Consider the following 72,089-nt stretch of genomic DNA (forward strand, 5'->3'; position numbering starts at 1 on the left):
AAAGACAGTGAAACAAATATATGACAGCACTGTCAAGGATAAAAAGTATTATAATTATTTAAATATTCAATTGGATAAGGTTTTCCCATTTTTTCCAATCATTTGTGAAATTTTGTTTGTAAGACGTGTTTTTGCTATTTGAAATATATTTTTGAACAGAATAGTGATTTTGTATAATCTTTACAATGGCGTTGATATTGAGAGTAGCATGGAGGCATCTTGTTTTATATATATAATGTTTAATCATAAGAATTACTTCATTGTCAACTCTAAAGCTAGGGCTATTGTTCCTTTTAATTCCAAGTATAAAAGACTGCTTGTTGACTGAGAATGGTATTGATAAAGAATCTGTTAGTGTTTCAAATGATTGTAAAAAGTTTTGCACTTCCTGACATTCCCAAAGAAGATGAGTGATCTATTCTCTTTCTGAGTTGCATAGATTACAAAGTGGACTGGACTGCCTTAAAAAGCCTACTATTAGTTGTCAGAATGTGATGAGAGATCCTATACTGGAGCCATTGAAGTTTAGTATTTTTTGTAATTTTAGGAATTTTTTAACTGCAGAAATGATACCTTGATAGTTCAAAAAGTTAGTTGTCACATTGTATATTCTCTGAAAGTCTTGAAAACTAAGAAAATTATTAGTATTACCAGCTTCTAGTAAGTCTGCTATTGTTCTTATCCCTTTTCTATACCATTGCTTATAAAAAATTGATTTTCCAGATAGAGTGATATTTCTATTAAACCATATAGGTATTTCCAAAACTGATTTTTCCTTTCCTGTACACCTTTCAATTGTTGCTTGTAGTTTGTACCATACTCTGAAAACATCTTTCCAAAATTTATTTTTGATTTCATTTTTGCAGTTTTGTATATACTCACCTCCAATATTCAGTAGGATGTCAATGTTTACATTAGTCTGTAATATTGCAGACCACTTACCTGCTCTATGATAAAGTCTCCTTACCCAACTTAGTTTTAATGCATCTGCAAAGGCTCTTATATTTATCATTTTTAAACCACCATTTATAAGGTCTTGCATCACTACATTTCTCTTGATTTTGTCTATTTTACTACTCCACAAAAATTCAAATATGATAGATTCGATTGTCTTAAATGCTTTTTCATCGGGATTTGGTAAAGCTATAAAGAGGTGGTTGAGCTGAGAAATTAAAAGGGATTTTATTATGTGTATTTTACCTATTGGTGTAAGATTTCTTCTTTTCCATGTATTTATAAGTGCTTTTAGCTTTACTATTTTCTTGTCATAATTAATTTTTGGCATAGCATGAAGATTGACATCAAATTCTACTCCTAGAAGAGTAAACCGCTCTTGCCCCCATTGTAGATTCAAATCTGGTAAAAAAGTATCTTCACTATACTTCTTAGACCCTATCCATATAATCTGGGTCTTATCAATGTTTACTTTAAGACCTGAAATGCTAGCATATGTATTAAGTTCTTTTAAAGATTCCGATAATGATGGTTCAGATCCATCAAGTGTGAAAAAAGTGTCATCAGCGTATTGAGATAGCAAAATAGGAAGCTCACCTGCTTTGATGCCTTTAATTCTATGGTTATTTCTAATTCTAATCACTAGAACTTCAGCACAGAGGATGAAAATATAGGGTGCGAGCGGGTCGCCTTGTCTACAGCCCCTTCTAATATCAAAGAAAGCAGATAAGTTACCTCCCTGGTTAATTGAAGCTGATACATTTTTATGTAGCGTTTTAAACCATACAATAATATCATTTTTGAATCCAAAATAGATTAAAACCTTTTCAATAAACTTCCAAGAGACAGAGTCAAACGCTTTTTCAAAGTCTACCATTAAAATCATACCTGGTACATCATTTTCTTCTGCATATTGCATTAAATCATATAGTAGTCTAGTGTTTTCTCCTATATAGCGTCCCAATATAAAACCAGTTTGATCCATATTAATTAGCTTGTCTAAAACTGACTTAAATCTATTAGAAATAACCCCTGATGCTATTTTGTATGTAACATTTAATAAGGATATTGGACGCCAGTTTTTAATCAAATATCTAGGCTTATTCCCTTTAGGAAGGCAGGTGATCACTGCTTGTCTCTGAGTAACTGAAAGTTCTCTATGTGAATACCCATGATTTAAAGACCTGACAACATAAACACCTATCTTATTCCAAAAATTTTTTTAAAATTCTGCAGTGAACCCATCTGACACAGGACTTTTGTTGTTTTTCATATTCTTTAAACATTTACTGGCTTCTTCTAATGTGATTAAACCTTCTAAATTTTCAGCTTCTGTTTCAGAGAGTTTAGGAATACTGTTAAAATTTAGATATTCATTTAAATTAATGTCTGTAATAATTCCTTCTTCATATAGATTCTCATAAAACAATTTTACTGTTTCTAAAATCTCTTCCTGTTTTATAATTATGTCTCCTTCATCTGTCTGAACTTTCGGAATTATTTTTGATGTAAAGTTTCTATTTTCTAATCCAAAAAAATAGCTTGTTGGTTTTTCCCCTTCCTCTATCCATTGTGCTCTAGATCTCACTAAACTGCCTTTCATTCGAAGTATTCTAATCTGCTCTAATTCTCTTTTCTTAGATTCTATCTGGTTTATATCAATATTATCCTCATTTTCTAAAACCTCAAGGGGTCAGGCCTACTGGTAACATAAAATTGAATCTATTTCACTCACGAATTCTTCAGACCAAATTTGGACAAAATAACTTCATTCAACGATTCTTTACACCACATTTGGACACCACCCAATCATTCATCAAGAGGAAAGAATTGAAAGCATTTGTATTTATCTCCCATTGAGCAAAGACCCTCTGACCCCAACGGGACGGGACCTAGTATTTGTACAAGAATGGTTCCCCATTACCGTAAGTAAGACCTTACCAATCAGAAAGAAAAGATTCTAAAACAAAATTAATTATTTTTGTTAAATCCCCTATCGGGCCCATCTCTATTGCCCAAGGAGGGTCAGACACACCATTCATGTAGAGCTGATCCCTTTTTACCCATGAATATTTCAAACCAAATTTTAAACAAAGTTCAATCATTCCTACAGAAGGATTTGCTATATTTCGTCCCGGAGGGAAGCTGGTGATAGGATGGGGTGGGAGTTGGGGTCAGATCTACCGTACCGTTTATTTACAGTTGAAATTGCCTTCGTCATTAATGACAAGTAACGATTTTTCAGCAAACAATTGACAGACGACCAACGACGGGGACACCACGGTATGGCAAAGGTTCATCGGTCGTTCGAACCTGGTTATCTTATAATACTGACATTAAGAAAGCATATACATAATGTTTTGCATGCAAACATTTTTATTGGAATTGTTCAATATATATGTTACTTGTTTCTAGTACCGTTTCTGCATTACGACACTATTAAGGGTCTTATAATAATTTTGAACGACATTCTTTCAAGGAATTTACATAGTGCATACATCTGTAACAGTCAAATATGAACAACAATTTCAGCTGCATTAAGGAAATCGCTCAACACGGGTTTTCTTTGAGTAGCTGCATCATAGGTCGCGTATTTCGTACGACTGCCGGCATTAATTTCAAAATTAACGATTACGGTTCATATTATCCAAATATTTCTTATCGGGTTCTTGCTCTTTTCTTCATTGTTTATAGAGGTATATAATGATTTTTGTACAACCGCCTTTTAACGCATATTTTTTCATCACTTCACTCTAACAGTCATATGATCACCTGACACCAACTACTACTTACCTCCCTATTCAACACAAAACTCAACACGACAAAGTTATCTCAATAATACATAAATATACGTGCACATTATATATTAATCAGGCATAATTTTGTCCTTTCGTATTCAATTAAATATGAAAATATAGATCAATGTAAAATATATATAAAAAGTAATATATATATATATATATATATGTATGTCATGGATTTGCATGTATGGAAGTTTAAAAATATGACACGTATTAAGCAGTATTAACGTGTAGTTCCTGCAATGTGATTTATTGAAAAACGTTGTGCCTGAGAAGCCGATTTACTTTCAAAAAACACCATTAGTTCCGAATGATTTGAAGTTTTCGATCAACCCAATGCAAAATATATGAAATTGACCGAGTATGATCTTGAATCTGAACAGAATGATTAATATCAATCCTAATACAAAAATCTGTAACAGATGGAATTGGGTTTTTAAAAAAATACAGAATTGAATATAGTAAATTGCAGTAAATATAAATACAAAAATAAAACCTCTTTCTGGTAAGGTATGACGAATATATGTTACATATACGAAATACATATACACAAGATAAAAATAGATAGAACACATCTCTTTGTATAGTCAAATAACACATCATCGTATAGAAATTATTGTCTTAATTATGGTATTATATTAAAAAGCTTAAATGTGATGTAACCAAGCAAACCTGATTTCATATTTTAAAAATCTAACGAAAGGACTACAGGCTAAGCATTTTTTTTAATTTCTGAGCAGATATAAGATTTCAAAACGTTTTGAGGTATTAGATTCTTAAGATTAAGATTTTTTTCACCCTGGATTCTCACTGACTAATGTTTTATGTGACCCTTACATTAAACAATGAAATAGCGACTGAAGTGTCTGTGTAAATGTGCATCGATAAATTAGTTTAAATCATTAAAGCTAAGTGTAATATTTCTTTGTGTGTATAATTAAAAGGTTAAAAAATGGTCTGATGCAAATGCTATCTAGGTAAATTATAGTCAACATTCACATTTAACACATAGCAAATTGCGAACATGGAAACATTGAAAACATATCTCTAAATATCATTTTGCCAATGTATGCAGTTAAACAATAGTGTAAGTGTCTGCATGTAAATAGTTAAGTCTTCAATACAAACTTATACTGAGAATACCATTTGTTACACATTTCATATAGCATGCACAACACAATAACAATGATATAATGATTTGAGAATATATATAAGTTTTTTATGTACAGCTTTATCGAAGTAACATAACGGTTTCACAACTGTTTACCATTAAGTATCCATAGTTATGAAGTATCTTTCTACTTCGGTTATAACCTCATCAAACGGAGACGTTATTAGGCGTTAACATCGTGTACATATTTTTGGAACTACCAACATATGTTCTCTTTTACAACAAGAAACCAGTAAAGTATATTGTCCCTTGAGATAACAAGGCGCTAATGTTCTGAGGCAAACAAGTGTTAAACATTTACCTACACTAATATACCACTTAGTTCTTAAGTAGTAGAACCTTTGACTAATACTTATGAATGCATATATTTCCACTTGCTCTTTTTGCGAAGTATCAATTCATGTGAATTGCAGTGGTATATAAGTAGTTGAAAAAAACTATTTACAAGTCGATAGTAAAAGTCTACACTTTTGTCAAATAAAGACGCATTTGCATTGCGGTAGTCGGTCGCTAGCTAGTTGTAGTATAATCTACTTGCTAATGAAAAAGAGTCGCACTCTATTGTACAATTACGACTTAGCTATGGGACTATTGCAGATTCTGTAGACTCATATCGAATTTTCCGTCTCCAGGTTTTATTCACTGTCACTCCGTGAATCTTCTTAGTTGATGTACACGTCGGTTGCCTCTAGATAATCATTCAAGAGGGCATAGCAGAAGTGATACTGCTCCTGTGAACGAATGACATTTCAAATTTATCTCACGGAACGCTACAATTGTCTTACCAAGTTCCAACTAAACGGGAAGAGTTATTGACATATTTTGACATTCTGATACCTTTACGGTCAATAAAAGCGTTTATGAGTTTTGGTAACAAGACCTCGTGTTGTAAACATTTTTTTTTCCAAATTTTTACTTACAAAACTGCTCAAAAACTCTGGTCGCCTGATAAGAAGTTGTCGTGCAGCCTGAAATACATCCACTTCCTCGTCCATTTTGATCTGGTCACGGGTGTTCGCCATAAGGCAAAATAGTCCACATTGGGTTGACCCGTCCCTGTCAAATTAAAAACAATCAAGTTAAAAAGATGTGAAACAAAATGTAACCATGCCGACGATCATCAGGTGACCATCGAGCATATGTGCTTCTGGTGATAAGCAATATTTGAACTTTGAATAATATGTAATCACTGGCAGTAAACCTATAAGAATACAGCTTTCGGCCAAAGGAGACGAACATTTTTATATAAGAAAGTCGTGCAATAAAAAATCTATAACTTACTTGCACATGACAACAACAGGTTTATTCCCACTTGACCGGCGTCTGCTTTCCACCTGTTCCAGAAGGTGAAGTATGGATTGTTTTGATGAAGGAAACTGTTTTTCTGTTGTCCACTCCTTCAACCGGAATATTCTCGAACTATGAGCTGCCTTTACATTCTGGAATTTCAAACAAGAATTATGCAATTTAACAATGCAAATTCTCACTAAAAGAGTTTTAACATGATAAACTTGGATATGTCATTTGTCTTAAAGATAAAGACTACCGATTAGGAAGAACGGGTTAAGACAAAGATATGCGTTACATTGGCGTTGCATCAGAATCTTAGTTCAGGTTGCGTGATAAATACACTCTCATGCTGACCAAGGGCACTGTAGCAGATTCACGTATCAGCTCAGAGATACAATAAGCAATACCTTTCTCTTTATTGAAACATCCATTACATCCACGTCATTAAACTCAGTTGGTGAGCCCGTTTGCTTTACGTTTAAATCACCAATATCAATGCCGATTTTGCCTTCCGGTATCCATTGTGCATCCTGTGAAAATTAACAATAAATATTATAGCACAAATATTTATAGAGACCGTGTAAACTAACGGAAAATATTAATACTCATTTTCCCCCACTCTGTACGCCCAGAAGCTAGGACCAAACCACATGGGTCTATTATTTGTTTTCGTGCTCGCAAATTCCGAAAGACTTTTTTCCATGAAATATGTAAAAGCAAGTTTTCGGTTTAAGGTAATTGAGGTTTACGTCCATCATACTTGAATCGTACCTGTCCGGGGTCCTTTTCGTTCCCGAGTATGACGATTGTGTCACACTGGTAGTCCATCACAAGGGTCCAGAGGTCAGCTCTGGTGTCCGTTAGGGGAAACTGAGTAACGATGTATCCTTGTCTGCACGTGTAAGACTAAAATATATATGTATGCATATAAGAAATCAAAAGTTTCACGCCAGGTGGTAGTTGGTGATCGTACCTGAATGTACTATCACCAACAGACAAGAACTTCACTAAAAAATACACAACAGAATCTACGTGATACTGGTAAAACGTGTATATACATGTAATTTTCAAAGCATACAAGATAAACGATGAGAACAAGAAGAAATCTTATAGACCTAACATTTAGTGATATGTTACCGTAATACATAAATGTCAGGAGTCAGAATACAGCTGGTTGAGAGGATTTCCTATCTACAATACATATACAAACCGATCTTTTATTTCATGGTATATGGTATCCTACCTGTGTTATGACAGCATTGATATAGTCATTCCGGTTAGAAGGATATGATTCGAGAAAAGCCCTGAATCTATCCGCTGGAAGTAAAGTTTATATCGTTCATAGTAAGCATCCGATCTTTGTATTAGCTTAAGCTTAAGTCTTCCAGAGCACATTAGAACGTAATCTTTCTTCTTATATTCTTTAAAAAAAATAAGTAATGGCATTGTTTCCTTAAACAAAAATTCTTTAAAAACGGTATAATTTTCTCTCTTAATTGTCATGTAAACTTAAATGTACCGAAGAATTCATCAAAAATATTTAAATATCAGTTACCCAACAGCATTTTAAATGCGTGCTTTTTAAATCAGTTCTCATTATATATACCTGCCAATATTCGCATCGTCCTGTTTTTCGCACCGTTTTCTGGAAGTGAAGAAGCCAAGAAGTCTTTTTCCAGCTTGTAATCGGGTTTGAGATCCAACATCAACTAAAACAAGTTTAACAATATATTGTTTGCATGTGACTTATGAATCGCATATATTTTTGTTGTTAAATACTAATTATGTTTTAAGCATGATGTCAATTTTCCGTGACTGTCGAACTCCGATGAAAATTTCGTTATATGATTGCAAATGAATTAGAAATAATAAGATTACATTCATATTTGTTATATTACCAAATTACCACAAAAACAATAACGCCTCTGCTGCAAGAATGGAATTTAATATGTAATTACTCAACCACACTCTGACCTTATCATACAGTAATTTTGTAATATGAGTTGTGGTGGACTTTGCATTGGCAAAGTTTTTTTTTATCTCCATTGATTTTTTCGTAAATAACTGTCTTAATTATTTTTTCTCAATTAATTTTTTTCCATAATGACGTCTTTAGGATTAAATATACTTTGAACTCATCCCTCAGCTTTGTCTGGTTTTGAGGTTGTCCCGTCAGCGAGAGAGCATGATACAGTGTAACAAACTCTGATTTCGATATAAGGGTATCTTGAAGATCAAAAGCTTCAGACAGGATTTCATGAAGAGCAATGTACTGTTCCTGTAAAAAGAAACGGAGGTTTCCTTTTTAAAATGCATTGGCGGTATTATAAATAATCTTGCTCATTATGTGTTGTGTTATGTATAGAAAATAGTGGACAAAAATAATCTATTGTTTGACCTACCACTGTTTGAACCATGTTCATTCTGTCCTTCCTCATCGTATCTACAAAATGTCGGATGTCGATGCGATCATACTTTTTACCGAAATCCAACAAAGCGTCAAGGGCAATGAACGTGCCTGTCCTTCCAATACCAGCACTAAAATATACAATTAAACTTTTCTGAAATGTCAGAAGTGTGTATGAATTGTACGTGCTCAGTTCTATCTCTACCTATTTTATAAAGAAAGTTTCTTGATATCAGATACGATATACATGTATATATGATATTGATATATACACATAAATTTGTATTGTACCTTACCTTGCTCTAGTGAAAATATTTGAAATGAGATGTTAGTAGCATGGAGTGGGAAATATATTTACAATACCACGAAAACATGGATGGAGATGTATTTGATATCTGCATCAAATCATAACCTAGATTTTTCAAAGTTAGTGTAATGTATTGTATACATAAAGTTCCTTTATTACCAGAAAATACTACCGAATTAGAATAGGTTTTGTCAAAATTCACTTGTTTTATATACTCAATGAAATGACCAATCATATAATCCTATGAACGCCCTCAATACCGATAGTGTACCTGCAGTGAATAACCATTTGGCCAGGAAGGTCAGTTCTCTGAAGTTTCACACGACGATGGAACAGAACAAGTTCTAACGTGTTCGGCGTCCCGTGGTCTGGCCATGTCGTGAAATGAAACTGTTGAATCTCTCTCTTTTCCTTTGACTGATTTGAAAGGAAATAAGTATTATATTTGAATTTATTTCGTTGTAATAATAAAAGAGTAAAGTATGCATATATACTAACATTCATACAAAACAATACATCATTCTAAAGTATAGTTATGATTGAACAAAAGCAAATACTGAACCGAAACCAAGGGTGAATATCGAAATAATATCATTCCATAACTAAGTATCTTTTATATCTTGATTAGAAGGTAGCTACATAATGTTTAGTTTTGCAGTCAAATCAATTTCATTGGGATACCTTTCGTTCGATGAGCGTGATATTCCTCACAACATGGGAAGCATAGTCTCGTTCCCTTTGGAGTGTTATGTCGAATGTTTTTGTTGTCATTGGATCCCCTTCGTCAGGCCAGTACTTGACACATTTTACCTAAATGAATTATGATTACTTCTATTGATACATATAGATGTCGTATTTGTTATTGTATATTCATCTTGATAACGGAATATGTAAGTTTGACGTTTGTAAAACAGCTCTATGAAGCATGAATTTGCTTTTATCTCATTCAATATTGTTGTTTACGCCGTGCTCTAGATTATTTTATCTTATCATATGATGCTACTGTGTTTACCTTCGAAGACATCTCAGCGATAATATGGAATTGAGGAAAATCTAAATTGACCGAAATAAATGTGTAGATTTTAAAAGTGTATTTGTTTCCTCTATCAATTTATGCAAAACTCATAGGATTTGAAATACCATTTTATAATTAGTATTTCAACAAACATCGAAGACTAAGATATTTAATGAAAGAATGCATATATGGCTGTAATTACCTTTATACCTTCTACTAAATTTGTAAGCATCACTATCTTTCCAGAGTTAAGAATCCAGATCATTCTCCAAAAGTCATCGGTCGATGACCGTATGGGTCCTATGATAAAGTAAAATGAAGATTCATAATAATGAGCCCTGATATTACGAATATGGTTAACTTATATTAGTTTAACTATTAATGACAGAATAATCTGAGTTTGATTGCTGAGTGCATCGCCCTATGAACAGCAAGGGTAATTGCGAAGCGGGTCCTCTTTTACTAATTGATGGCTATGTCACTAAATTGAATGCAGGAGACTGCCGATGGTCTTTCAACTTGATTCAGGGGAAGTTACTTATCCATGGACTTAAGTACGAAAGCACAACACGACCCGTGATTTCAGCGTCCTGAAAAACACAACCTCTCTGGAAGGTTTCGAACCACAACTGGTCACTCTTATGAGCTATTACGATTACGACCTCTGTCATCTAAGATACTTGTAGTTACCTTGGGTTGCAACATAGACTTGTCTTTCTTCTACGCTCTGGAAATTAACACAATATTTGATTATATAATAAAAGAAACATAATATCTGATCGTATTAAAAGTACCTTGCGGAAAAAAAGTTTAAAATATGAAAATCCCTAGAATAGTTCAAATATATACAGAAAAAGTAATTATCTAACTAATTATAACAAAAAAGAAGGATAAGGCATGCAAAGCTGTAAACACGTATCGGTTCCCATAAAATCGATAACTGAAATCAGTTTGCATAGTTGATACCTACGTCTATGTAGTTGGCGTTTATATAGTCTGATCCTTTTTCGCCTAGACGGTCGTCAAGTATAACTCTTGAATGGTCATCTGGACATTATATAAAATATAGATAAGTGTGTGAGTTTATACTTGATCGATGAATGGTCAAATACTATCAGTACTATCGTAAAGAAAGGTAGAAATTTCCTATTGTGAATTAAACCATAAACATTCATAGATGAATGACTGTATATGAGAAAGTAATTTAGATGACTACTTACACGGAAATATGGATTTGAATCTATTTTTAGACTTATTCTGTTCCGCAATCGTGTGTGGATGAATGGCTCCTAATGGGAATTTCTGTGAAAATAAAATGTTTAAAAAACATCTTTCAGGATAATTTTGATAAATTAAGTAAAAATGCTTTTCTGCATAAATCAATATTAGTATACACACTCTTCTTCATTTCTTACAAATCTAGGAAACGATTATGATTTTACGTTAATGACATGGAACACGGCGGAATTACTTTATCTTTTTATATGTATTTTTCATAAGAAAAATTTCAAAAGAATTTACACAAATCCTATTAGGCAATTTCAAGAAAAAACTAGTTTGTTTATCAATAATATACCACAATGATGTGAAGTTTTTAACAACACATTTTTTCAATAAAACAGGACCAGTTCCTGTCTAAAGCACCGACAGTGCAGTAACGTTTAATTACTATTCATAAAAACACGATGATATACAGCTTTGTATAAAATGTGTTATTACTTCAAATTCCGAAATGAATTTCTTTTCTTCATTTGCCATTTTTTCAGCAATCAATGACTTGAGCCTACTGACAGGAAAACCAATTGGTCCTTCATTGTAGTAAACATTCTCTAGGTTTTCTGGCTTTTCTTGTACATTTCTGTTGGCAATGTTGACATATACTTGTCCTTTCGTTTCATCTGAAATGGAATCAAGTTATATATATTTAGCAAAACATCGAAATCGGCCCAACACGTCAATGTGAAATATCAACTTTTCATACTGATTCTTCACATGAACAAATTAATTTCTACCACACCCACCCAAAACCCTATAAGAAAATATGCAATATAATACTTGACGGTAGAACGATGGTTTTATACCTGAATGCCTGTTTGAGTTGTTTGACGATTGTGCCTTTTCGTATAGTACTGGAGGCGCTGGTGTGCTTTCTCTGGACAAGGCCGATCTTCTTCTGAATGAAAGAAAAACATATTAACTGTGAAATCAGCCTTTGAGGACTCAGAACGGCTTTTGGATATTGATATTTTATGTTTTGCTTTATATCTATAACTTCTAACATTTAAAATATTCATATACTAAATGCATAAAGCATCATGCCGATTAATTTGAATGAATGAAAGTGCATGAAAATATATACAAGTGTTAATTCCTATGTTTATATATTTTTTATAGTATATGTATTTAATTGTACATGCTCCGTTCACCAAATGAACACTTGCTTGGCACTATTTACCGTTTGACTAAACACACTGTTACTATGATCACAACAATCAGCAGAACAACAGCTGCTCCTCCTCCAGCGTACGTTCCTATATTACCGCCTTCATCTCCCGACTGTCTGGCTTCTACAATAAGAAAATTAATGAGGAAACAGTTGTGATGGCCACCATAAGTAACATTTGTAACTGACATACATTTCCATATATAGCAATAAGAGTTGTAAGAAATTAACTTAAGGGATCCATTGAACGTATCAGCTAATATTGTCCCTAGTTAGTAATGTGTATATATAGTTTTAACCTACAATTTAAAATAATACCTTTGACATCACAACGCTGACCGGTCCAACCCGTCAGACATGATTTCTCACAAAATCCTGTTGCCATATCACAGCGTGGTGCTTCACAGTTACCACAAACCATCGAACACGAAGTATTGTAATAACCATCGATACAAGCTGAAACGAATTAGTGAATGATGTCCCGAGATATATATATGTATGCATATATGTCATATTGGCATACTCAAACACACGAAATTCGACAGATACTGATTTCATCCAAAGCTTCAAGACTTTTTCTTATTAACACCACCAGACTGAAATTACTTTCGATATGTTTATTTCAAGTGATACTTTATAGGTTTACATTGAGTAAGAACAAATAACTAACTGATGTAAAATAAGATTAAAAAGCAAAACAAAGAAATGACTACTTAAACACTGTCCTCCATCTTGGGCACAGGTCGTACAGTGATCTGAACAAGGCAAACTACAGTTGTCTCCATATGTACCGTTAGCACATCCAGCTGATATGTAAAATGAAATTCACTTTATTACAGAACACATTGAAATGAAATAACATGTGAACACTGCTGTATATATCATGATAAAAAGCAAAGGTGATTTTCATCAGCTATGAACATATTTACTTCTATTTCACAAATATGATAACGATTTTACTGATATTGATAGTACATATAATACCTTGACTATATTGAAACGATCGTCCAACAAGATTTACTGTTATTGTAATTTTACATGTATCATGTGTATTTCAGTTTCTGTTAACTATCATACTGACGGTAAGTAATATATTACCTGTACAGCGACCACTGAAATTGCAATCTGTCTCCAAACAATTTTCCGAACACGGGGAGCAAGATGGACCAAAATGACCAAATTTACAATCTGAAATATTAAGACTTTACATTAAGCATATGCAATGATTCAGAAAGAGCTAAAAAAATCGTGGAAAATAAACTATACAACGTAATTGGCATCCGATGATGGTTTTCCTATGATTTTTTTTAAATAATGAAAGTCATCTTATGGAATAACGTTATTCAATTAAATTAAATGTCGGGTTATATATACATGAAAAAATGCAACCTTATACATGTCTGGTTTTATGCAGCAACACGTTATAGCATTTTATTTCATATACGTCAGTGAAGCATTTTCCCCTTACCTCTTTACCAACTAGGGGTCCCTATTATGTTCAAGGGTTTTTTTTATCGTCAGCTGGTTGGATGATATTTCAATACTTAATCACCAGACAAAAATCAGCGACGGCATATTTTTTAGTAGTCGGAGCACAAAATTATCATTAATTTTTGCTTTTTCGTGGTGTATCATTTGACTAGGTTGCGTTTTCCATAATTTTGTTTCCTATTATTGCCATCCTATGATGGTTTTCTTATGATATTTTGATAATAAAAGTCAGATTACTTATTCAGTTCAATTAATGTGCGGCATGCCTAGGTAATACTAACGAGAAAATAAGTTTATCAGAAGTAAAATTTGAAGGGTTAATCCTTGCTTAACTTGGTCTTATCGTGTTGAATGTGGGGTTAAATAGTTTTGGTACAAGGACAACATAGACTTTTTAAGTAGAAATATAGGAATTTATCAAACTAACAAAGACATATCATCCATAGTGATACAAGGTTTCCAGTGATTGTATATGTTTTGTAGTTTTTACAGACTAACTTTCTAGTCATTGCATTTCAATTCGCCGATTTTTCTGTTTGAACGCGGACAAAGAGAAGATTCAATAAATAAATTTTCCGTCAAATCTTTCCCGTGTATATTTCGAGTTATCTCTAATTTGGTATATAAAGCATTTTTTGTAAGCGATTCTTACCAGGTAACAGCATAAATGGTATAATATCTCATGCAGAGGCAAATTTTCTTGTCAAATATAGCGTCGAACTACTAGACATCAAATAACATGCTAATATTTCCCGAACTATTTTAAAGCTAGTCATACTCGTGAAATGTATATGAAATTAAACTGGAAACCAATAAAAGGCAGCTAAACACTTAGCTTAACTCATGCATCCAGATCATGATTTTTGTTTATTTTTAACTTCGTTTTCATCTACATCAAGTAGGCATTGGGTTTTACGTTTTTCCTCCCTTGCAATTTCCTGAAGTACATAAGTAGTTAGTTTCCCCTGGGAAAGGAAGGAAAGTTTGAAATTCACGATTCTAAGTCTTTCCCACCTACTTCCACCCAAGATTTCAGTCCTCCGTTTTTTTTTTTTTTTTACATATTTCATTATTCGGGCGGAGTTTGGCAATTACTATTCAAGCTTTTCATTAGTGATACTTTTACATATTTCTAACAAATCATGTATTTGTTTTTCCCATTTTCATATTGATAATGCCATGGTGTATATTTCATGTGTGTCAACATTGTCTTCGAATTAATGTGTTTGCATTGAACGTTCCCATACGCTGACCATATTCATTTACATCATTCTATTTGTTTATGTGACAAGATGGAGGATAAATATATGTAAACATCCTCTATATACTGAAACAATATCAGACACAGCGCTCCCTACACAGTTTTAAGATGTGATTTCATTCAATCTGCCTCAAGAACATTGTTGAAATTGTTCATGGGTATTCTTCTCTGTGGTGTACACTTCATTAATAGTACTCCCTTTCGTGACTCAGATTAATCATTCTCTTATTCAAAATGCTTCTTATTTCAATAGCTGCACGCGAATAACTCGATTTTGAATTCAACAATTGAATTGCTCATACAAAAATATCTAAAGCTAAGAAAGGTATGAAAGAAAGGCCAATAACCCTTAACGGTTACCTGACTGTTAAGATTGTTTTCACTTGTGGAACTTGAGAAGAAGATATTTTTAATAGACGTTGTTCAGGGAAACTATAATTGCGTGGTCATGTTGGAAGATGACTGTAATGTCTACCATATTGAAATTTCGGCGGGACCAAATTATATCCACATTTTGTCGGTTTCCTTTCCAAAATCCGCAAACATATTTTAAGCTTAATGGCATCAGTGGGATTTGAGAAGTGTTTCAAGACGCAGCAAAACTGTATTTCGGCCGGACCCAAAAATTAAAACGCTTGGTCAGGAACATCTCAGAATTATTTCAGGCAAGTTTTAGCAAAATCACATGGAGGGAATTTCAGGAGGCGTTTAAAATGTGAAAAAGTTTACGTATGGCGGACGGTACATGACGACGGGTGAGATATGATGCCTGAAGGTCATCATGACCTTTCGGTTCAGATAACTGGAAAAAGGATAAACTGCTTTGGATAGATTTTTCTCGATTTAGAATTGTCAAATGTTCTTTCCGAAACTATTTGGTAATATCAGAAAAAATATAATTTTAATGAGTGTACTACAGACCAGAACACTTTCCGTTTGTCTTGTTACATGTGCTATCGCCACAGCTGTATGGACATTTCTTAAGGCACCATGAGCCGTATCTGCCTTCTGGACATTCTACAAATATATAAGACATTTCTGATGACAAAATTATCAAATGGTCATTGTTCAGAAATAGTATCGTTTCGTTACGTTGTCAGTGGAAAGGTTATGATACAACTTGTAGAGAATTGACTCTGATTAATATGGATAATTAACAATATCAGAAATACTTAGGAATATTAAAATTCATTACAAAAATAGCAAGAAATAAATAAGTTTGTTATCTTAATAGCAATAAATTGATAGGAATCTGTGTAAAAATCAAAATATTACCAAAACAAAATCGTGAACTACTTATTGAGCGATTTGAGATGGCTTAAAGGGCCAATTTCAGTCAAATTCAATTTTCATCAAAGATTTCGTGATAGATATTAAATGCGAACAGAAAAAGTTTCGCAAGATGTTTATATCGAAAACATGGAACAAAGAATACATGGCTGAACAGTGATACATACGAGGCAAGCTAAAGTATTCATAACAAAAGATTCATAAATCACATGTGTAATGGGAACGACTTTTATCACATTAACAATTGGGTTCACAATTTGTTTTGTTTTTTGTTTGTTTGGTTGTTTTTTTTTTTTTTTTTTTTTTTTTGTTTTTTTTTTTTTCGTTTTTGTTGGTTTTCCCTTTTTTTCATTTACGGTGATGTCTAAATGCAAACTTCGAGGATATGATAACATATCATTACCATTTCTATACATCACAATTAATCCTATAACAGGAGTCAATATTTAAATATTGCAAAGTCTCCAAATACTATGACAGTCATGTAAAACATTGTAAAAGATTTGAAGATAAATGGGGTTTTTATTCCATGTGAAAAGTTGTAAATCATTCAAAGGTGCAATACAAAATTGTATGGTTTTTGTTTTTAAGTAAAATATTATTACAGTTTTATCAATTTGTCTTTTGCTACCATAAAAAGATATGTCCAACTTATTTCTATACATACTTGTACATTCACTATTATCCTGGTCACAGCCATAAGGGTCACAGGAGGTCCTGCATTGATGTAAACATTTAGATCCGTAGTAACCCTGTTTACATGCTGTATAAAATATAAATAGTGGTACTTTTTAATAACATATCATATCAATGTCATACTCTTTTCTATATTCCAGTATATCTCAAGAATTATTATAGGAGCATTACGTAGTCGAAACTATTTATACTAAATTATGAAAATAAAACCAATGGAAAAAGTGTATTTCCGAAAGTAGAAGAACCTAAACATCTGCTGGAAGTATATTGTATGTATTAGAACAGTTTGATATTATTCATATATTGACACATTTTATGATATACCAAAATTTAATACTGTCGATGCATTGTATGATACAGCATGTTTTAATACTGCTGATATAGTGTATGATATAACACTGTTTTGTACTATTGATATAGTGTATGATATATTAAAGTTTTGCACTGTTGATATATTGAATGGTATAGCACAGTTTCATACTGTATGGTATAACACAGTTTAAAATTGTTGATATATTATTTGGTATAGCACAGTTTAATACTGTTGATATATTGTACGGTATAGCACAGTTTAATACTGTTGATATATTGTATGGTATAGCACAGTTTCATACTGTTGATATATTGTATGGTATAGCACAGTTTAATACTGTTGATATATTGTATGGTATAGCACAGTTTAATACTGTTGATATATTGTATGGTATAGCACAGTTTAATACTGTTGATATATTGTATGGTATAGCACAGTTTAATACTGTTGATATATTGTATGGTATAGCACAGTTTAATACTGTTGATATATATATTGTTTAATACTGTTGATATATTGGATATATAGCACAGTTTAATACTGTTGATATATTGTATGGTATAGCACAGTTTAATACTGTTGATATATTGTATGGTATAGCACAGTTTAATACTGTTGATATATTGTATGGTATAGCACAGTTTAATACTGTTGATATATTGTATGGTATAGCACAGTTTAATACTGTTGATATATTGTATGGTATAGCAGTTTAATACTGTTGATATATTGTATGGTATAGCACAGTTTAATACTGTTGTTATATTGTATGGTATAGCACAGTTTAATACTGTTGATATATTGTATGGTATAGCACAGTTTAATACTGTTGATATATTGTATGGTATAGCACAGTTTAATACTGTTGATATATTGAATGGTATAGCACAGTTTAATACTGTTGATATATTGTATGGTATAGCACAGTTTAATACTGTTGATATATTGTATGGTATAGCACAGTTTAATACTGTTGGTATTTTTTTATTTCTAAAGCACAATTAAACTCTGTTAGAAGATTTAACTAAACATCTGCCGGAAGTATACAACTGTACAAAAAAAATCTCGGTATTATATTGTTAACAAAGTACTGATATAATGTTTCATTACTTACAAATTATTCGTTCAAATTTGTTACTATACCAACCTGTACAATGTCCATTAGACTTCTGACAGACGTTAGCTTCACATTGGGTCGGGCATGAAAATTCACATTGTAGTCCGTATAAACCTTGTTTACAAGCTGTATAGAACAAAAATAACATAGTAAGTTTTGTAGGATTATTTCCGCTGAATCAGGTAATATATTATATGATATAGCACAATTTAATACTGTTGGTATTTTTTGTATTTTTAAAGCACAATTAAACTCTGTTAGAAGATTTAACTAAACATCTGCCGGAAGTATACAACTGTACAAAAAACCTCGGTATGATAATGTTAACAAAGTACTGATATAATGTTTCATTACTAACAAAACATTCTTTCAAATTTGTTACTATACCAACCTGTACAATATCCATTAGACTTCTGACAGACGTTAGATTCACATTGGGTCGGGCATTGAATTTCACATTGTGGTCCGTAGAAACCTTGTTTACAAGCTGTATAGAGTAAAAATAACATAGTAAGATTTCTATGATTATTTCCGCTGAATCCAGATCCCCATTTTCCCCATTATGATGATTCCTGTTATTTACAGACATGGCGAGTTCTCAAAATCGCATGAGTCCAACAGGAAAAGCATAAGCCCAGGACTCAAATATCTGAGACTCAAAAATCACTTACAACGCTAAATTTTTATAACCTCACTTATCAATGTCACGTACATATTGACAGTATATTTTATGTTAGATTACAATTATTTTTCTCATTTTTAGTCAATTGTTTGTATGAAGTATATCCAGAAAGTTAAAAAAGTATATGTGTGTAAAATGTGATACAAACTACGGTTTCAAAAGAAAAGTTTAAGTATATTGTCTACTTTTAATTTGAGCGCCTCTATCTATTTTCCGTCTATGTCAGAAAAGATTGAATTTAATCACTGATAGGAGTATACAATAAAACTCGGTATGACGTTGATATCACAGTACTGATTTAACGGTTCATTACTAATAAATTGTACAAAACTGTACATTAGCCTTCTGACAGACATTAGATTCACATCGTGTTCCGTAGAAACCTTGTTTACAAGCTGTATAGAGCAAAAATAACATAGTAAGTTTTGTAGGATCATTCCAGGGGGATGATATTGATAGTATATTGTATGTATTAGCACAGTTTGATATTATTCATATATTGAAATAGTTCATGATATTCCAAAATTTAATATTGTCGATGCATTGTATGATACAGCACATTTTAATACTGTTGATATAGTGTATGATATAACACAGTTTTGTATTGTTGATATAGTGTATGATATATTACATTTTGCACAGTTGATATATAAACTGTATGATACAGCACAGTTTAATAATGTTGATATATTGTATGGTACAGCACAGTTTAATAATGTTAATATATTGTATAGTACAGCACAGTTTAAAACTGTTGATATATTGTATTATACAGCACAGTTTAATAATGTTGATATATTGTATGGTACAGCACAGTTTAATTATGTTGACATATTGTATAATATAGCACAGTTTGATACTTTTGATGTATTACATGATATAGCACAGTTTGATACTGTTTATGTGTTGTATTTTATAGCACAATTAAATCATATATGTTGTAATACCATGCGGATCCCCACTGGGCTCTTTTTACAGTCCAGGGGTGAAATTACAGCCAATTGAATTACAATTTGATTACGAATTTTTTCGACGATTTTGAATAAACCGCTTTAAACTCTCGTATGTACGAGAGAACAACGGTCATCTTTCTTCCTAAACTATACACATGTGTAACATCAGTAGTGATGGTAGATACAATTATTAAAGCAGCCCACATATAGTTTCAATGGTAATGGATGAAGTAGGTTTTTAAAGAAATCTTAAAGAAAATTAAATTCCTTTCTTTGGTTCAGGATGAAATTCTATTTGTTAAGATATTATAAATAGAAATTCGACTTCAGCATGTTATATCCAGTTAGTTATTTTTACAAGTGTATGTAGATACTGGTCCAAAAGATTGACCCTTGGTCTATTGGTTTTGAGGTCATTTCAGGGCATGTTGTATTAACTTAACTATTCATTCACTTTTAAAAAAACACACACATTAATTCATTCTTGAAACAGAAGTTGTCAGTCACATTTGAAGAGCAATATACTATGACAAACTACAAATGTAACATGCCAAAGACTTTGGGACAATTTGCTTGGTTATCTTCCAATGAATAATCTCGGTCATTTCGAGCACAGGTGGCATCATCATTCAGCTACATTTGGGTGACTTCCCACTCACTCAACTCAATTTGGAAAAAAAACATCTCGGCAAAATATAATTAAAACTGGCTTGCTAGTTTAGCGGAGGATGTCAAAAGTACATTTTAAGCAACTAGAATAAACTTTATAGCTATTTGAGTGACTTCTCATTCACTAAACGCGCGTTTTCCAAAGCCATTTGGAAAATATCTTCGCAAAAACTGACCTGTTGGTTTAGCGGAAGATGTCCAAAGTGTACTTCTGTAGAAACCGTAATAAACTTTAGTAACCGTTCGGGGGAAACAACGCTGAATGTTACAATTTTGGTAAGGCTATTTTACAAAAGTGGAAATAATTCAGCGATGATTTCTAGTTTTTGAGAAGAAGAATTGAAAATGATGACTATATTGAATATATGATGAATATGAAGGACCTTTCCTCAGTCTTCCGAGGGTCCAACCCCGTAAATTTCACAAATTAGAACTGTCTTGCCCCTAGAGTGTTTATGGTTAAATGTAATTGAAGTTTCCTAGCTGGTTTAGCAGGGGATTACGCAAATACAGTTTCCTAAATAAAGCTATATTAAACTGCATCCCTTCCCAGGGGCACCTGTATGCAGGACAGTTAAAAAACTTCACATTCTTCGTAAAAACCCCTGTAGGGTTTGAAAACTCCAGAAGAATGTCAATTCTGGCAGTTCTAGCTGTTGAGAAGAAGTTTTTAAAATCATAAATATTTACACCACTTTGAAGACTTTGGGGCAAGATCAATAAATTTCACAATTTTGAAGCGCCTCTCCTAAGGATACTTGTGGCCGAAAATGATGTAAAATTGTCCCATCAATTTTATCTTTTTTACGGAGATGTCGAAAACATGAACATGTTTGCGCACGACGGACGCCGACGGACGGAACTCTATGGCAATAAGTCATCTGACCCAAAGGGTCATGATGACTCAAACCATATTCCAAAGATTATACGAAGCCATCGCCAGTATTCTACGGTAGTCTCGTTGCGTTCTTTCAACTAATAAAATCGAACAATTTGAATGTACTGAATACAGTATAGTGTAACAATTACATTTTAATTATAGTATGAAACATGGTAACGATATTCGTTTTTATGATAGTATAGCTTTGTTCGAAATCACACTCCATAGTATGTCAGTGTCCTAAAAGACACATGTCACAATAGCAATGATATTGGAATGCAAATTTTAATTGACAACAGAATAATAATGAAAATGACTTATTACAATGTGACCAGAAGATACTATCATTGGAGTTAGTCCTTCAGTATTTCTTACGACGCGATCTATATTACAAATATTTTCTTGCAAACTACATGTATGACAGCTTTATATTTCCGCGTACATTTTCTAAACATCCGAGATATCGTTGTATGCTTACCAATACATTGTCCAGAACTGTCACATCCGCCAGCACAATAATCTGGGCAGGGTTGACAGAATGTTTCCCTGTGTGATGGGTATGTGTTATCACCACAGTCTTGCATCATGTCGAAAAATAAAACAAGAATATACACGGATATTACAGCCATTTTGTCTCATAATTTAAGTTACCTTATATTAACATATATTAGCATTTATTTTGATTAACGTAAATTAACGTAAATCTTGAGTATATGTAAAACACTTATAAGTGACTACGTACAGAGACAATATCCAGAAGTCGGATGACAGAGACCTCCAGGACAATTAGAAGAACAGTCTTTGTCACAGTTTCCGTTTCCGTATTTCCCCACTTCACACCCTGTAAAAATGAATAAGGCGCTATATTTGTTTCATGAATATGATCATTTTTCAGTCCAGAGATACAGTAAAGCCAAATATTGGTGAGGATGTTAGATATTTACATATTTATTATGAATTTGGATTATAAACTTTATAAATATTATAAATATGTCAATGGTGAAACTTTTCAATACGATCTCGGCAATTTAGCCGACAATCTTCGAGCAGACAACGTAGATTTGAGTTTAACAGCGTATAAACCTCGTGCATTGCTCACGTATGGTCAGATCATCTAATTAGGTCACGATGTATTTAGAACAGTTGTTATTCAGTCACTGCGGTCATTTACATAAGAATTAGGATTATTATGTATATATTTTTTGTATTCATTTAAAGGTCAATAATACAACACAGAAATTTGTCTTATGACGTCACAATTCATTAGTAAAAAAGTATTCAGCCAATACCAGCGATGTCCCCTTTCTCCACACATAAAAAATTAATCACAGTGACGCCTGGGAGTTTGTTTAAGTCGATGCGAATGTGGACAAAAACATGAAATTTTAGAGTCTTTGTCACACAAGACAGATCCTAATTATGTATATATGGTATATGGTGGAGAGTTCTCCGTGTCAAAAAATAATGATTTTCATCCGAAACAGAAATCTGGTGTTGTTTTGTTTTGTTGTTTTTATTTTCCAGTTAATCTTTACTTTGACAGTTGACGATATTTTCACTTCTTCAGGGGAAATTCAAAACCATTCATTTGACCAGTTTTATTTACCACTATAACAAAATTTCAGTTATTTCTATCCATAAAGCTGACTGACTGGTTGAATCATATTGATCTAAAAGTAGTATTTTTGATGTCAGTGTGGTGAAGTTGTGAACAACTACCGATAGTTTTACCTCAAAAGATATTTTTCGTCGGGCAGATTTGATATCATGATTCTGAAACTGGACTGGACATGAATTTAAAACTACCTCCCTTGGTATATTAATATCTATAAGCAACACATCAAATAGTTTAATGTTACCGAGTTACTTACCATAAACTTGTACTTCACAGAGTTCAAGAAGTGCTGAAATATCGTACCAGGTTTGTCTCAAAGGTGGCTCTCTGTTGTTGTATATCCACACGTACTGTGCTGTACCATTACATTCACTGTGCGTGACATGGCTTTGTATTTGCGATTCACTAGTTGAATTATCAATGAAGCATCGGTCCTGACGACGTCTTTCGGTGGTATTTGACAGATATATCTCATAACCAGCAAACCGGTTCTTCCATCCAGCTGCAATGTTAACAATCATCACTAGAATCACAATCGCTAAGAAATGAAAACATTTAAAGTTGTTCCAGAAATTATATAAAACACAATCAACCAGAAACAGTTGCACCACTTTTCGAGGTATATTGAATATAAGATAATTTTTATATAAATCAAGATATCCATATCTTAGAAATGTCGTGGTTTTGGCAATAGTCACTGTCAAAGACAAAGCTGAAGTGTATGATTTAGATCAATTCTCTGTTACGAAAATGTGGAAATCCAGTGAACTTTGATATGTCTGGTATATACAACAAAGCCTGGAGAAAATTTACAATCTCTATATTTTATCTAACGAAAACTGATTTGTGTTAGCAGTAATTCGAAGGTGGGTTATGATTATAATTTTTCTTTTAAAAGATATTATCTTTTTCCAGATCTGCTCTTCTCGTTTTCGAAATGTTTGATCCTCATTCTCTGTGAGAAGTCCTAAAGCCATAAAACAGCTGAATGATAAGTTTGTATCTTATCAGCTATACTTAAACTATTCCTTCTTCATTATTGAATGATGCTATCCACTTATCTGAATTTCTTTAAGGTTAATTTTTGTTTTGATATATATTTTGAAAAACATGTTTAAGTAGTAAAGTCATTTAGAATGACGATAAGTTGAGGAAAAGTTCTGGGAGGAAATGGGTATTCACTTGACAGATTTTGTCGACATTTTGTAACATTTCAACAACAAAATTCTTCTTTTTAATGTGTTGAGAAGCGCACCATTCAGTTTGCAAAGTTTTCATATCTTTCATACCAGAGGAAATGTCGCCGTTCTCATGATTACAAGCATGACTTCATACTTGATAAACGAGCAATGGTAGTGACTGTCTGACAAATTAAATTTTTGTCTATACAAATGTAAATATTAACAGGTTAATGCTATACAAATATTGACACACGTTGACAAACGGACCTACCCCAATTAAACTCTTCTCTATAGTATATCTCGACCTTTTCTATGACGAAATCACTTTGCAGGTCGACTCTCCACCACACTTCTGTCTGGTTTACTGCTTGATGGGCACATGAATCCTTTCCCAAGGTTTGTATGGTTTTACCGTCCACAGCATTCTTCGACGGGTGTATGACTGTCCCGGCTGGTCTATAGTCACTGCTTTGTGCTGTTGGTTTGTTTTGTGAAATAATCACTACAATGAAGAAGAGGTAACAATGTTATAAGCGACACACATCTTATCCTTTACCAATCTAATGTAGCAATCACATAATATATGTTGTTTGTATTTTTCAGTGATGTATATCAAGTTTACCACAGATAATGGATACGTGTAATTCAGAGACGGCCACCATGCATGAGACGGTTATTCGAACGTGTATGAAGAGTTAAATATGATTAAGAAATAAGATTTAAGGTGGAACTCTTCTGAAATTCATGAAATCAACGAGGATATCATATCATGACGACATCAACGACGCAACAAACAAATAATTAGATAAATATCTAGATATTTTTTTATCTAAATCCGAAAATAGGACACCAGTGAACAAACCTTTGTCTACTGCATCATACCACGTGCTTGTAGTATTATTAAGAGCAGTCGGGCATAAATGTTTCAATATTAATCCAGATTGGCTAAATGTAATCAAATTGTGAGCAGTCACAAATCTATTTTTTTAAAGAACATATACGCAAATACTCCGGGTTAATGCAATGACATGTGAATATTAGTTGTTTTAGAAACGGACATATGTATGGCTTATATTTTGTGAAGTGTGAGGGAAAATAGCTGTAATTCGTATTAAAAAGTATGGCTTATAGCAAAATATTCAAACTGATTATTTATGCACACTTGTTCTTAATTTAACTGATTATTTACGTTTTTTATATGTTTCAAATGGATGACCCTATATAAGCTAGTGTCTCGTGTAACCACAGGACTAATGACCATGAAAGAGCACTCAAACCGAAAGTGACTTGTAACATATATTATATGGAACGTGAGTTTGGAAGTCGTGTCTAGTTCCCGTAGTCAAGCCTGTCATTTCTGGACACCTCTCGGGAAAAATAAAATCCATGCTACATATTAGCGGTGGCATATTTTAATAATTACGTCAGGTGGAATTTATATAAATTGTTCAATTATTGATTTCATATACGAATCATTTAAATGGTACAGTATGAAGATTGAAGTCCATGTGACCAATATTATCGTAGAGTATGTATACGCCCAAAATCAGCATCCTCTCAGCCAAATATGAATTACCGTATAATTGTGGCACATATCTGATAAAAGATTACAATTATCAGTGCTCTTCCCTAAAAGATTACAATTATCAGTGCTCTTCCCTAAAAGATTACAATTATCAGTGATCTTCCCTTTTTATCTCACCTGGCCCGACGGGCCAAGTGAGCTTGTGCCGTGGTGCAGAGTTCGTTGTTCCGCCGTCCGTCTAACGTCACCTTTTCCGTTAAAAGATGAAGCCCGACAACTATTCAAAATTAACAGGCGTGATCAGTTTGAGTTGAAATAACTTTCGCAATTGTTGTAATATAAAGTTTATATTTATTTATAGAGGTCAACTTTGCTAAAAAAGAAAATTGATAAACTTCTGACTAATCAAAAGCTGCAGAGACATGGCATCTAACTGATAGGTTCCTAGGATGAAGCCCGACAAAATCTGCGAAAAGAAATTACCATGACCTTTATTCAAAGTCACAGGGGTCAGATTTGTTAACGCTTTAAAATAACTTCTTCTGACAAACAAAAAGGCGCAGAAATATGGTATTTGGCTGATACGTTTCTAGAATGAAGTCCGACAAATTTTGCAAAAAAGGAATGACAATGACCCTTTTTACAAGGTCACAGAAGTTTAACTTGTTAAAACCTTTAATCAACTTCTTATGACTAACCAAAAAGCCCAGAAAGTATGCTATTTGGTCACAGGGGTCAAATTTCAAAGCCTGTAAAAGACTTCTTCTGGAAAAGCAGGATATTTGGTGACAAAGTGTTTTATGTCAAAGTCCAACACATTTCGAGAAAAAAAAGTTACATTTACCTATAAGAGAAGTTATAATTGTCACTATTTAGTGTTGAGTATAAGAAACTGTTTATTGTGGATATAGGTTAAAATTGATGAGATGTGTCCGATTATTAGGCTAATGGTGTACGTGTAATTTTTTTTTTATGAACATTGAATACCAGGTTAGCGATAAAGGCCCTGTGGGCCTCTTATTTGTTTACATGAATATGACCTTTACCAGGAAATCATTTTAGGTTACATGAAGAGTGTCGATAAGGAGCTAATGACATCATACCTACACTATCTTGAAACATTTTATGGAGTGTTAACTTCTCTGTCACAAGTTCAATTATCAGGAAATAGCTTTATATACAACTGTATTACAAAATAACATTTTATTAAAGTATCAATTTGTTTTCATTTAAACTGTCATTATTTTTAAGACCTAATCTCCATTTCTTCATTTAAAGGGACTAAATAACTAGATTGCGTTATTTTTTCCCGGGCGTTTGATTTCAGGTAAGCATTGTAGTACTTAAAATTAGACTCTTCAAAAATTATAACACTCTCTGAGAGAAAATGATAAAGATCATCACCTACAAACTAACGCTAGTCGACACTCGCTGTTGTGTCTACCATCCATCGCTGTTTTGATCGGAGATAGCCGAGTTTATCACGTGACCTTTCGGAGCCTCATTTTAACCAGCCATTTTGATATGATTTCTTACAATGTATAATTAGGTAATTAGCCAGAACTTAATTTGCCAGCCATGTTTCAATTCTTACTTTGGTAAGATGACATCTTGTTTCATACTACACGAGTGACAATGCGAAATAAATAAATTCGAATTAATCTTAATCTAAAAATGCATGCGCAAAAACATTGTTACACTCTCCGAATGATAATGATATGAATAAGTGTTTGGTCGCTCCTTTTTATATTGAATTTTTGACGTTGTTAATAAAAACATTAGGAAAATACTAACATGGCAATATAATTATGATTCAAACACTAGATGTAAAATATGAACAAAAGAAGGATTTACACGGGATTCCTGAAAAAAAATGCAAGATGAACTAGAAATTGTTGTTAACAATTTGGCGGGCTTTTCACTTCTTTGGCGACAAGTTGACCGGAAGTTGACATTTATCCTGATAACGATATATGAGAAAGGTTCCATAATTGTTAGTCCATACACCATATCCAAAGATGAACTTTGAATCTTGAAACGTTAAGGAGATATAACTACATAATAACGAAGAAATACACTTTTTAAAGGTTCAAACATATTTGACCCCTGTGACCTTGAATGTCGGTCAAGGTTATTCATATTTGCAAGCCTTATAATGTAACATCTGATGATCAATATATTCCCAATATTAGTTCTCTAGACCTTGTGAAACTTGACAAGAAAATTGTTGAACACTGGTACCCTATATTGTATATTTGAACTTTGACCCCTTTATGAAACCGGAAGTTAACATTTTGAGGGAAGTTTTCCTTATGACAATCACTAGGAAGTCTGCACAGAAGGTTTCTAATCAATTTTCATCATTGTATGCCTGAGAAACTTTCATTTAACGATTTTTAGTAAATTGGCATCTGTGACCTTGAAAGTGGGTCAAGGTCATTTATATTATCAAACTTTGTTTTCAGTTACATATCCTTCTTGTATATGAAATATCAAGCCTCTAGGCCTTCCAGAACTTTAGAAGAAGTTTTTCAAAGATTGGTACCGTAAATAGCTCTTTCCGAATTTGTGTCCTACCGAAAACCGGAAGTTGAACTTTTAGGGAAGTTTTTCTTATGACAATCAATAGGAAGTGTCCACAGAAGGTTTATAATCAATTTTCATCTTTGTGTGCCTTCTAGAATGTGAGAAACTGTCGTTTAACGATTTTTAGTTAATTGACATCGTTGACAGTTACATATGCTTCATATGTGTGAAATATAGAGCCTCTAGGCCTTTCAGAACTTGAGAAGAAGTTTTTCACAGATTGGTAACCTTAATAGCAATTTTCAACTTTGACCACCTACTGCAAACCGGAAGTTGAATTTCAAGGTACGTTTCTCTTATATCACTCGACAGGAAATGTCCACAGATTTATGTCCAAAGTTGAAGACTTTGGGCAGCTTAACAATGAAGAAATTACCATTTAACGATTTTTACATTATTGACCCATGTGACCTTGAAAGTGGGTCAAGGTCATTTATATTAACAACTTGATAGATAATTGACATCTTACACATAAACTCATTAAGACTCAAGGCTTTGCAGAACTTGAGAAGAAGTTTGTCAAAGTTTGTAACTTAAAATAACACTTTTGAACTTTGACCCCTACCGAAGACCGGAAGTTGACCTTTGATCCCAGATTTTTTTCTTGTGAAAAGTGTTTTCTTAGTTCTTGAGTTACGGCATTTTAGGTAAAATCGGATATGACGTCATGGCGGCCATTTTGTTTTTCCGATGAATTTGAATATGTCACTAAATGGTAGAAGACATCTGGGGAAATCTTCTCAGTAACAATTTGATAAAATATAGCCCATCAATATTGATCTAGATCGAGTTTTTCCAAATTGTCGGCATTTTTAAAAGATCAGAGGAAACTTTCAAAATGGCCTACAACGGAAGTGGTAAACGTTACAGAAAAACTAAAATCACTAAATTCATCGGAAGGACATTCTGCATCGATGTGTTAAAGAAATTTTCAAGAAAAATTAAAAATTGAAAAAAAAAATTTTTGTTTTCAAATTTTCAAATATTGACCCCACAGCGAGTTTTTTTATAAGACACATTTTGTATTATAATGGCATGGGAAAAAGTTAGATAAGGAAATTGTCTACAAATAACATAATGGACGAACTCTGTACACTCAACGGTTTTCGAGTTACGGCCGTTTTAAAGTTTTTAACTTATGACGTCATAGCGGCCATATTGGATTTTTGACCTACTTAAAAGATCTGCATCGTCACCTTCCAGTATGTACCTATAACTTAGTCAATACATATTAGGTGTGGTCTTTACCGTTTAAAAGATTACGAACCCACAAAGTTCGGAAGAAAAATAAGAAGAAGAAGAAGAAGAAGAAGAAGAAACATAACAAAAACAATAGGTCTTTTCACCAAATGGTGAAAAGCCAGGTGTTCCGGAAGAGTAAGCGTCTTCTGCTTAAATCGACGACACCTGCTATGTAAACCTTGGTCAATCCAAGTAAGTAAGGTCATGTTCTCAAAACAACGGAACCAACAGGCAAACTAACGAGCAACAAATACGTCCAGTTTCATGGTTATGCAAACATTAAGATATCATAATTAACAGAAAGTACACCATTTTTAACGAACATTTAGATATTATAATGCATTTTATCATTATGAAATTAATATCTAATCGTTCAGTTCCTTTAAATATGATTATATTCGTCTTACTCCTTCCTTCGATAACCATTTGCCCGTTTTGTAAATATAGGGTGAAAATCATGTGTGCATGTTGGTGTTGTCGTCGTCGTCGTCGTTGTCGTCGTCGTCGTTGTTACTTAACAGACTTATCATATTGTTTTTGTAAAATCTAATGTTGCCGATATGAATGTCAACTTAAACATACAGTTAAGTTTAGACTAATCATTAAACCAAGTGCACTTGTAGTGCACATGATAAAGACTAGGTTTAGACGAGGTTGAGACTACTAGTAAACTATTTGTGCACTAGACCTGGTTCAGGTGATGGAGCTATCTCCTTCATTGTAGGTAATGTACAGTGCCTATGGTTATCCGTGATTTTTACCTATGTGGTGTCTAGTCCTTAACCGTATACCTATCCGACTTCCTACAGTTGTGTCAATGATCTTGTTATAACTAAAATGTAAATTCTTATTCATTTCAAAATTTTAAATGAAATTGAAATGACGATTAATACATTAAACACAGACTTAATAGGAATAAATCATTAGTGATGAATGAAAGCCACCCTGTTTTGAGGAGAGATGATATAATTTACAGAGTTTACATTGTCAGGAAATTGATAAATTGAAAGCATTATCTACTGGAAAAGCGAATTTTATTCTTAAATGATTTGATTTAAAATTTAAGTAAATAAAAACTTCTTATAATATGTAATTGTGTTATGGTCAACTTTTTATGTTTAGAAATAGAAACATGTACTTAATTATAGTACCAATTTTAGATAGAAGTCTTTTATTTCAATGCATTGTGAATATAATTAATTTGATATATGATGTTACAGCTAGATACGTTAACTGATATAGATCTCTACATTTGGAGGAGGGATGTGCTACAGGTAAAATCGGTATTAGCCTTTTCAAGTCACTAAAGTAGATACACCTCAATAGGTTGAAATGATGCATTAATGACAGTCGGAATCAAACTTCTGTATCTAAATTACATTATGTACATCAAACCTTATATAGTGAAACGATATGTTTCGTCATTAGAGATGGATCCAGGTAAAGTAATTAGCCAATGATACATTAATGAATGAAAGAAACTGGCCAGGTGTTGAAAGACATCTGAAAATTATCTATGTGTGTGAGGTGACACCCCATGATGACTGTAATTGGATGTCTTTCGCCTAGAATCCACAGGAGGGCTAACACACAATGATATGGTCCGGTGTAGAATGAGAAAGTGAAGCCCATGGTAAAGTGGACCGCGGTTCATTTCATCATTACGGTGCATTACACTATTTTCTTCCATGTTATTTTTTTTCACCAGTTGTTTACTAATCACCATGATTCAATCAGGTAAACAAGTAAATAATGAAAAATAAGTCTGGGGAGGGGAAATTGGGATGGGGCAGTTGGGTTCACTTTACCGTGACCATTCTTGTGAACTAGAATTCTTTTCCTCTTGCACTAGAAGTGACTAGGGTGTAAAGATTAGTCTGCACTTAACGGTACGTTTCGTTGATTGTTATCCACATATAATCATAGGATTCACATGTCTAGATATTTATTTAAGACGTCAGTAAAATGTATTAATAGAACTAACTTCTGTATGTAAACAACAAATAAATTACAGGTTGATTTCTAGAATGAATTCATTTAGATAATGAGATGCCCGTCAATCATTTAAACACAGTAAAACATGTCAAGAAATAGTGAATGAAAAGGTCAAACTTTACCTGACGTGTCGACATTCCGGAGGATACATAGCAGAGTAAGGAGACAGTGTGAACGTCGAGCCATTCAAAATGGTAGTACTCTGTATGGAACAGCTATCAAAAGAATGTCATTTTAAAACATGACGGTCAGGGAACACTGCGACTCAGAATACAAGGAATTTTTAGATTCATACTAGGAAGTAAAATGAATGACTGGACAGCTCATTGTGTAAGTACGTGTAACACAGTTAGATGTACACACACGAGCTATGTGTATAGACAAATAAATCAGTATTGTACCCTCTCAGCATATATATACAAACGCTAAAATTAAACAAACAAACAAACAAAGAAACCTCGCTTGCTTGAATTATTTAAGTTATCATTACTGGCTAGGAAAAATGATGTAGATGAATGTATTCATATATTTAAGTCAAACGACTGACATAACACAGTTTTTACTTCAGGTAGCACCTAGAAAGACAGTTATGTTTGCGGCCTCCAGCGATTGTCTTTACGTATGTGTGTAAAGGATTAGGTGTATTCTAGAAAACAATAAACGCATGTTATTGGAAGATATTTCGCAACATCAAAAGAACTACTATTTGAAAGTCGGGACCAATATTGCCATATTAAGATATATGCTAAAGATCGTTAAAAGACACAGAAAATAACAGTGCCTTTTAATGCAATTGATAAACGGAAACCTTAGTGCCAAACAATGAATTAAACTGCATCATACAGTTGGTTTGTACTTGAGCTCGTCAGTGATGCTACATCATAAAGCTGATTTGTACTTCTTGGACTCGTCAGTGATGCTACATGCTAAATTTAGGCAGTATAAACTGGTGATATTACACGATAAATGTTGGAGATGTAAACAATATAAATTGGAGATGTAAACAGTATAAACTGGAGCTTAATTTTAATGATGGGAACTGTCAGGAGACTGAATATTTCGTTGACAGAAGTAGATCATGTGTATTTAAACGATTGTACAGTTAATACCCAAAAGTACTCAATATAAAAGGAAACTAAAAAAACAACACAGGAGAGCGTTCTCTAGCTTAGAGTAAATCACTGGTTAGTTACAATTTTTATATAAGAATTAAAGAAATCTCATTCTTTATCATTTTACAGCTGCAGAGTTGTATAAGGCAAGTGATATTGATGTTTTTTTCAGTGACCATTCTGCTTTACAAGTTGTTTTTCAGTGGCAGCTATTTATTTTTGTTCACTAACCACATGCTGATTCTAGCCAACCTTTTGAGCAATCTGGAGTCAGGTTGTCATTCTTTGTTAAAAGCACAAGGAGTCATCCACCACTACCCAATCTACACCTCCACCCCCACCCCACCTACAACTCCATCCCCACCCAATCAACACCCCCACCCCACCACACCTACACCTCCAATCCTAATCTACCTACACCTCCAACCCTACTCTACCTACACCTCTACCCCAACCCCACCTACCACTCCAACCCCACCCCATCTACACCTCTATTTCCACCCCACTTTAATCTCCAACCCCACCCTATATACACCTTCATCCCCATCCCATCCCCACCTCCACTCAAATCCATCTCCACCTCCACCCCATTCAATCTCCACTTCCAACCCATCTACACCTCCAATCCCTTCCCGTCTCCACCATCACCTCAACCTATCTACACCTCAAAACCCATTCTATCTACACCTCCAACACCTAACCTCGTCTTAACCTTCACAACTTATTCCACTCTATCTCCCCCTCCATCCCATTCTATCTACACATCCAACCCCATGCCATCTCCACCTCCAACGCCAACCCCATCAACAAATCCAAACAAACCCCATCTACACCTCAACCCCATCTCCACAACCACACCATCTACACCCCCACCCCACCTACAACTCCATCCCCACCCCATCTTCACCTCCAACCCCATCCCACCTACACCTCCATCCCCATCTCACCTACAACTCTAACTCAACTCCATCTCCAGCCCCAACCCATTTCCACCTCCAACCCCACCCCATCCCCAAATCCACCCCACCCTTTCTCTACCTCCACCGCCATTCCATCTCTATCTAAATTCCCACCACATCCCATCTCCAAATCCACCCCCATTCCATCTCAACCTCCTGCCCATCTACACCTCCAACCCCTTGTCTCCTCCACCTCCAACGCCCACCCCATCAACACCTCCAAACAAACCCATCTACATCTACATCCCCACTCAATCTTCTACTCCAACCCCTAACACTATCTACACCTCAACCTCATCTCCACAACCACACCATCTACACCTCCAGCCCACCCCATCTACACCTCTAAATGAACTCCATCTTTTCCCCCAGCCCCAACCCATTTCCACCTTCCACCCCACCCTATCTCTACTTCCACCCCTATTCCATCTCTATCTCCATTCCCACCGCATCCCATCTCCACCTCCATCCCCATTTCATCTACACCTCCAACCATTTACCCCGTCTTCACCTTCACAACTAACTCCACCTCTACCCTATCAACACCTCCACCCAACCCCATCTCCAACTCCACCCCCATTCCATTTCAACCTCCAACCCATACACATCTCCAAACCCATCGACTCTACACCTCCAAACCAACCCTATCTACACTTCCACCTCCATTCCATCTGTACTTCCAACCCCTAACCCCGTCTTCACCTTCACACCTAACTCCACCTTATCTCCACTTCCTTCTACCTTATTCACCCCATCTCGAGCTCCACTCAATCTACTACTCCAACCCCTAACTCCATCCACACCTCAACCCCATCTCCACAACCACACAATCTCCACCTTCAGCCCTATCCCATCTCCACCCCATCTACACCTCAACTCCATCTCCATCTCCAGCCCCAACTCATTTCCACCTCCAACCCCACCCCATCCCCAAATCCACCCCGCCCTATCTCTACCTCCACCGCCATTCCATCTCTATCTGAATTCCCACCGCATCCCATCTCCAAATCCACCCCATTCCATCTCAACCCTCTACCCATCTACACCTCCAACCCCTTGCCTCCTCCACCTCCAACGCCCACCCCATCAACACCTCCAAACAAACCCATCTACATCTACATCCCCACTCAATCTTCTACTCCAACCCCTAACACTATCTACACCTCAACCTCATCTCCACAACCACACCATCTATACCTCCAGCCCACCCCATCTACACCTCTAAATGAACTCCATCTTTTCCTCCAGCCCCAACCCATTTCCACCTTCCACCCCACCCTATCTCTACCTCCACCCCTATTCCATCTCTATCTCCATTCCCACCGCATCCCATCTCCACCTCCACCCCCATTTCATCTACGCCTCCAACCATTTACCCCGTCTTCACCTTCACAACTAACTCCACCTCTACCCTATCAACACCTCCACCCAACCCCATCTCCAACTCCACCCCCATTCCATTTCAACCTCCAACCCATCCACACCTCCAAACCCATCGACTCTACACCTCCAAACCAACCCTATCTACACTTCCACCTCCATTCCATCTGTACTTCCAACCCCGTCTTCACCTTCACACCTAACTCCACCTTATCTCCACTTCCTTCTACCTCATCCACCCCATTTCGAGCTCCACTCAATCTACTACTCCAACCCCTAACCCCATCCACACCTCAACCCCATCTCCACAACCACACAATCTCCACCTCCAGCCCTATCCCATCTCCACCCCATCTACACCTCAACCCCATCTCCACCTCCAGCCCTATCCCATCTCCACCCCATTTACACCTCCACTCCATCCCACCTACACCTCCATCCCCACCCCATCTACACCTCCAACCCCACCCAATCTACACCTCCAACCCTATCCCATCTACAGCTCTACTCCCGCCCCACCTACACCTCCAGCCCCAACACATCTCCACATCCAACCCCGTTCCTTCTCTGTCTCTGATTGAGATAGTGAATTTATTGTTACAAAGATAAATCTGTGTGATGATTGAAGTAAGAAAATGGATGAATCTGTGTGATGATTGAGATAGGAAATTTATTGCAACTCGGCTAAAGGTCAGACATTTTTAAGAGGAGACATCGAAGTGTTACTTTGTTTGTTAAATATGATAATCCTCTTTCTAGAATGCAAAGAGAATAAACATGAGGACATGGAGATAAAGATGAACATTTGACAATAATGTAACTGACGGTTGTAGACATTTAACATGTGAAACACGTTCTGTCGACTCATATTGCTCTGACTGTACATGATGACCCAATCAACAAATTGTGAATCATATCGGTGCAAAACCATAGACAACACTCAAGTTTTAGTGATATGATATTCTAAACAAACTTTAACATTCTGATTCATATTTAAAATATACATATGCCTTCAATTCATTTCAAGTGTGAGAGATAATTAATGATATCTCCACGCCGGATAATACTTACTCAATAGTGTGTCATACAGCCCTTTCTCTCTGTACTTGTGACAGCCGGGGCATAATGATAAAGTTGATAGATAACAAGATTCGGTGATTTCTAAGTCCTAAGGATCTAAGGAACAGTTGTCAGTTTAAATGTTCATGAAATTCAAGCGAAGATACAAGTTAATCGCAGAAAACCTCGTGCAGCTCTTTCGCTAATACAGACTTTCACGCTTGAATGATTTTGGTAACCCCCTTGGATTTTGTAATGTAAAACATTACCATTTTCTAATATTGCACAAACGTTATTTTGTTTTCACTCATTTACAGGTATTCGCCAAGGAAACATGTTAACTTTTCTTTTTTCGTTGAGTATATATATATATCAAAGCAATGAACACAGTTTTGAGTTATTACATGATAATTCGGAACGTAATTTGTCAACTTTTCGATTCATTATTCATGTTGCATCAATTCAGAAATTGGAAATCGTGTTTAATAAAGAGGTAAACTCCATCATTTTTTATTGCCTGATGTTATCATGTTAATATTTATACAACAACACATAGGGACTGGATAGCTAGACAACAGTGATATCGTGAGAACAAGTCAACAACTAAAATAAAAATAAGATTGCTAGTGCAGCATTTCTAGGTGAATTTACATAAGAGACAAGGTCACTGTGAAACATCCACTATCCGTGAGATATTATAAAGTATAAAATACCCTGATAATATTAATCAGACAGGACTTACTTGCTTATAAGATTTTTAAAATTGACACTAACTACCGGTTAACAGCCATCGGTATACAACTAGGACTTACTGTAAGTATAGCATACATTTGAACACTGACATAACTGACACGGGTCAGACACCGGTATATACAAACTGATACTAACCTCGGGTATGTCAAACACCGGTATATACAAACTGATACTAACCTCGGGTATGACAGACACCGTTATATACAAACTGATACTAACCTCGGGTATGACAGACACTGTTATATAGAAACTGACATTAACCTCGGGAATGGCAGACACCGGTATATACAAACTAATACTAACCTCGGTAATGACAGACACTGTTATACACAAACTAATACTAACCTCGGTAATGACAGACACTGTTATACACAAACTGATACTAACCTCGGGTATGACAGACACCGGTATATAAAAACTGATACTAACCTCGGGTATGACAGACACTGTTATATACAAACTGATACTAACCTCGGGTATGACAGACACCGGTATATACAAACTGATACTAACCTCGGGTATGGCAGACACCGGTATATTTAAACTGATACTAACCTCGGTAATGACAGACACTGTTATACACAAACTGATACTAACCTCGAGTATGACAGACACCGGTATATACAAACTGATACTAACCTCGGGTATGACAGACACCGGTATATACAAACTGATACTAACCTCGGGTATGGCAGACACCGGTATATTTAAACTGTTACTAACCTCAGATATGACAGACACTGTTATATACAAGCTGATACTAACCTCGGGTATGACAGACACCGGTATATACAAACTGACATTAACCTCGGGTACGACAGACACCGGTATATACAAACTTATACTAACCTAATGTATGACAGACACTGTTATATATAAGCTGATACTAACCTCGCATTTTACTCTCAAGATTTATAACTTTAGGCCGTCAGTACCACTGACGAATCCTAGGAAGATTCTAATCATTATTGTTATTTGGCTTTACTACATCTAATTCTAATTTGTATTGAATGGTGCCATTCTTTCTATGTATCCTTAACATATCCATTTTGACCGACATTATATAACACAGTTATTTCAACCCAGTGCATACATAAGTAACAGTCAAATATGTACCAAGGTTTATAATACATTAAGGAAACGCTGTAAATTTCTTGTCAAATGAGTTCTTTGAGTAGCTGCATCATATGTCGTGTATTTCGTGCTCATTCCGGCATTGATTTCACAATTAACAATTCCGGATCATATTTCTAAAATATTTCTTATCGGGTTTTAGCTTTTTGTGCATTGTTTGTTGATAGATTTAATGTATCATAATGCTTTTGTCCAATCGACATTTACCGCATAATTTTCATTATTTCACTCTAACAGTCCCATGATCACGTGACAAAGATTTTTCCTCGATTTACTACTTATCTCCCTTTAGCAACACAAGACTCAACACGATGCACCTACTCTAATAATCTTTGGAAATCAGTTCGTGTAATTTATCAATCAGGCATTATTTCATCCTTAACATTCAATTATATATGAAAATATAGATCAAAATACAAATAATTAAAATGTGTATATTCATATATCAAAATGTATGTCATGGATTTGTTCAGTATAAACGTTTAAAAATATGACACGCATTAACCAGTATCTACCATTCATGTAGTTCCTGCATAATGAAATAATGAAAAGAGTTGTTCCTTTGGTGCTAATTACTTTCAATAGCAAACTAAATTCCGGATGATTTGAAGTATTCGATCAACCCAAAGCAAATTGTACAAAATATTTATCCAAATTCTCAATCTGATCAATTACTTATTATTAATCTTTGTATAAATGCAGTACCAGATTGTAACTTTGAATAAAGTACCTTGTAGTACAAATTGATACAAAAATAGAAGCCTGATTTTTAAGTTATTGTTTTCATACTCATATATGGCAACATATGTAAAGAAGATTAAAGCAAAACAGAACAAATCTGTATATTCAAATGGCATATCAACATATAGAGATAATTGTCCTAATTAGGGTAATGGGGAAACATTTAACCAAGAGAATTCTCAAGCAATAGGAATACAGGCTAAAGCAATATTCTTGAATTTCTAAGCGTATGAAAGATCTCAAAATGTTTTGTTATATAAGATTCCAAAGACTTTTCCACCATGTATTTTTCACTGACGAACGTTTTATTTGACAATACATTAACCAATGGCATAGCGACCGAAGTCCTATTTAATTGTGCATCGATAAACTTATTTTAACTTCAGTTCAGTACAATAGTTTCTTGTGTGTATAATTAAAAAGTTATTTTTCAGATGCAATCTAACGATAGCACTGCTACCTTAATTGTCTAATACAGAAAAAAAAGATAATAACAAAAACAAATACAAAACAAACTTGCTTTGACAAGTGCTGTCTAGGTAAAATATCGTCAACATTCGCATTTAAGGCATAGCAAATTACGAATATTGAAACATTGAAAACATTTATCTAAATATCATTTAATCAACAAATGCAATTTAAAGAGTGTATGTGTTTGTAAATCAACACAAACAAACCAAAACAGATAATAACGTTTGTAACATAGTTCAATATCATGCACACAATAATAATTATGATATAGTAATATGAGAATATATAGTAGTTCTTATATACAGCTTTATCAAAGAAACATTGCGGTTTCAAAACGGTTCACTAATAAGTATCAATAGTTATGAAGTCTCTTACTACTTCGGTTATAACCTCATCAAACGGAGCTGTTATAAGGCGTTAACATCGTGTGCACATTTTCAGCTCTCCCTAAATACGTACTCTTTTACAACTAAGTCGACAAAGAAACAAGTAAAGTATCTTGTCCCAGTAGGTAACACGGCGCCCATGTTAGGAGGAGAACACGTGTTCCTCCATTCACTAGCCCAAAGCATTTACCTAGACTACCATACCACTTGTAGTCGCTAAGTAGAACCTTTTATAAATACTTACCAGTACATGTATATATAAGTAGCACATCGTGCGGTCTTGCTCATTTTGAGAAATATTGATACATGTGAATTGCAGTAGTCGATAGGTAGTTGAACCATTATTTACAAGTCGATAGTAAAAGTATACTCTTTTGTCAAATGAATACACAGTTGCATTGCGATAGTCGGTCGCGAGCTAGTTGAAGTATAATCTACTAGATGATGAAAAATAGTCGCATTCTATTGTACAATTACTGTCGTAGCAAAAGGACTTTTGCCGACTCCATGGGCTCATATCGAATTTTCTGTCTCCAGGTTTTATTTACTGTCACTCCCTGAATCTTCTTAGTTGATGTACACGTCGGTTGCCTCTAGATAATCATTCAGGAGGGCATAGCAGAAGTAATACTGCTCCTGTGAACGAATGACATTTTTAAATTATCTCCTCGAACGCTACAATTGTTCTTATCAAGTTCCAACTAAACAGAAAGTTATATTTTCATTGACATATTTTGACATTCTTTTGTCTTTACGGTCAATAAAAGCGTTTACGAACTTTGGTATGTAAACAAATGCTGCCTCGTGATGTAAACATTTTTTTTTCTTTTCTTTCGAAATTTTTACTTACAAAACTGCTCAAAAACTCTGGTCGCCTGATAAGAAGTTGTCGTGCAGCCTGAAATACATCCACCTCTTCGTCCATTTTGATCTGGTCACGGGTGTTCGCCATCAGGCAAAATAGTCCACATTGGGTTGACCCGTCCCTGTCAAATTGAAAACAATAAAGTTAAAAAGATGTGAAACAAAATGTAACCATGCCGAGGATCATCAAGTAACCATCGAGCATATGTGTTTCTGGAGATAAGCAATATTTAAACTTTGAATAATATGTAATCACTGGCAGTTAACCTATATATAACAATCGGCCAAAGGAGATTCAAATTGTATGTAAGAAAGAATCTATAACTTACTTGCACGTAACAACAACAGGTTTATTACCACTTGACCGGCGTCTGCTTTCCACCTGTTCCAGAAGGTGAAGTATGGATTGTTTTGATGATGGAACCTGTTCTTCCGTTGTCCACTCCTTCAACCGGAATATTCTCACACTGTGAGCTGCCTTTGCATTCTGGAATTTCATACCAAACCAAATTTATTAATGTAATATTATATACAATCTCATTCTTCTCCAGATAAATGCGATACATTGACATCGCAACATTTATAAAAACATATAAAATACACTCCCATGCTGACCAAGGATACCGTAGCATATTCACTTATGATCTCAGAGATACAATAAGCAATACCTTTCTCCTTATAGAAACATCAATTACATCCACGTCATTACGCTCTGTTGGTCTGGTCATTTGCTTTACGTTGAAATCACCAACATCAATGCCGGCTTCATCTTCCGGCATCCATTGTGTATCCTTTGAAAATCAATTATAAACATTATTTTAGAAATATTTACAGACACTATGTAAGCAAAAAACACAGGTTTAGATTTGTCTGTATTTCATAACCAAGAAAGTGTGCGATTATTGTTCGAAGGACAACGGTAGTTGAGGTTTACGTTCATCACGTTTAAATTGTACCTGTCCAGTGTCCTTTTCGTCCCCGAGTATGACAATAGTGTCACACTGGTTGTCCATCACAAGGGCCAAGAAGTCAGCTCTGCTGTCCGTAAGTGGAAACTGAGTAACGATGTATCCTTGTCTGCATGTGTAAGACTGAAAGAGGTATTCATATATATATGTATATATATATGTGATTAATATAATTACCTAAAAACATCTCAATTTGTAATGAGATATAATTTAACTGATTTCCTTACAAATTAAACGATTTGCTTGTGGAGCTACCCATAGAAATTTTCGATAAGTGTTATTATGGGTATATAAAAAAAGGAGAAATGATTGACTTGTTCAAAGTTTAAAACACATCCTCAACAGACAAGACCTCCAAAACTGAAAAAAAACGTCTATGTACAGATGGTGACCATACCAAATAAGTCTCCATGGGTGCATGCTATTAACAAAACATGTACACGATGAGAAACACAAGAAATATTGTACAACTATTAAACTAGAATTAAGGGATTTGTAATCATCATATACAATGCTATGTTATGAATCTGCAAACACCTGGCAGAGAGATTTCCATCCCTCACAATATATAAGAAACAATATAATCGATCTTTTTATTGTGCTTGGTGTCTTACCTGTGTTATAACAGCTTTGATATAGTCGTTCCGGCTAGAAGGAAACGATTTGTTGACAGCCCTTAATCTATTCCCTGGAAATCAGGTTGATGTCGCTCATATTAGATATTTAATAGAATTTTACAGTATCACGAATATTTGAGTGTTTAGCTCAAGTAAGCTAGTAATATTAATGACGAAAAATTCAATATACTGAAGAATTTATTTATACATGTATCATTAAACATTATCAGTTACTTCATAGCATATAACTTTTGCCTCGATCAAATCATGTAAGATTACATTCACCTGCCAATATTCGCTTCGTCCTGTTTTTTGTTTCGTTGTCTTCAAGTGAAGAAGAAAAGAAGTCCTGTTGCTGCTTGTAATCGGGCTTGAGGTCCAAAATCAACTGAAAACAAGTTTAACAGACAATTGTAATGCCAGTGATTCATAACAGAAATTGTATCGTTTGCAGTTTAATGCTAATCATATAGCATGATATTAATTATTCACAAGTGTAAAGCGAGTGAAAACAACAGTATACTTTTGCAAATGAACCAGAAAAAAAAATAATATTCTTATTTTCATATTTCATTCATTTTCCATTACCGAAAAACCACAAAAATGAAATTTAAAGCAGCGTTTTTTAGTCATATTCTTTTCTTGTCATACTTTAATAAACACAACATGTGTTGCTCATCGTGTTGACAAAGATGTAAAAATTATTGTCTTGATTGACATTTTCGGAAGAAAGCGTCAAATATTTCTTCTGAATGTATCCATTATGACTTCTACAGAGTTAAAGGTACTTTGAACTCATTCCTCAGCTGTGTCAGGTTTTGAAGTTGTCCCGTCAGAGAGAAAGCATTGTACTTTGCAACAAATGTCGATTTCGGTAAAAGAGTATCTTCAAGGAGAAAAGCCTCCGTCAAGATTTCATGAAGAGCAATGTACTGCTCCTGTAAAACAATACGAATGTATTGGGCCTTTGAAACAGATTTTGGTGATATCATAAATGATAAACCTGATTATAGGTTTTATATTTTACGCATCCGAAAACAACGTCATCTCTAAATGTTGGTTCTGTGTCAACGTGTGTGGTTGTTTTATAAGCATCAAGAAAACGTGCAGCCTGGACAAGAGAGAATTATTATTTGATCACAAGGAATATCTCCTAGCTTCATACAAAATTGATGCAATAGAAATTAATAAATCTGAATGTAATAATGCTTTAACCTACCACTGTTTGAATCATATTCATTCTGTCCTTCATCATCTTATTCACGAAATGTCGGACGTTGATACGATTATGCTTTTTACCGAAATCTAACAAAGCGTCAAGGGCAATGAACATTCCTGTCCTTCCAGTACCAGCGCTAAAATATAAATTAAAACCATTCTGATTTAGGAATTGTATGTGTTGAATTATTAGGTATCTATTTCATATATAAGTGTGATCGGTACCATATTTGACACATCTATGATGTAAACTATATATGGATATATACGATTTACATTATTAAATGATACTTATATGTAAATGAATTATACAGATCGTCCGTTCCTTACCAAGCTATTTTCCAAAGGTTTTGGATTTTATTCGTATAAATTTCAATACTCTTACACATTAAGAGAATACCGACAAAACTACTTTGTATTGTATTTTGCGAGTATAATCTTGTTTTTAAGCGTTTTCTATTCTAAATGGTCTAATCAATAAGATAATCCTATGAATTACCCAATACCGATAGTGTACCTGCAGTGAATAACCATCTGGCCAGGAAGGACAGTTCTGTGAAGTTTTACACGACGATGGAACAGAACAACTTCTAACGTGTTCGGCGTTCCGTGGTCTGGCCAGTTCGTGAAATGAAATTGTTGAATCGCTCTTTTTTCCTTTGACTGATTTGAAAAAGATATTTATAACATTGAAATTACTTACAATAAATACTTTAATAAGTAAAAATATGCATAAATACAAAAAAATAATACAAACTATAATTCTAAATTAAAGTTATTTTACTTTTCAGTTTTAGTAAGACATTGAACAGTAAATAATTGTTTCTTAAAAACGTAACATACTTAAACTTCTATCCAACTAAAGTGAATATGAAAAGTATGCTACAACTAAATGTTGCCAAAATTGATCAGTTGGTAGCTTAGAAACTTAATTTTGAAGTCTAATCAATTTTATCGGGATACCTTTCGTTCGATAAGCGTGATACTCCTGACGACGTGGGAAGCATAGTCTCGTTCTCTTTGGAGTGTTATGTCGAATGTTTTTGTTGTCATTGGATCCCCTTCGTCAGGCCAGTACTTGACACATTTTTCCTAAATGAATTATGATAACTTCTATTAATACATGTAGACGTCGTATTTGTTGATGAATAAGTAATATACAGGTTGAACGACTGCAAATCAGATACAAAAAACAGACTTTAGTGTTTTACCGTTATCTCGTCTGCAAGATGTTCAGATTTATATGAAAAAATGAATTACCTTTGTGGCAAACAACAAATTTCGTCATAGTCTGAAATTCACTTACATTTCTCGAACGTTTTATTTCACAAACTTACCTGTTTAGATTCGCGAATATATGATTTCGTAAATTATTTTCGTACTAATAATCGCAAAAACAATCAATATGCGATTGACTCTCATCGCGTAATAACGTGAAAATAAATAAAGGGATTAACGACAGTTGTGAACAACATCTCATACGCGAGGTTTTCTAAATGATGGCATCACTTAATATCTGAAGCTGTATGATAATCCTTTTCATTGCTCTTACACATTGCAGCGATACTATGAAATTGAGTAAAATCTTAAGTAACCGAGATACATTTGTGAAAATTATAAAAGGAGAGATGAATGTTGCATTCAATATTAAAACAATTATCAAAGATATACAGTGTAAAAACGGTGAAATGTTATCCAGTTTGGAGAATTATTTGATACAGTAGCATTATTTCATAAAAATGTGTGCAAAATAATACATAATTTGTTATACATAGGAATGTAATTACCTTTCTACCTTCTACTAAATTTGTAAGCATCACTATCTTTCCGGAGTTCAGAATCCAGACCATCCTCCAAAAATCATCAGCCGATTTTTGTTTGGGTGCTGTATTAATGTAAAATGGATGAATGAAACAGGGGAAAGCAATTAAAGAAGAGTTTGAACTAATTAACTGCATGTAACGCTAACATTCATACTTACCTGACCCTGATATCGTATATCTAGCATATGAATATTACATGTATATCTTGTACATCTAGTTTTACTTGTATCAAACAAAATACATGCGGCCTGCCGTTAGTCATCTAGATTCATTAGAGAGAAGGAAATTGTACATTGACTTGAGTATCTCAGCACCCGAAAGACACAAACCATTATGTAATGTTCGAACCACACAACTCAGATGTTCAGCTTTTCAGTGCTATAATTGGTCTTCCTAATGAGCTATTATGACCTCTGTCATATAAGTTACCTTGGGTTGCAACATAGACTTTCCTTTCTTCAACGCTCTGGAAAAACCAATACATTGGACCGTATTAAAAATATCGTATTGAGGAATCTGAATATCTTATATTTGTGAAAAATAAATATGAAAACAGCTTGAAAATTTAATAGAAAATATGTTAAAATCTGCCTAACTATGATATCATATGAAATGATAAGAAAGGTACTGCAGATGTATCTGTTCCTTCTAATTTATTTCTAGAACACTAAATACGTGTGATTTACAGTCTTTATATTACAGGGTTGATACCTACGTCTATGTAGTTGGCGTTTATATAGTCTGATCCTTTCTCGCCTGGACGGTCGTCAAGTATAACTCTTGAATGGTCATCTGGACATGATATAAAATATAGATAAGTGTGTGACTTTATACTTGATCAATAAATGATTAGTACTATCGTAAAGATAAAAAATATTGTGAATTAAATCATAAACATTCATTAAATTACTGAATACGAGAAAATAATTTACATGGATACTTACATGGATATACGGATTTGAATCTATTTTTAGACTTATGCTTTTCCGCAATCGTATGAAGATAAACGCCTCCTACCGGAAATGTCTGTAAAATATGCATTCTGAATTATATTACTTGACATAAACTTATATAAATTTTGTACTTAATAAATTTAAAAATAAACTATACTTCGGAACATTTCTTCACATTTACATTATATTACATTAATTTCATTAAAATATAAATACGCGCTTTCTTACATTTCCAAAAGTAACTCTTCGATGAACTAGAAGAATAAGACCAAATGATCTAGAAGAGCAAAACTCATTTTTGAAAAACGAATGCGACACCGTTTCGTTGATTTATGAATATCTGTGGCATTGAATAGATATAACACAAATTCAATTAACCATTACAAAACATATAATAATAATATCCATGGTATTTCAACAACATGGATTTTACTTTGTATAAAATATGTTATTACTTCAAATTGTGCTATAAATTCCTGTTTTCTATTTGCCATTTCATCAGTAATCATTGTCTTCAGCCTACTGACAGGAAAGCAAGTTGGTCCTTCGTTGCAGTAACTATTTTCTTCTGGATAGTCTTGTGCAATTTCATCCACAATATTGATATAGGTATGCTCTTCATTTTTATCTGAAATAGAATCAAGTTCTATATGTAGGAAAAAAAAAGAAAAATGATATCCTGGAGTAATGTACATATATTTATGAATGGTTTATTTTCCAATTATTTTTTCAATGAATACTTGTGATATTCGAGAACATAATTATATCAATTTTCACAGGTTCGCAATGAACCATCGGGTGGCGCAGTGGTAACACACACGCCTTTCAACAAGCCGTTCTGTGTTCGATTCCCGCAATGGATGGAAAAAGGCATAGGGTCATTTGCTCGACCACATTGGTTTTCCTAGCGAACTCCGGTTTCCTCCTACAGTCAAACCCCTCTCGCGCTTCCATGCTAATATAAGTTGGAAAAAAATTGCTTCGCAATTGTTGTCAAAGAAATAAAGCTTATTATAATTTTGGCAGTCGCACAAGTGGCGAAACAGAGGGAGGCCTGTTTCGAACGGTATTAAAACCTGTTCGAATGAGGTTGACTGTGTTAATCTTGCCTCATCTAGAGTTGAAAGAGTTGGGTCTCAGACATCAAAAGTGCGAGCCCCCGCGCCATGAGTTCTATTCCCTTTGTCTTAGAGTTGGATCCATGACCTTATAGGGGTATTATGCAATATCGCTGCACCGTGTAGCCATAGAGAGAAAGGGAGGGTATATCTAGGTTTGCAAGTAGCACATTAGAGTATAGACTATGGGTGACCGTTGTGTCTGGTTGTAGAGTTGAAAGGTCAGGACTTTATCTGACTGCTATATAAAGTTTCAATAAAACTCATTCGATGCCGTGTATCTCCTCTGTCCGTTGTGCCCTTATCGGATACCAGTTTTCTTTGAAAATCTACCACGAATATTTATCTATATATATTCAATCAATACCGTAGACGGTTTTATACCTGAATGCTCGTTTGAATTGTTTGACGATGGTGGCTTTTTATATAATATTGTAGGCTCTGATGTGTTTTCTTCCGAAGTGGATAATCTGAAAAATAGAAATTAATCACTGAGAAATAAATCTCAAAATGAAGATATTGATTGTTATCTTTTATGTTTCATCCATAGCTGATAGCACTTCAAATTAAATATTCGTATACTTGATAAATAAAGCATCATGCGATTTATTTGACTGACTGAAATTGTGTGCACTTGCATTTACGTGCCTGAGCAGCATTTAACATAGTTTAGATAATATCTATATTCAATTACAAAGTATAGGTTCTGTTCACCAAATGAACACTTAATTGGTACTATCTTACCGTTTGACTTTACACATTGTTACTATGATCACAACAGCCAGTAGAACAACAGCTGCTCCTCCTCCAGCGTACGTTCCTATATTACCCGACTGTCTGGCTACTACAATAAAAAAGGATTAATGAGGAAACAGTTGTGATGGCCACCATAATTAACATTTGTAATTGACATTGAAATCGATATTTCGCAATTTTCTAGATATTTGGTATGTTGGTATTTTCTTCTTGTTTTCTTACATACATTTCCATATATAGCAATAAGAGTTGTAAGAACTTAACTTAAGATATCCTTTGAACGTATCAGCTAATTTTGTCCCTAGTTAGTAATGTGTATATATAGTTTTAACCTACAATTTGAAATGATACCTTTGACATCACAACGCTGACCGGTCCAACCCGTCAGACATGATTTCTCACAAAATCCTGTTGTCATATCACAGCGCGGGGCTTCACAGTTACCACAGACCATTGAACACGAAGTATTGTAATAACCATCGATACAAGCTGAAACGAATTAGGTAATGATGTCCCGAGATATATACATGTATGCATATATGTCATATTGGCATACTCAAACACACGAAATTCGACAGATACTGATTTCATCCAAAGCTTCAAGACTTTTTCATATTAACACCACCAGACTGAAATTACTTTCGATATGTTTATTTCAAGTGATACTTTATAGGTTTACATTGAAGGAAATGCTAATGAGTAAGGACAAATAACTTACTGGTGTAAAATAAGATTAAGGAGCAAAACAAAGATAAAAAGCGACTAAGTAACTACTTTAACACTGTCCTCCATCTTGGGCACAGGTTGTACAGTGATCTGAACGAGGCAGACTACAGTTGTCTCCATATGTACCATTAGCACATCCAGCTGATATGTAAAATGTAATTCAAATAGCAAGTGTGATTTCGCTTGCTTATGAACATATTTACTTTTATTTCACAAATATGCTAACGACTTTTACAAACAAAGACTAATTAATTATACAACGTGTATGACGTCAATTGATCTTTTTCTATTATTATTTTGGCTTTAACATATTTCTTAGAACACTCTTTTTCTATATCGCAGTTTTAACTATTTCTCATAGTTTTAAGCAATTTTTAACTTGCTTTCCCATGTTGTATTATTTACAAAAGCAGTGCTTTTTCATATATACCAAGAGGTATATATATCGATCATCCAAAGTGATAGACAGAAATGTCAAAATCTAGACGAGGTTGTGCAGCAGCCGCGTAATTTTCATATAGCCGATTAATGAACAAGTTAGTGAGCGACATAAAGGTAGAATAAACATTAGCAAAGCCGGTAAAATGTAGAAAACCACAGAAAAAGTCGCCTCGGTTCAGACAAACGACGAAAAATTATCTTTGATCCAGGTAGACAGAGATTCGCTCAGACGTCATTCTAGAAGTTACATTCGCTACCATCCAGATATCTAAATAAATTACCATTAATTGACAATTTCATGTAAGGTTATGATGCATATACCGGTCGTCCATAAAATCACATCTGTGACTATATTTCAATTTCTGGTAGAGCATGCATGTACTTGATTGTTGTCGGGCGCGGAATCCCCACTATGTTACCTCTTATGATTAAGTTATCATTACCGTTTAGCATCACATGTGTAAGTATGATATCTTAACGGCATCAATTTCAGAAATAATAGCTTAATCTGTTCCTTTCAGAACTTAAATAGATATTTCAATTGATATACTTATGTAGGCATCATTGTGACAAAAACGCTTAAAAGTAAAATTATGTTATAGAACTAATGGAATCTGGAAAGAAAATTGAGGAAAATTGTATATCATACTGTATATCGATATTGTCTTGATAAAATGCCGTCAAAAGAAAATATCTTCTTTTGTCATCGATACGTTTGATATTAACATACATGTATGGCTGTCAGTTTTTTCGATATCCAATGTATAAAGTATGATACAAACTACTGTATTTATATTGTCTAATTTGAGGGCATCTATTTATTTTCTATGTCAGAAGATTGAACTAAACCTCCAAACAGTTAATTGCTGTTCGTATATTGTATGATGGTACTCTTGAAACATTGTATTTTATAGCACAATTTTTCTCTGTCAGAAGATTGAACTACACCTCTGCTGGCAGTATACATTAAAACTCGATCTGACATTGTGAGTAAAGCACTGATATACTATTTCATTACTAACCAACTTATTCGTTAAAACGTGTTACTATGCCAACCTGTACAATATCCATTAGACTTCCGACAGACGTTAGATTCACATTGGGTCGGGCATGGAAATTCACATCGTGGTCCGTAGAAACCTTGTTTACAAGCTGTATAGAACAAAAATAACATAGTAAGTTTTGTAGGATTATTTCCGCTCAATCAGGTAATATATTATATGATATAGCACAATTTAATACTGTTGGTATTTTTTTTTGTATTTTTAAAGCACAATTAAACTCTGTTAGAAGATTTAACTAAACATCTGCCGGAAGTATACAACTGTACAAAAAACTCGGTATGACATTGTTAACAAAGTACTGATATAATGTTTCATTACTAACAAATTATTCGTTCAAATTTGTTATTATACCAACCTGTACAATATCCATTAGACTTCTGACAGACGTTAGGTTCACATTGGGTCGGGCATGGAAATTCACATCGTGGTCCGTAGAAACCTTGTTTACAAGCTGTATAGAACAAAAATAACATAGTAAGTTTTGTAGGATTATTTCCGCTCAATCAGGTAATATATTATATGATATAGCACAATTTAATACTGTTGGTATTTTTTTTGTATTTTTAAAGCACAATTAAACTCTGTTAGAAGATTTAACTAAACATCTGCCGGAAGTATACAACTGTACAAAAAACTCGGTATGACATTGTTAACAAAGTACTGATATAATGTTTCATTACTAACAAATTATTCGTTCAAATTTGTTATTATATCAACCTGTACAATATCCATTAGACTTCTGACAGACGTTAGATGCACATTGGGTCGGGCATTGAATTTCACATTGTGGTCCGTAGAATCCTTGTTTACAAGCTGTATAGAGTAAAAATAACAGTAAGATTTCTAGGATTATCTCCACTGAATCCAGATCCCCATTTCTCCCATTACGATGATTCCTAATACTTACAGACATGGTGAGTTCTCAAAATCGGGTGAGTCCAACAGGAGAAGCATGATATAGCACACTTTAATACTGTAGATATATTTTATGATATAGAACTGTCGATACATATTGTATGATATAGAACTGTTGATATATATTGTATGATATACCAAAGTTTAATACTGCTTATATGTATTTCATTGCACTATTAAATTTTGTATTTTGGAATGCCACTCGGATCCCATTTTGGCTCGTTTCGCAGTCCAGAAGATGGAAGTGCAAGCTTAATTCATACCATTAAAATACAATCTGACTACGGTTATTTTCTAACAATTTTGAATGATCGCTTTAAATATATAAAAGAGACCAACGGGCCTTAATTGTCATCCAACTGATCTATAAACCACTTTGTCCATAAGTTTATTTTGTATTGAAGTAATTTGTGGGTACTTTAACAAATATTTGCTGAACTGAATTATGGTTGAAATATAAAATTACAATGTTATTTCACTATCTGAAATTTAAATGCTAGTACTTCAGACGAAGTAAGAAACATTTGAAGATCAATATACTAGGACAAGCTACAAGTGTAACATCGAAAGATTCTCATGAATTATCTCGGTCATTTCGAGCACTGATGGCTACATCATTCAGCTACATATGGGTGACTTCCCACTCCCTGAACACAATTTGGAAAAACATCTTGGCAAAAACTGATTAAAACTGGCCTGCTAGTTTAGCGGAGGATGTCAAAAGTACACTTTTTAAACAACTAGAATAAACTTTATAACCACTGGAAGATGAATAAGCGCACAATCACGATGTATGTCACAATTTCTATAAGGAGTTTTACAGCAGTAAAAAGATTCGTGCTGTCAATACTAGTATTGGAGAAGAAGAATTGTAAAATGTTGAATAATTTTCCCTTTTGGAACCACACTCCATTATATTTTATTTTTAAGGTACATGTACGGCAATGACATTGAACCTCTGAGATATCGGTGTTTGCTTACCAGAACTGACACATAGACCAGCACAATAATCTGGCCAGGGTCAACAGAATGTTTCCAAGGGTCTGATGTATGCATTATCATAACAGTCGCACATCAGATAAGAGTATAACAAAAAGATGTATGGATGTTTAGCTTCCAAGCCATTGTGTTGAAAAAGTAAACATAGATAGTTTAGCATTCGTCTTAAATAGCGTTTAAAGTTTCTTATCCTTACTCGAGTCTAGTTTATTTTTATATTTAGGTTACACTTGAGTATATGTAAAACACTTATCAGTGACAACATACTAGGACAGTATCCGGAGGTCGGATAACATAGGCCTCCAGAACAATGCGACGAACAGTTTTTGTGACAGTTTCCATTTCCGTATTTCCCCACTTCACACCCTGTAAAATGAATAAGGCACTATATTTGTTTCATGATCATGATCACTTAACAGTAAAGCCAGATATTGGCGATGATTTCAGATATTTGTTATGAATTCTCATTATAAGCTATATATCCATTAACATAAGATTTATTATTATTTGATGGTCAATATACCAGAATATACCAGAGAAAATTTGTATATGTAGTTATAATTATCAGGAAAAATGTCTTCAGCCAATACAGGTTACCTCCCCTGACACCACAGATGATAAATTAATAATATGAGTCTAGGATTTCGATAAAGTGAATGTGAATGTGGCACAAACCTTGCCATTGAACAATGTCCTTAAAAGTTTTAAACATGACAATCCTAATTATTTATTGATGGAGAAAATTTCAAGTTCTCATGAGTGTCGAAATCAATTTTGATTAGTTTAGAAATATTATTTATCCACGTAGAAACTATGCTTCTTACAGAGTCGAAATGTCAGTTTAGTCCACAAACAAACACCGTTATCTGTGTCATTTACAAAGGAGGATCCAAACAATTCCTTCAAACAAATATATTTTATAATACAAAACTATGAATGTTATATAGCCATATCAAGGTGAATGATCCAAAGCGAAATCGAAAAATCTTATTTTTGTGATGTCGATGTGGTGAAGTTGTGATCAACTACAGATATTTTTTTATCTCAATAGTTATTTCTTGTCAGAGGATTTGATGTTATGAGTCCGAGACCAGGACAGAGCATATATGTAAAATAACCATTTTTGATATTTATATATGTTAAACATAGGAGACGACTGAGGAAATTCCAAATGATTGAAAGAAATGTCAAAATGATGGAGAGATGTACTAACCTCATAAATCAGTGCATATTTCTATGATACTTTTATCAATAATCTTATCAATGTAACTTACCATAAACTTGTACTTCACAGAGTTCAAGAAGTGCTGAACTAGCGTACCAGCTTTGTCTCAAAGGTGGTTGTCTGTTGTTGTATATCCACACGTACTGTGCTATACCATTACATTCACTGTGCGTGACATGGCTTTTGATTTGCCATTCTCTAGTTGAATTATCAATGAAGCATCGGTCCTGACGACGTCTTTCGGTGGTATTTGACAGATATATCTCATAACCAGCAAACCGGTTCCTCCATCCAGCTGTAATGTTAACAGTCATCACTAGAATCACAATCGCTAGAATATGAAAACACTAAAAGTTGGTCCAGAAATTATGTAATAGTGAATAGTGTATGTTGAATTACGATAATGTTGATACTGCATCCTATCGTTATACAACTGTTATAGCTCTATTTTAGAATATGCATACAGTTATACTTGCATGTTACTGCCCCAACATTAACTACGAAACCAGAAAGGCGTGCGATTTAACGTAAGACAATTGACATCCAGTAGACAATTGACATCCATACAGGCACGTAGAGACGTGCGTATGCCCAGGTAATTTTACAGATTACACTGTTAATGTCTCTATCATATATATAGTATCATAGTTTCTACCATGCAGAACGATTCATTATGCACACTGTCGGACCAGTCACAAAACGAAATACTCGGGCATTTGGATACATTAATTTCACAAAAGTTGAGCTCGTTTGAGAGAAAAATGTGTGAAAATTCTGAGGCATCTTTAAACAAGATACAAGAAACAATTCAGTGTACGGATACCTACAAATTCAAAAAGAGAAGTTGCGAGGAACAGTACAAGTTCAATACCAAAGTGCGCGGGAAATTATTGGACGCCGCGCAGGCCGTCAGTACGGACATGGACACCGCCAGGCTTAAGATACAGGAGGGTATGTCGCTTATAGACTATCGCAACAAGCTAATTAAGTTGGCGGACAGTTCTGAAGCAGGCTGGAAAACCGTCGATGAGTATGTAGCAAATCCTATAGCGTCGGACTCCGACGATGAAAGGAAAATCGACAGGGCCAGCTCCAAGGCAGTTAAAAAGGCAAAGGCGGAAAAGTTAAAGTCCAGCAGGGGAAGACAGCGTTTCAACCCTTATCAAAGAGAGACTTTTGTGTCCAGGAGCCAGACAAACGCCGCTACTACGACCGACAGAACAGGTCCTTTCCCACGGGGCGGGACCAAGCCCGGTACATGCTTTGGGTGTGGAAAGGCCGGACATTGGCGACAAGAGTGTCCGGAAATCAAAGGAGTCGCCTCGGCTGTATCCGGATATAAGATAAGTGGTTCTTTATTTGATATGCATGAAAAAGTATCGGCGAAGCAGGACGCAGGTAAGGTAGGGGCGACACAGGACGCTCCACGTGTCACATGTGATACTTCGCCAGTGGGGCGCTTGAAGGGTAAGAGCCAGTATTGGGCAGACCAAGGTACCATTGAAGTAGTACAATCTATCATCGAGAGAGGTTATAAAATTCCTTTTCACGAAATTCCACCAAGGGTGTCTTTGTCAAATAACAAAACCGCAAAAGATAACCCCGATTTTGTCGTGGGGGAGATAACTAAGCTTTTACGGTTAGGTTGTGTGTCGGAAGTTTCGTCAGAGCCCGCGGTCATAAATCCGCTCACTGTAGCTTTCAATCAATCAGGTAAGCCCCGCCTAGTTTTGGATTGCAGGCACATAAACCCTTTTTTGCATAAATTCAAGTTTAAATACGACGATGCAAGGGTAGCACGGGATGTTTTCCAGCCAGGAGATTTTTTGTTCACTTTTGATTTGAAGTCTGCTTACCACCATATCGAAATTTTTGAAGAGCACAGGCAATTTCTCGGTTTTGAGTTTGAAGTGGAAGGCAAAACACGCCAGTTTGTTTTCAATGTGTTACCGTTTGGTATCTCTACTGCTGGTTACGTGTTTACCAAGGTTCTAAGGGAGGTGGTCAAATCTATCCGTTTATTAGGTCACAAATTGGTCATGTATTTGGACGACGGTATTGGAGGTCACGAGACAGAGGGCGGGGCTAACGAGTCCAGTAGGTATGTCAGACAGGCATTGATCGATTACGGTTTTCTCATAGCCGAGGAGAAGTCCAATTGGGTAGCTTCCCAGCATGTCACGTGGTTAGGTTACACGTGGTCGATGGGAGAAGGCGTGGTCAGGGTCACGTCGGGTCGTGTCGAGCGGCTTTTGTATTGGCTGACCAATACGATGACACATGTCAAACAGAAAGACCTGCCTTTGCTCTCGGCCAGGTACATAGCGGGCATAGTAGGTCAGGTCATATCAATGCAAGGTGTTGTCGGTCACGTGGCTAGACTACGTACACGGGAGTTGTACAGGTGTGTATTGGCTAGAGCCAGTTGGAATGCGCGTGTTTTGCTCACGTCGGGAGCTCTAGACGAGATCCAATTTTGGTTGTCTAACGTAAAGGCACTGAACGATAAGGGTTCACAGTTAAAGCAACACCTAGTCTGTGACGCCATACTTTGTACTGATGCATCCGGTGAGGGATACGGGGGTTATGTTCAATATGTGGACACATCAGGCAGGTGTGAGCATGTTGGAGTGACGCAAGGTGTCAACGGGTGCACATACATACACGATACAAACAGTATCGAGACAGGTGCAAGCAAATGTTACCAAGGTGTAATCCCCCAGGGGGACTTTGTAACGGTACATGGTACAGATGTTTTTCAACACCCCCAGGGGGCTTGTGATCCGACCCCGGATATATTTAGGCCATGATCATGATGGAACAAAATGGGGTCAAACGTTCGAGTTTCTTGGTCAATGCAACAGCACCCAGGGTGTTAGGGGGTCTCCGAGACCCGGGTTTTGCTACGGTAGCAGTATTAGTCCCACGGGAGGATTTAGGTGGCCCAGTGAGTGACGTGATCGGTCTGCAGGGCAGCGAGGTAAGCGTTTTGGATCGCTCTCTTCCTACAGTAAGGGATCTTTACCACATGGATAAACATGTCGCGTTGGGAACATGGGATGAACGGGAGAAAAGGTATAGCTCAACTTGGAGAGAGTTAGAAGCAGTCAAAAGGGTGTTGTTGGCTAAGGTCGATATGGTCAAAGGTAAGCAGGTAAAACTGTTAACAGATAACAGAAACGTTTGTTCCATAGTGAAAACTGGTAGCAGGAAGCCAGACCTACAGAGGGTCGCACGTGAGATTAACGAGGTGTTGGATTATAATAACACGGGCGTTAGTACACAGTGGCTACCAAGGATTAGTAACAGTACCGCCGATTACTTGAGTAGATGTAAAGACTGTGACGATTGGTCGGTGCAGTCATGGGTTTTTGAGGAGTGTCAGTTATTATGGGGTCCACATCAAATCGACCGGTTCGCGACAGATTATAACAGCAAATGTGTGCGTTTTAATTCCAAGTGGTGGTGCCCGGGTACAGAGGCAGTCGATGCTTTCACGGTAAGATGGCAGGGAGTCAACAACTGGTTAGTACCTCCCCCTAGACTCGTTTGCGGTGTGGTTAGCAGAATGAGGGACGAAGGAGCTTATGGGACCATAATTGTCCCCCATTGGAGGAGCGCGGCATACTGGCACTTATTGTGTCCTAAGGATGGGGCTTTCGATTCTTTCATAGTAGATTATCGTATACTGCCCAGTAGAAAAGTCACACTGAGGGGGAGGGGGAACAATGGATGTTTCGGAGCCAGTATTTTGGGTTTCGACATGTTGGCCCTCCGGTTAGACTTTAGACATTGAAAACTTACACATGTTCATACCATACTGAGCATTGTTTTACTGTGTTTATTGTTACAGGCATAGGACTGAGGAAGTCGATCAGCGATGCCGTCAAAGCTTCTGGGGTAACGGAGGGTTCCGATCTGCACGCTCTGACCGAGGGTATGGCTGGCAGACTTTTACTAAGCAGGAGTGTCAACACAGGCACCAAGTACTATGGAGCTTTCGCGAAATGGGAACATTTCATTTCCGGACATGGTTTTTCGTCTATCCCGGCAAATCCCATACACGTGGCATTATATTTAAATTCTTTATTGGAAAAGGGAGGGACTTACGCAGTGGTGTCGTCTGCAGTATATGCTATCAAATGGGTGCACAATCTTAACGGACACATCGACCCTACAACAAACTCATTCGTACAGAACTTAATTGAATTTTCCAAACGAGAGGCTAAAAATCCTGTTTGCAAAAAGGAACCGGTCACGACTGACATTTTGATCAATTTGTGTGGAATGTTTTTGAATGAGAATGACTTGTTGGTAGTGAGAGATCTTGCCATGATTTTGTTAGGGTTTTCCGGTTTTTTACGTTTTAACGAGCTCAGTAGTTTGCGTTGCTCTGATGTTCAGTTTTTCGAGGGGCATTTAACGCTCAATATCAGGAAAAGTAAAACAGACAAATATCGCTTTGGTAGTCAAGTGGTCATCAGTAAAGGTTCGACTGTAGCTTGTCCGTACACCATGTTATCAAGGTATGTTGAGTTATCAAAAATTGACTTAAGTTCGGATCATTTTTTGTTTAAGCAAGTTTATCGTTCCGGTCAGGGTTGTAAGCTTATTAACAAAAATAAGCCACTTAGTTACACAGGGGCTAGGCAAGCTGTCATGAAAAGGTTGAAACTAGTTTCCAATGATACAAATTTTGGTTTACACTCGCTCAGAGCAGGGGGCGCCACAGTGGCCGCCAACAACGGAGTGAACGATCGATGTTTCAGGAGGCATGGCCGCTGGAAAGGCGAATCTAGCAAGGATGGTTATGTCGCTGACTCTTTGGAGTCTCGTTTACTGGTAACACAGAAGTTAGGTTTGTAATTAATATGGTTATTTGATCAATTATTCAAAGGCGGTTAGGTATTCCCCAACCACAACCCCCTTGCCCTTTCTTTGTTAATTCTCTAATTCGTGACGGGCTAGTACGGCAAATGAGTATTTGCGGGTTTGAGTTTTCTTTTCGGGCACGAAGTGGAGAGAAGACTTAAATATTCCCGCGTTTCGTTAGTATAGCGGGAATAGTTCGTCTTCTCAGGCACGTAGAGCACGTGCGTATGCCCAGGTAAGGGTGGGTGCGCGGGTGAATAGTCATTCTCTAGCTCTCCGTCTAGCAGTGCAGTCCAGTTAATTTAGTTAGTTAGTGTGCCTATCAGTATTATTATATCATTCCTGGCGAGGAAATCTGGAAGTCTGGGTATGCTTAGTGGGAGTGTGATTGGCTGATATTGTGTTAGTGGCGCTCCGGTAGAACGATTGTTTTTATTATTTTTTTTTTTTTTTTTTCTTCGACACCGGTCCTTGTGTCGGCCCGGAGAACGTATTGCAATTGGAGGTAATCGATTCCAGCCCCGTTGGACACAGGTTTCCGGGGATTATCTCCGGTTTTTCCTGGGCGCGCGATACATTCTGTGATGGGAGGTGAGTATGGAGTGTCTAGGACGCTCTCGTGGGTGAGGAGTGTGTGCGTTAGGGACGTTTGCGTCACGTCTGTCGGAGTGAGATTCGTACGTACAATGTATTTTCTACACCATGTATTATTAAACGCCTACTGCACTAATTCGTGACGGGCTAGTACGGCAAATGAGTATTTGCGGGTTTGAGTTTTCTTTTCGGGCACGAAGTGGAGAGAAGACTGAATAATTCATTCTAGTTTAAATAAAGATAACAAGGCAAAGCGGAAGTACATTGCTTTAAATGCATGCTACATTGTGCAAATCCGCGGAATATCGTTTATCTGGGTTGGGGGTTGGTGCTTGTTGGCGCATTGTCATTCAGTACACTCTCCTGTATTATCCTTACCACCTTCATTCCTCTTAGACAAGGAGATATGGAACGATGATGTTACGGACACAGGAGAATCCTCATCGATGATGCATTTTTGATGTTACTGACTTCATCTACTTAGAGCGGTCAGATTGTCAGATTGCATCACGTTTAGAAATAATCAAACCAGTATCAATCGCTTAAGTTCTGCAAAAACATGGCAAGAAGGAAAAAGGAAGGTTTTACATATTTTGTGCAAAAATTCCGATGGAATAAATGTAGATCATGGAATCATTCCACGTCCATCCTCAAAAATATGACCATCTATATCACGGGCAATATATACATATTTACAACTATTCGAAGGCCATCTACCACCCATACTATAGTACTATCCTGAACGATCTGGCTATAAACACATTCTTTCTTATACACGAGGCACTGATATGGTACCTATCTAGGTTAGTTCGTTCTCCTACAGATAGTTAACACAAATCGCGCATATAAACGAATTGAATTTTTACATAAAATTGTTTGTAAAGGCCATTTCCTTTAGTTTTCAAAATGACTTCAACTTTCCACATATCATCGTCCTTTAATCCACTTTTTGAAGCTCACAAGGGTAAAAGTTCTTTTGACCTCATGTCCACCGCTGGTTGTATTCTCAGGAGAAACGGTTTCTTAGATTAGTCAACCCTTCATTATATCCGACCGTGAACTTGGATGGCTTATGGATCTTCGTAAGACTAGTAGTTGCTGTTTTAGCCAATACATTCTCCACCATATAGAAGATTTCTTGTCTTTCGTTACATTTTACCACATTTTCATTATCCTGTAATATGTCTTGATTTAGCCTTCTCTACAAATGTTTGTGGTTTCTTTACGTATGCGTACTTTCGTTTGTGCGTGAAGTATATGTACAATTTTTATTTAATAACCTTGATCCGCAGCCTTTGCTTCCTTTTTGGCATAGAGATGTTGGATGTGGTCAATAAAACATTAACCTCCCTTGACCTAAATTCTTGCCCTTTCTCGGTAAGGATCTTTCTTGGCTTTCTCCCCTAATATAAAATGTCCTGTAGTGTCTTTATCACAGATACTCCGCAAGTACTAAGAGAACACGTAAATAATCATTAGAACCTAAGTATAACCATCGTTTTCATTTTTGAACGTCGTCGTCTTCGTCGTTCCAAATGTCTGTTCTTTTTTGAGTGTCATCTTTAATACGTTTCGATATCAAGAACCATTGTCTATCAGTTCTGTGACACCTTCTGTGACCTCTCATTGGATTGTGTACCATTTTTAGCTTTATCATAGCCCACACTTTTTTTGTTGTTGATTGATTTATGTTCGTCGATTTCCTTTTCTCATCTGCTTTCTCCTGTGATTCACTTTCATTTACGCATTTCTCATACATTTGATTCCATCTCTCACTGTCTATAGATCTAACGCCATTCATTATCGCATTAGTGGCCTCGTGCCCATCACTTTCTGCTTCATTATGAGACTCAAAATCCTCAACTGAGATCCTCTTTTTTGTTTAGGTTGATTTTTTATTTTTTATTTATTTTTTTTTCGCTTTCCTAAGTTTTCAAATTTCTCAATAAACCGTGTACGTCTTGAAACAATACCCCACAATTGTCACAAACTTATACATCTTCGGTTGAAAAATACAATACCTCTTTAAAATATCTAAAGGGGCCGGACTAAGTCTTTATACATTGACCTCCTTCGCCAAAGCATGTCTCAGACAAAATGAAAGGATTTCCAAAATCTCATTTAGAGTTTACTCTCATATTTACTCTAAAAATCTCCATTTAACTAATAAAACGTAATTATATGATATATACAAAGATGTGCACTCTTGGAGTTTTTTTTTTTTTTTAATTTCGCCCTTATATGTGCTTGACTCCAAATGTTTGTCTGATTCACTCTCAGTTGAAATCTTTGGTTTCCATTGTAAATATGTTCTCACCACTGTATAAATGTTTTCAGTTTCTGTGTTCTGTAATTACCCTATCGAATGTATTGTGGATGGACATAAAACGCGACAGTTTAAACAATAAACCAACACTTATAGCTGTGAATCAGACAAGTCAGGGACCAAAATTTTGTCTGCTTGTACATAAAGTCTGCTCTGAAATGGACAATATCTTTATTTACACTACTGAGAGTCGTCTACCTCCCAATTAATGATACGTAAGAGAGACCGGATATAAGACAAACCAAGGTGACAACTGGCATGCAATTAAAGATTTGAAAAAAGAAAATCAACGAGACCAGCCTATCAAAAAGGGAAAACAAGGTCAGCTCTCCTTCAAGACAAAGTCGAGGCTACCTTACACACGCATGCTGGTGCATAAAAAAACATGGATCCGAGCTTCTGTGTAAACACATTTTAAATTTCATGGCTGTAAATAGGATAGGAATTGCAATAATGAACTCATGAGCGTAAATTTATTTGACGGGTTTTACGTCCAATTATGGCCTTTCCGGGAACGACATACCCACATGTCTTCCTCATTGTTTCATGACCAGTTGAAACGGTTTGAGATTTTCTAAACTTCTAAGCGTAATGAAACTGAACCGATGTAAATAGTATCGGTCAGGAAAATCCTAATAACATCATACATCATCGATAATGGAACAGGTTAATGTTATACAAGTATTGCCACACATTAACAAAATTACCTACCGAAATTGCCCTCTCTTCTGTAGTATATCTCGACCTTCTCTATGACGATATCACGTTGTAGGTTGACTCTCCACCACACTTCTCTTCGATTCAGTGCCTGATGGGTACATGAATTCTGGGTCACGCGCTGTTTGATTACACCGTCCACAGCATTCTTCGATGTGTATATGACTGGATGGGCTGGTGTATATCTATAATTACTGCTTTGTGTTGTTGGTTTCTTTTGTGAAATAATCACTACAAAAAATAGAGATAATAACATTAACGACACATCACATCCTGTGACCATTCCAATGCATCAAGCACCATACTATGTTTATTTTTGGCGCTATTTTTTAAGTAGCAGAAATAACGTTTACATATTATTTAGTAAATAGATGGTTATTTGTAAGTGGTATGAAGTGCGAAATGGTCAAATTAAGCAGAGTGTTTTAGAGTTCTTGCAAAACTTGATACAACTACTATCATCTGATAGGTACATAGATTGTATTCCGAAATGAAGAATATAACTAAAGTTTCAATTTTGTTCCATTTTCAATTACTGTCACCATATTTTGAATACCTAATCCTCATTTAGAAAAAAAATCTGAAGTAAATTGTTGTTGTTGTTGTTGTTGTTGTTGTTGTTGTTGTTGTTGTTGTTGTTAATGATAACAATTATGAATAAAAAACAAACTTACCTGACATTTCAACATTCTGCAGGATAAAGGAAAATACACAGAGTAATGTTGCGATAATGTATTTGCGACTAGCCATTTAAAAGGTTGGAGGACTCTATAACAAATTGAGCAGTTATCTTAGTAATTTAAATAATAAGTTTACTGCGACGCAAAAACGGAAAAAAACATTTCAGGAAATGGACAGCCCAGTGACCTAAATATGAGTAATTCCCAAAACACACTAGTGACCAAGTCTTTCTATACAATTGTATCATACCGAATTGAATTGTGTGTGGAAATACGACTTCGTTCATTAAAAAAGATGAAACGAACAAATCTAACAAAGTGCATTGTGCACTTTATGTCTTAGATGAAAAACCAGCGTTTCAGAAGATAACATCTTTATGTCCGAGACGATAAAACAGTGTTTCTTTGATCTCAGAGACCATAACACAACGTCATCTTTACTTCTTCGACGGTAAATAACATCATCTTGTCAGACGATACAGTAATGTCACCTCGATGTATCAGACGATACAGCAATGTTACTCGATGTATCAGACGATACAGCAATGTTACTCGGTGTATCAGACGATACAGCAATGTTACTCGATGTATCAGACGATACAGCAATGTTACTCGATGTATCAGAGGATACAAAAATGTCACTCGATGTATCAGAGGATACAGCAATGTCACTCGATGTATCACAGGATACAGCAATGTCACTCGATGTATCAGACGATACAGCAATGTAAGTCGATGTATCAGAGGATACAGCAATGATACAGCAATGTCACTCGATGTATCAGACGATACAGCAATGTAACTCGATGTATCAGACGATACAGCAATGTCACCTCGATGTATCAGATCAGACGATACAGCAATGTCACTCGATGTATCAGACGATACAGCAATGTTACTCGATGTATCAGACGATGCAGCAATGTTACTCGATGTATCAGACGATGCAGCAATGTTACTCGATGTATCAGACGATACAGCAATGTTACTCGATGTATCAGACGATACAGCAATGTCACTCGATGTATCAGACGATACAGCAATGTCACTCGATGTATCAGACGATACAGCAATGTCACTCGATATATCAGACGATACAGCAATGTCACTCGATGTATCAGACGATACAGCAATGTCACCTTGATGTATCACAGGATACAGCAATGTCACTCGATGTATCAGACGATACAGCAATGTAACTCGATGTATCAGACGATACAGCAATGTCACCTCGATGTATCAGATCAGACGATACAGCAATATCACTCGATGTTTCAGACGATATATCAATGTCACTCGATGTATCAGACGATACAGCAATGTTACTCGATGTATCAGACGATGCAGCAATGTTACTCGATGTTTCAGACGATATATCAATGTCACGCGATGTTTCTGACGATATATCAATGTCACTCGATGTATCAGACGATACAGCAATGTTACTCGATGTATCAGACGATGCAGCAATGTTACTCGATGTATCAGACGATACAGCAATGTCACTCGATGTATCAGACGATACAGCAATGTCACTCGATATATCAGACGATACAGCAATGTCACTCGATGTATCAGACGATACAGCAATGTCACTCGATGTATCAGACGATACAGCAATGTCACTCGATGTATCAGACGATACAGCAATGTCACTCGATGTATCAGACGATACAGCAATGTCACTCGATGTATCAGACGATACAGCAATGTCACTCGATGTATCAAACGATTCAGCAATGTCACTCGATGGATCAGACGATACAGCAATGTCACTCGCTGTATCAGACAATAACCATGTCTTAGACGTTAACTTCGACGTCGGAGATAATTACAAAATAAGCAGTAACAAACCATGTAGCATGTTCTTTATAAATGATAGTTCAATCAGTGCAGTAATAATGAACTTTAATTTCTCGTTTTGAGATATGTATCATTATTGGCGTTTTATATAGGACTTTATCTAAATATATGACAAAATAATAAAATACATTGGTCTGGTGATCTGTTTAATTCTGTCACTTGTGATCGAAGCATGATTAAAGGTCATTTAATATTTTGCGTCACACAAGCTATCGATAACGTTATCTAGCATAAAGCCCATTTCCTATACACCATTGAGAAGAAGACCACCTGTATGTAAGCATCGGTTTGCCTGATTTTACATGGAATAGGCTTTCGAAACGTTTTTCTTAACGTTTATAATAGCCATGAAATTATGCAGTCAGAGATTGGAAAATTTTGAAAACTTTTGAAATTTATTAATATACTCATCACCAATTGTCGTGGTCTAGAGTGTCATTGCTTGTCAGGTTCGAATACTTCCGTATCATCACGTTCCACAGACAGTGTAATTTGAAGTGACGTAGAACAGGTTGTGACAGTACGGATGTTTTCCAAGCATGTTGCTTTTATGAAATGGTTGCCTGTTTAATTTCTTAAGTGTCTTAGTATAAATTATAGATATACATGTTGGGGTGAATTTACAAAAAATAAAATATCCTAATTTATTTAGAACCCTAGTAATGACAAACTTGTATACATAATTGATTCCTCGCCCCATCAAACTGTATCTAGGAATTGACCATGAAAACTGAAATGATATTAAAAGATAATGGGAGATATAAAGAGTATCTGCATTTAATTTTTAAACGTGATTTATTCAAAACTGAGTTTTGTTTTACGTAAATGATCCTATCCTTCACACCAAACAATAAATCGGGCATATCATCATCACGAGTGAACGAGCTACAAAGGAGTATAAAATCGATCATAGCAAATTAAAATCAGATTATAATAATGCAAATTGTGTGAAAACTGAATATATTTATGCGACATTCAATACCAAAAAATAAAGAAAATAAACATTTATTACAAATAAAAAATGTCATGTAAAAATAGGAAAGCTGAAAGAAGGGTTCAATTTTTTTCCGTGTAAGTGCACAGTTTAGAACGTTTGTACAATTCGATAAATACAACAATTAAATGTCACATATATTGTAATTATCTACAAGAAAGCCAAAGACGTGGCGAAAGAATGGTTTGCTAGAAACAAGTGGTAATGTATTATTCTTTATAGATATGTGCTTCATTTATTACAAATAAATAATTTTATATCAGCAATAGATAACTCGAAAATGGGTTCAGCATTAGTCCTGTGTTTCCGAAAGACTTACTTTTAAACATATATATATATATATAACTCTCTGTTTTACGAACACCAATCAGGATTTATACCAGGTCATTCCACGGTTTATCAATTAATAGAAAGTTTGTTTAGCCTTAGAAGATTAGAAGCATGCATGCCTGGTGTTTTGTGATATATCGAAGGCCTTTGATATGGTTTGGCATAAAGGTCTTCTTATTACATAAGATCTGACGGTATTTCTGGACATTTATTGAAATGGTTAGAAAATTATCTTTCAAATAGAAATCAGCAAGTTTTTGTAGGAAATTCTGTTTCAGATATCGGTTTAATTGAAGCTAGAGTTCCTCAAGGATCAATTCATGGACCCTTACTTTTTCTAATATATACTCAACAAAAGAAGAAAGGTTAACATGTTTCCTTGGCGAATACCTGTAAATGAGAGAAAAAACAAAATGACGTTTGTGCAATGTTAGTAATGTTTTACATTAAAAATCCAAGGGGGTTACCAAAATCATTCAAGCGTGAAAGTCTGTATTAGCGAAAGAGCTGCACGAGGTTTTCTGCGACTAACTTGTATCTTCGCTTAAATTTCATAAACATTCAAACTGACAACTGTTCCTTAGATCCTTAGGACTTAGAAATCACCGAATCTTGCTATCTGTCAACTTTATCGTTATGCCCCGGCTGTCACAAGTACAGAGAGAAAGGGCTGTAGGCATGATCCAGGCTGGAGAGTCTCGCCGTCGAGTTGCACGTCATTTTGGTTGCAGTGTTAAGACAATTTGCCAGTTGGTAAGTCGTTTAAACCAAACTGGGTCAACATCCGATCGTCCCCGAAGCGGCCGACCCCGTAAAACGACCGCCAGGGATGACCGTCGTATACGATTGATACACTTGCGCAATCGATTCGTAACCGCAGTAGAGACTACAAGGACATTGTTTGGGCGTCGTGTTTCTCCCCAAACAGTCCGCAACAGGTTGAGGGCCTACCAATTGAAAGCGCGGCGTCCCTACACTGGACCCAATTTGTTGCGACGTCACCGTAATAATCGGCGTAACTGGACCCGTGTTCGCCGTCGTTGGGCCTCACGACAATGGAACAATATTCTGTTTTCAGATGAATACAGGTTTTGTCTGCAACACGGTGACGGAAGGCGCAGAGTGTGGAGGCGACGAGGGGAGCGTTTTGCGAACTGCTGCGTCGCAGAACGGGACCGCTTTGGCGTGTAATGGTTTGTGGTGGTATTTGTGGGGGGATTCGTACCAGGCTTGTTGTGTTAAATGGCAATTTTTAACCGGCATTCGATATCGGGACGAAATTTTAAGACCAGTGGTTCTGCCATTCTTAAGACGCCATTTTTCAACAGGATAACGCACCAGCGCACACCAGTCGCGTCAGCAGAACTTTCTTCCAGCAGAATAACGTACAGGTGTTAGATTGGCCATCTAAATCACCTGATTTGTCACCGATTGAGTATGTCTGGGACGTTCTTGGGCGACGCGTGAGAGAACGTCAAAATCAGCCGTCAAACTTGCAGGAGTTGGCCCAAGCCTTTATCGCTGAATGGAACAACATCTCTCCTCGAATTATCCGCTGGTTTACGAGTTCCATGCGACGACACTGCAATGCTGTTTACTTCGCAAACGGTGGCCATACCCGTTACTAATGGTGTTACCTTTGAAATTGACCCCAACGTCCTTTACAGTCGAATAAAATCAACTGAACGCAAAGTTTTATAGTGAACCATGAGTGCAGTTTTATCAGAATTGATCAATTACTTTATTCGTACATGATTGGTAAGGATTTATGAAGGGGTTAATTAATTAATCACAAAATAAAGTAGTGATACCTTTCTTTTTTTGTTTAGTATATATTAATAATACAGCTGAAGTTTTTCGATTAGCATCTTGGCTTTTTGCTGACGATACCTTTTTGATGCATATTTCTTCCTCTTGTGATGAAATCTCAACAGTTTTGAATAATGATTTAGCAGCATTAAATGTCTGGTCTAAAAGATGGTTGGTAGATTTTAATCCTAATAAGACCGATGTAATTTTTATTTCTAACGCTATGAATTTGAATGTTTTTGAATTGCAGTTTGATGGAATATTTCTGATTTTAGCGAAACACATAAACATTTAGGGGTGACACTGAATGCTAAAGGTAAATGGGGAGACCACATCCATGGTATATATGTTTCGGTTATGAAAATAATCAATGTATTGAGGAAACTTAAACATAATTTAAAAAGGGAGACCTTATCAAAGATTTATCTTACATCTATTTTACCTACTTTTGAATATGCGTGTGAAGTGTGGGATGGTTGTAATAATGATGAATGTAATATCTTAGCAAAAGCCCAAAGAGAAGCTGCTAGAATTATTACTGGTTTGCCTTCCTATACAAGTAATGTCTCACTATATTATGAAACAAGTTTTGAAAAACTTTTAGAAAGACGTAGAAGACGTGAATTATAAATTTTGAATAAGATGAAACATGGTATAACACCAAATTTTCTTGATATATTATTGCCAACAACTGTTGACCAAATTAACCCCTATACCTTGAGAAATAGAGATAATTTTTGCATAACCTAATTATAGATTAGCTCGTCATTCCTCCCCTCTACACTTTGTTCTTGGAATGAATTAGGTCCATCAGTTAGATTACAGCCGTTCCTTACTTTATTTTAAAAAAATATTTGCTTTCTGGTCAAAAATGTTAAGACATTAGTTCAGTTCATTAAACCATTATCGTTTTCATGTTTACCTTGTGGCTAGCAAAATGTGTTCCTGTGGCTTTGCCTGTAAAGATGTACATCATTTCATTTTTGTTTGTCACACTTATCAAAATCAGAGTCTAGCAATGCTAAATTATTTAAACGTATTAAATATTAATAATGACATTGACATAGAACTACTACTTTATGGGAATAGACAGTTACCGTTGAAACTTGATGAAAATATCTTTAATCTAGTGCAAATTTACATAAGGTACAGCAATAGATTTAGATTTTAAGATAAGAAACCAGCTTCGTATAAAATTATAATGATATATTAATTGTTACATGTATATGATACATCATTATGTTGTTCTTGTATGCCATTGCCTTAAAATTTATATGTATATTGATTGGAGAGGGCGTCGATAATGTTGTTTTAACTTGTGCCTAATCCTTTTTTTTTTTTTTTTTTTTTGCAATAGAATATGTTTAAACTAAACTCCTGTGTGAGCACACCAGTGTTTCTTTGGTTTGCTACCAAGAATGCATTGCAAGACCAGGGCGGTCAAATGGAGCATTATCGTCCTGAAACACATAATTAGTATCTGGAAAATGTCTACCAAGTTTTGGTCTATAATTGCAACAAATTTGTCTAAATCTATGTTATTGTCAACATGGATGAGTGCCCCACACCACACTACATGATAATAAGCCAAAGGCTGTAGATGAACTTACAGAGAACGAACTGCAACATTTGTATGAAACAAAGACATTAGGTAGTTTATCGCCTGCTGAAGTATTAGATTCTCTCTGAATGAGTTGCACAATGCATTTGGAAAAGAGATCTACGATTTGAAATGGGTTGATGTACTGAAAACCGGTATTGAAAATAGTGATGAATGTATTGTTATTTGACCAACTACATGCATTTTTATGTTTTGTGGTTCAATTTAGATACGGTTAACATATTAAACAATGACGAACTGCCTATCTTAATTAATATACAACCTTGAAAGTTCTTTCCAATATTATATTTCGAAGCTTTAGCTTATATGTCTGTCTTGTTTTGTTTTGTAATTTCCTTCATTAAACTCAGATATCCATACACATGTACCTATGTTGGAAACGGGCACCAGCCGTGAGAAAGCATTTACCGCTACCCGACCAAATTAAAACCCATTTCCATATGTAGGGGAAGGGGTTGTTTAATAGAAACACCACATTCGACTCGACGGTAAACTTCCTTTTTCGTGGCAGTAAGCAAACAACGCAAGCCAGTTATTCCAATTACCTTATCAGAGGTCCAAGCTCATCACATTGAAAATAGATTTGTTTATTTTTATTTTTTTTTTTTTTTAATTTCATTGAGTTCTGTGGAAATGTAATGAGTGAGCAGCGTCCGAGAAAGTCACAGTCAGTTTTTTCTATTTATTTCTGTCCAAAATATTATACCATTATTTGGCTATTTTTGGTTGTGCTGCGCACTCGTGAAATGAATTAAACCACTAGGCACACAAATTTCTGAAGAAACTATTAAATATCCTCTATTTAAAATAATGTTACATAGAATATAAAGAGATTGAAAGCCAAAGTATAAATAATGGAATGGCCTGTACTAAAAGGCTGATATGTTGGAGAGGGGACATCTGGTGTGCCTTTTTTGTGTAAAATATGGTAATAATCTTTCTAGAAAGATAAGGGAATATAATAATATAAACAATCGTATCCACTTATACAGTCATGATACCACAACAATCTAAAAATCATATCGGTACTTAAACATTGACAAAAAATAAAACGTTATTAATATCCGACGTAATCTGAAGAATGTGTTTTTAGTTTATTGAGGAAGTATTTAGAGGGATACAAATCATTTCTGTTCATTAATTTCATCATATCCGATAATGAGTATGTCTCACTGAGTAATAGCAAAATGTGACATTTATCGGAAAAAAAGTTGTACCAGGAAGACCGCGCACCATCCATCAGCTTTAAGTGAATTGTCAATAATGACTTAAAGAAATACACCGAGTCCATACGTTTATCAAATGTTACTCTTACTCTCAAGTGGATGACATATTGATAGATTAGCTGGCGAATTATGTTATATAAATAAAGACAGTTTTTAATGGTCATGTTAACAACTTTAATATATACACTAGTACAACGAAAACAGTGTAAATTTCAATTTTATGTAAATAGGTCTTTAAGATACTCTGTGCTACATATAATTTAGTACTCATTTACCGTTACAAAGTAAGTGTAAATGTTAAAATTTTCATATAATCCCAGACTGTTTTGTCTGGACTTAAATACCTTGCAAAAGTGGCTACATGAATGCTTCCGTTTCAAAAGGAGGTCTGATTTAATGCGTTAATATGTAAACAGATGTGGTTTTCATTTGTGTTTTTTTCTCTCATTTAAAAGGGTAGGGAAGTAGGACATATACAACACTCACTCGTCAGTCTGGTGATTTGTTCATTCTTTCATATTTTGCCACAATGACTTGAAAGAAATTATGAAAACACTTTCAAAGCTTGCACTAGGAGTTTTATTGTTCATTGGGAAATGTTCGAAATAAGAAGCTACATTCATATTACATATGTATATAGACAAATTCACTGGTAGAAATGAAGGGTGTTCCTGTATTTGGTATCATAATATTGAATTTGCAAAATTTAATGAAACTATGCACTCACTTTTGTGTTTAAAATGTAACGGATACATGAAATTACTTGAAAACCTAGTGCAATATACCACGATTTATATAGTGATAAAATTAAAATGGAATACGCTGTCAACTGTTATAACCAACTTGAAATACGAAGATTTTCATCTTCGGATTAAGACAGATTATCATCATAATAGATATGTTGACGTATGAAGTTCTGTTCGCCGGCGCCATCTTTGGTGAAGAAACAGAACTATGTATCAGATAACATAATCTAGGGATGATGTTGTAAAAGTGACTTAGAAGAATTCGCTATTTGAGAGTATCACTTCCGGTCATTCGATAACACATTAATCGCAAACTAAAAGTACCTGCCAATGGTCGCTTGGTTTTGTTATGCTCATAACTTTATTGTCCGGCGCCGGACAAGCGCCGATTGGTCAGAACTGAACAAGAGATTCCGGCATAGTTTAAAAAATCGCGAAATTTAACCATTTCAGTCAGATTTGATCAGCCAGCGACTGTTCTCACTAATTTTCTAGAAGCTTTTTAGGCTATTCTATAAATCCCTATAAATCAATTATAAATAGACAATATTTATTGAATTATAATGTAACGGAGAGTAAGGAAATCTATATCATATATGTATAAAAGTTAACATCATTAGAGTTATCTCCCTTGTATTAATATGTTTGTGTAATAGGTTGGTAGTTAGCGCAGCTTAAATCTAAATCGTACATATAGATCACGTCGAAGTTTTCACAAGCTTATCTACCACTTCACTGGCAACTT

At 35.3% G+C, this 72,089-nt stretch overlaps 3 protein-coding genes across 3 annotated transcripts; 2 read left to right on the plus strand and 1 right to left on the minus strand.

Moving 5' to 3' along the window:
• Positions 1–4,334: 4,334 nt before the first annotated feature.
• LOC132560688 (receptor-type tyrosine-protein phosphatase alpha-like) lies at positions 4,335–22,356 on the minus strand. The gene is made up of 25 exons (XM_060225356.1): positions 22,219–22,356; positions 18,948–19,043; positions 17,098–17,193; positions 16,062–16,157; positions 13,487–13,576; positions 13,102–13,194; positions 12,707–12,844; positions 12,401–12,512; positions 12,027–12,118; positions 11,665–11,843; positions 11,166–11,247; positions 10,916–10,992; positions 10,636–10,672; positions 10,148–10,245; positions 9,612–9,740; positions 9,202–9,347; positions 8,619–8,754; positions 8,345–8,494; positions 7,823–7,925; positions 7,460–7,533; positions 6,988–7,122; positions 6,624–6,746; positions 6,208–6,365; positions 5,847–5,982; positions 4,335–5,657 (listed from the first exon to the last, which is right to left on the minus strand). The coding sequence occupies exons 1-25, from the start codon at positions 22,325–22,327 to the stop codon at positions 5,589–5,591; spliced, it is 2,754 nt and encodes a 917-aa protein (XP_060081339.1). The 5' UTR covers positions 22,328–22,356; the 3' UTR covers positions 4,335–5,588.
• Positions 22,357–32,194: 9,838 nt separating this feature from the next.
• LOC132560687 (uncharacterized) lies at positions 32,195–33,955 on the plus strand. The gene is made up of 2 exons (XM_060225355.1): positions 32,195–32,214; positions 33,244–33,955. The coding sequence occupies exons 1-2, from the start codon at positions 32,195–32,197 to the stop codon at positions 33,953–33,955; spliced, it is 732 nt and encodes a 243-aa protein (XP_060081338.1).
• Positions 33,956–34,304: 349 nt separating this feature from the next.
• On the plus strand, positions 34,305–35,944 carry LOC132560690 (uncharacterized). Its single transcript, XM_060225358.1, has 2 exons — positions 34,305–34,403; positions 34,799–35,944. Exons 1-2 carry the CDS (start codon positions 34,305–34,307, stop codon positions 35,942–35,944), a joined length of 1,245 nt encoding a protein of 414 aa, XP_060081341.1.
• The last annotated feature ends 36,145 nt before the right edge of the window (positions 35,945–72,089 follow it).

Source organism: Ylistrum balloti, unplaced genomic scaffold, assembly GCF_031769215.1.
Source record: "Ylistrum balloti isolate Yb309-2 unplaced genomic scaffold, AGI_CSIRO_Ybal_v1 Utg371102, whole genome shotgun sequence".
NCBI lineage: Eukaryota > Metazoa > Mollusca > Bivalvia > Pectinida > Pectinidae > Ylistrum > Ylistrum balloti.

Coding starts and splice junctions, on each gene's coding strand:
- LOC132560688 (XM_060225356.1), bottom strand. CDS start 22,327: ATGATGCAAGACTGTGGTGATAACACATACCCATCACACAGGGAAACA. Junction 11,248..11,664: donor AATTCATTTCGGAATTTGAA/GTAATAACACAT, acceptor TTATTTTCACAG/AAATTCCCATTAGGAGCCAT. Junction 10,673..10,915: donor TAAACGCCAACTACATAGAC/GTAGGTATCAAC, acceptor GTTAATTTCCAG/AGCGTAGAAGAAAGACAAGT.
- LOC132560687 (XM_060225355.1), top strand. CDS start 32,195: ATGACTGGACAGCTCATTGT. Junction 32,215..33,243: donor ATGACTGGACAGCTCATTGT/GTAAGTACGTGT, acceptor TGCTGATTCTAG/CCAACCTTTTGAGCAATCTG.
- LOC132560690 (XM_060225358.1), top strand. CDS start 34,305: ATGAACTCCATCTTTTCCCCCAGCCCCAACCCATTTCCACCTTCCACC. Junction 34,404..34,798: donor TCTCTATCTCCATTCCCACC/GCATCCCATCTC, acceptor CTCCACCTTCAG/CCCTATCCCATCTCCACCCC.